The sequence below is a fragment of the Rhinoraja longicauda genome, chromosome 3, assembly GCF_053455715.1.
Source record: "Rhinoraja longicauda isolate Sanriku21f chromosome 3, sRhiLon1.1, whole genome shotgun sequence".
Taxonomy (NCBI): Eukaryota; Metazoa; Chordata; class Chondrichthyes; order Rajiformes; family Arhynchobatidae; genus Rhinoraja; species Rhinoraja longicauda.
This window is the reverse complement of record NC_135955.1, coordinates 90,619,261-90,690,624: the sequence shown is the minus strand read 5'-3', so window position 1 is coordinate 90,690,624 and position 71,364 is coordinate 90,619,261. Positions and strand designations below refer to the sequence as shown.

The 71,364-nt window shown below is 47.6% G+C and overlaps 3 protein-coding genes across 4 annotated transcripts; 1 reads left to right on the top strand and 2 right to left on the bottom strand.

Moving 5' to 3' along the window:
* Positions 1–17,382: 17,382 nt before the first annotated feature.
* Positions 17,383–31,429, bottom strand: LOC144592179 (uncharacterized). The gene is made up of 2 exons (XM_078396645.1): positions 30,623–31,429; positions 17,383–22,440 (listed from the first exon to the last, which is right to left on the bottom strand). The coding sequence occupies exons 1-2, from the start codon at positions 30,660–30,662 to the stop codon at positions 21,917–21,919; spliced, it is 564 nt and encodes a 187-aa protein (XP_078252771.1). The 5' UTR covers positions 30,663–31,429; the 3' UTR covers positions 17,383–21,916.
* On the top strand, positions 30,639–47,706 carry LOC144592180 (gonadotropin-releasing hormone receptor-like). 2 transcript variants are annotated; one of them, XR_013547100.1, is made up of 3 exons: positions 30,639–31,240; positions 46,153–46,241; positions 47,197–47,706. XR_013547100.1 is itself a non-coding variant. In XM_078396646.1 (2 exons), exons 1-2 carry the CDS (start codon positions 30,719–30,721, stop codon positions 46,162–46,164), a joined length of 534 nt encoding a protein of 177 aa, XP_078252772.1. In that variant the 5' UTR covers positions 30,639–30,718; the 3' UTR covers positions 46,165–47,172. The 2 variants fall into 2 exon arrangements, 1 of the variants encoding a protein (XP_078252772.1); XM_078396646.1 differs by lacking the exon at positions 47,197–47,706 and having other exon boundaries at positions 46,153–47,172.
* Positions 44,436–48,781, bottom strand: LOC144592178 (gonadotropin-releasing hormone II receptor-like). Its single transcript, XM_078396644.1, has 3 exons — positions 48,271–48,781; positions 46,112–46,319; positions 44,436–44,828 (listed from the first exon to the last, which is right to left on the bottom strand). The coding sequence occupies exons 1-3, from the start codon at positions 48,748–48,750 to the stop codon at positions 44,551–44,553; spliced, it is 966 nt and encodes a 321-aa protein (XP_078252770.1). The 5' UTR covers positions 48,751–48,781; the 3' UTR covers positions 44,436–44,550.
* Positions 48,782–71,364: the final 22,583 nt, after the last annotated feature.

Genomic DNA, 71,364 nt, shown 5'->3' with positions numbered 1-71,364 from the left:
TTAGGGACAATATATATAATCACATGGATAAACAAGGCCTGATTAGAAACAGTCAACATGGATTTGTGCCTGGAAGGTCATGTTTGACTAATCTTCTTGAATTTTTTGAAGAGGTTACCAGGGAAATTGATAAGGGCAAGGCTGTGGATGTTGTCTATATGGACTTTAGTAAGGCATTTGAGAAGGTTCCACATGGAAGGTTGATTAAGAAGGTTAAATCGTTGGGTATTAATAGTGAGGTTGCAAGATGGATTCAACAATGGCTGAATGGGAGATACCAGAGGGTAATGGTTGACAACTGTATGTCAGGTTGGAGGCCAGTGTCTAGTGGAGTATCCCAAGGATCTGTGTTGGGTCCACTGTTGTTTGTCATTTACATTAATGATCTGGATGATGGGGTGGCAAATTGGATTAGTAAGTATGCAGATGATACTAAGATAGGTGGTGTAGTTAATAATGAAGTAGATTTTCAAAGTCTACAGAGAGACTTGGGCCTTTTGGAAGGGTGGGCTGAAAGATGGCAGATGGAGTTTAATGCTGATAAGTGTGAGGTGCTGCATTTTGGTAGGACAAATCAAAATAGGACGTACAGGGTAAATGGTAGGGAATTGAGGAATGCAGTGGAACAGAGGGATCTGGGAATAACTGTGCATTGTTCCCTGAAGGTGGAATCTCATGTGGATAGGGTGGTGAAGAAGGCGTTTGGTATGCTTGCCTTTATAAATCAGAGCATCGAACATAGAAGTTGGGATGTAATGTTAAAATTGTACAGGGCATTGGTGAGGCCGAATCTGGAGTATGGTGTGCAGTTCTGGTCGCCAAATTATAGGAAGGATGTCGACAAAATGGAGAGGGTACAGAGGAGATTTACTAGAATGTTGCCTGGGTTTCAGCACTTAAGCCAGAGAGAGGTTGAACAGGTTGGGTCTTTATTCTTTGGAGCGTAGAAGGTTGAGGGGGGACTTGATAGAGGTTTTTAAAATTTTAAGAGGGATGGACAGAGTTGACGTGGGTAGGCTTTTCCCTTTGAGAGTGGGGAAGATTCCAACAAGGGGACATAACTTCAGAATTAAGGGACAAAATTTTAGGGGTAACATGAGGGGTAACTTCTTTACTCAGAGGGTGGTGGCTGTGTGGAATGAGCTTCCAGTGGAAGTGGTGGAGGCAGGCTCGATTTTATTATTTAAGAGTAAATTGGATAGGTATATGGATGGGAGGGGATTGGAGGGTTATGGTCTGAGAGCAGGTAGATGAGACTAGGTCAGAGAGAGTGGTCAGCGTGGACTGGTAGGGCCGAACGGGCCTGTTTCCGTGCTGTAATTGTTATATGGTTATATGGTTATATAAGTATTCAGACCCTTTACTCAGCACTTTGTTGAGGCACCTTTGGCAGCGATTACAGCCTCAAGTCTTCTTGGGTATGACGCTACAAGCTTGGCACACCTGTGTTTGGGTCATTTCTCCCATTCTTCTCTGCAGATCCTCTCAAGCTCTGTCAGGTTGGATGGGGAGGGTCGATGCACAGCTATTTTCAGGTCCCTCCAGAGATGATCGATTGCGTTCAAGTCCGGGCTCTGGCTGGGCCATTCAAGGACATTCACAGACTTGTCACGAAGCCACTCCTGCATGGTCTTGGCTGTGTGCTTAGGATGTGGTCCTGTTGGAAGGTGAACCTCTGCCCCAGTCTGAGGTCCAGAATGCTCTGGAGCAGGTTTTCATCAAGGATCTGTCTGTACTTTGCTCCGTTCATCTTTCCCTCAATCCTGACTAGTTTCCCAGTACCTGCCGCTGAAAAACATCCCCACAGCATGATGCTGCCACCACCATGCTTCACCGTAGGTATGGTATTGGCCAGGTGATGAGCGGTGCCGCTTGGCATTCAGGCCAAATAATTCAATCTTCGTTTCATTAGACCAGAGAATCTTGTTTATCATGGTCTGAGAGTCCTTTAGGTGCCTTTTGTCAAAGTCCAAGCGGGCTGTCATGTGTCTTTTACTGAGGAGTGGCTTCTATCTGGCCTCTCTACCATAAAGGCCTGATTGGTGGAGTGCTGCAGATATAATTGTCCTTCTGGAAGGTTCTCCCATCTTCACAGAGGAACTCTGGAGCTCTGTCAGAGTGACCATCGGGTTCTTGGTCACCTCCTTGACCAAGGCCCTTCTCCCCCGATTGCTCAGTGTGGCCGGGCGGCCAGCTCTATGAAGAGTCCTGGTGGTTCCAAAGTTCTTCCATTTAAGAATGACGGAGGCCACTGTGCTCTTCGGGACCTGCAATGCTGCAGAAATTGTTTTATACCCTTCCCCAGATCTGTGTCTCGACACAATCCTGTCTCGGAGGTCTACGAACAATTCCTTCATCTTCATGGCCTGGTTTTTGCTCTGACCTGCACTGTCAACTGTGGGACCTTATATAGACAGGTGTGTGCCTTTCCAAATCATGTCTAATCAATTTAATTTACCACTGGTGGACTCCAATCAAGTTGTAGAAACATCTCAAGGATAATCAATGGAAACAGGATGAACCTAAGCTCAATTTTGAGTGTCATAGCAAAGGGTCTGAATACTTATGTAAATGTGATATTTCAGTTATGACTTTTTAATTACTTTGCAAACATTTATAAACACCTGTTTTCGCTTCTTAATTCTGGGGTATTGTGTGTAGATTGATGATAAAAAAATGAATTTAATCCATTTTAAAATAAGGCTGTTACAAAACAAAATGTGGAAAATGTGAAGGGGTCTGAATACTGTATACTGAATACTGAATCCACTGTATATCCTGCTGTATACTTTGACAGCCATCCTTGCTGTATCACCTTGGCTCAGGAAGCTGTGGATGATGTGTGGGACACAAATGTATCACGGGATGGTTCCTGTCGCTCAGCATGGCGTTGCCAGTCTCGCACGCCGACATCTCTGCGCCGCTCTGATTCGCACTCTGGGAGCTTTTACTTCACTGCAATCCTGAGCCTAGAATGTTAGAGAGATTCCAGCCTTCAGTGCGGGACCTGCAAGGGCCATCAATCTTAGAGTATTCATGTTAGTTTAGTCAGAGCTCCAGCATGCGCAGTGTTTCACTTAATTAAAAACTGCTCAAACTGCTGGAGTGGGATTTAAACAAATCTGCTGTCAGACGTTTCTCAGAAACCACTTCTATTTGTTCTATATCCTCATGCGATTGGAATTGGTCACTGTGCCCTAAACACGAATGCAATGTGGTCTCCATGACATTTCAGCCCCAGAGCTTAAATCAAAGCTTAATCCAAGGCTTAAAGTCACCATTGGGCAAAATAATGAAAATATCCTTCCCACCACTAAGTCCTGAAAGAGCTTGTTCATTCAGTCGAGGACAGACTTGGATCATTGCTCCCTCAGGAACCACAACCATCACCACAGTTTATCCCTCGAAACCATTCCTATCCATGTCCCTGCCCAAATGTCTTTTAAATGTTGTTATAGTACCTGCCTCAAGTACCTCCTCTGGCAGCTCGTTCCATACACCCACCACCCTCTGCGTGGAAAAGTTACCCCTTAGGTTCCTGTTACATCTTTCCCCTCTCACATTAAACCTATGTCTTCTGGTTCTTGATTCTCCTACTCTGGGTAAAAGATTCTGTGCATTTACCCTATCTATTCCATCATGATCATATACACCTCCATAAAATCACACCTCATCCTCCTGCACTGCACAGAATAAAGTCTTAGTCTGCCCATCCACTACCCATAGCTCAGTCACTCAAGTCCTGACAACATCCTCATTAATCTCCTCTGTAATCTTCCCAGCTCCTCTGCAATCTAAACACATATTTCCTCTAACATGGTGTCCAAAACAGAACAGAATATTCACACTTATCTGCACCGAGGCACTTTATAACAATGTGCCCCACATATTTATGTTTTGTCCCACTCATCTTAAAGCAATGTCCTCGAGCCCTCGACATTTCCATGCAAGGAAAGAAATGTTCTTGTCACCCTATCAGTGCCTCTCATGGTTTTATAAACTTGTATCAGGTCTCTCCTCAGTTTCCAACATTCCAGAGAAAACAATTCACGTTTGTCCAAGCTCTTCCTCTGACTAATACCCTCTAACCCAGGCATCATCTGGTAAACCTCCTCTCCACCCTCTCCCTGTAGCTGGAACCCTCTAATCCAACCTCTCCCTGTAACTAGGACCCTCTAACCCACCCTCTCCCTGTAGCTGGAACCCTCTAATCCAACCTCCCCCTGTAGCTGGAACCCTCTAATCCACCCTCTCCCGATAGCTGGAACCCTCTAATCCAACCTCTCCCTGTAGCTGGAACCCTCTAAGCCAACCTCCCCCTGTAGCTGAAACCCTCTAATCCAACCTCTCCCTGTAGCTGGAACCCTCTAATCCACCCTCTCCCTGTAGCTGGGACCCTCTAATCCACCCTCTCCCTGTAGCTGGGACCCTCTAATCCACCCTCTCCCTGTAGCTGGGACCCTCTAACCCAACCTCTCCCTGTATCTGGGACCCTCTAACCCAGGCGTCATTCTGGTAAACCTCCTCTGCACCCTCCCCCTGAAGCTGGACCCTCCAATCCACCCTCTCCCTGTAGCTGGGACCCTCTAACCCAACCTCTCCCTGTAGCTGGGACCCTCTAACCCAGGCGTCATTCTGGTAAACCTCCTCTCCATCCTCTCCCTGTGGTTGGGACCCTCTAATCCGGGCATCATTCTGGTGAACCTCCTCTGCCCCCTCTCCAAGGCCTCCACACCCTTCCTCTAATGGGGCGACCAGAACTGCCGCTCCATGTACAGCCAAAGCAAACTTTTATAAAGTCTTCCAGACTCTTACTCAATGCCCTGACCTATGAAGGCAAGTACGGTGGCGCGGCGGTAGAGTTTCTGCCTTACAGCGAATGCAGCGCCGGAGACTCAGGTTCGATCCTGACTACGGGTGCCGTCTGTACGGAGTTTGTACGTTCTCCCCGTGACCTGCGTGGGTTTTCTCCGAGATCTTCGGTTTCCTCCCACACTCCAAAGACGTACAGGTATGTAGGTTAATTGGCTTGGTGTAAATGTAAAAATTGTCCCTAGTGTGTGTAGGATAGTGTTAGTGTGCGGGGATCGCTGGGCGGCGCGGACTCGGTGGGCCGAAGGGCCTGTTTCCGCGCTGTATCTCTAAATCTAAAAAAGCCTTCCTTCCCACTCTGTCTATTCATGTTCCCAATCTCAGTGAGTTCCTGGTTCCCTATCTGATCAAGGTGCTACAAAGGTGCCTTTGGATTCAGACCCAGTGATGATAAAGGAATGGTGATTTATTTCCAAATCAAGGTGGCGTGGATTTGGAGAGAGACCTGAGAACAGCAGTGTTCCCTTGTCTGTCGTGATGATGCGAATTATGCTGCCAAATAACTCTGAGGAATAACTATTGTCCATTCCATGTCACATTGCTACCATGGTACAAGTCATACAGTCAATCAGTCACAGAGTCACACAGCGTGAAAACAGGTCCTTCAGTCCAACATGTCCACGCTGAACAACATGCCCCATCTACACTATTCCCACCTGCCTACATTTGGCCCATATCCCTCTAAACTTTTCCTATCCATGTACCTGTCTAAATGTCTTTTAAATGTTGTTATAGTACCTGCGTCAACTACGCCCTCTGGCAGCTGGTTCTTGTGTTGAGTTGCTGGAGGTGGGTTGAAGTTTGCTGTTACCTCTAAGATCCCTGCTTAGTACATGGTTAAAATTACTTTCCTTAAGGTAATTATTTCCCGTTATTGGAGTCGTAGAGTCACGGAGTGATACGGCGTGGAAACAGGCCCTTCGGCCCAACGTATCCACACCGACCAACATGACCCATCTACACTGGTCCCACCTGCCTACGTTTAACCCATATCCCTCCAAACCTGTCCTATCCGTGTAACTGTTCAGAGAACCCACAGAGATTAAAATGAACCTCACCTGGTTTCAGAATAATCTAGATGGAGTTCAGGGAAACCTGTTTGTCGGTTTTGCACACTGGAGGCTTTGAGGTGCGTCTCGACTCCACCTCGCTAGCACCGAGGCGGCGGTGGAATAGAGAGTGCGGTTTGGGTGAGGGTTGGGGTTAGGGTTGGGGTAGGGTTAAGGTGAGGGTTACGGTTTGGATTTGGGTTACGGTTACGGTTAGGGTTGGGGTTTAGGTTGGGGTTTGGATTTGGTTTGGGGTGAGGGTTAGGGTTTAGGTTTGAGTTTGGGGTAGGGGAAGGACGCCGCCACAACCCCGGCCGCCACCACCACAGCCAACAACCGGCAACAGAAAGAAGCTGAAAGGTGAGTGGTGACGATGTCACGTTTACCGATTGATGACACGGGTGTGAACTGCCAATGTCACCCACCTCCCACACCGTTCCTATGAGCTCATCAGCGGGAATTGAAATCATTTATTATTGCCGCCCTGCCTCACGTCACCATGGTTTAAATTGTCCCCCATGTCCCACCCGCTCACGTCCAGTTATTGGGTTAAGTAGCTTGTGAGGTCCAGAGAGGACTGTCACTCCAGGTCGTAATTGGTTTGTTTTTACTCCTATGTTGGTCACTGTTTGAGTGATTCACCCGAGGAGCGCGTCCATGAAGAGCCGCCGAGGCAGAGAGCGGAGAGCCGGCTCCAGGGCGCCGGGGAACGGGCAAGAGAGTTGCCCTTCACACGGGGGTCACCCCTACAGCCGCCCCCGGCCCAACATCCAGCCCTTGGCCCCCAGGCACTGGACTGTCGCCAAGCTGAAGGCTGAGCTCACCGCCCTGAAGGTCCCCATCCCGCACAACTATAAGCAACGACAACTGTACACACTCTTCATCAACTCGACCAGAGCCTCCGGGTTCGCTCACGACCCTGCCTTAGTTGAAAATCAGATCCATTCTCTGGACGCCATCGCCTCCCTGGTATTCCCACCTGCCCCTGCCTCAACCACCGCGGCCAACAGCCTAGCTCTGGACTCAAGTGCTACTCCTGTAAGTTCACGCTGAGGCCATTCGGCAGCTCCGCTGCATACGCGGGACAACATCCCTCACCCTCTCATAGAGTGACACAGCATGGAAGCAGGCCCTTCGGCCCAACGCCCACACCGCCCAACATATCCCACCTCCCTGTGTTTGGTCCATATCTCTCTAGACCTGTCCTATCCATGTGCCTGTCTAAATATGTAGACCTATCTAGACCTGTCCTATCCATGTACCTGTCTAAATGTTCGAATACAGCCGGAAACAGGCCTTTTCGGCCCTCCAAGTCCGTGCCGCCCAGCGATCCCCGCACATTAACACTATCCTACACCCACTAGGGACAATTTTTTTTTTTTACATTTTACCCAGCCAATTAACCTACATACATGTACGTCTTTGGAGTGTGGGAGGAAACCGAAGATCTCGGAGAAAACCCACGCAGGTCACGGGGAGAACGTACAAACTCCTTACAGTGCAGCACCCGTAGTCAGGATCGAACCTGAGTCTCCGGCGCTGCATTCGCTGTAAAGCAGCAACTCTACCGCTGCGCTACCGTGCCGCCCTTTGTTGTTACATGGGACAAGTCACAGTGAGACTATTTGCTTGCATGCTTACAAAGTAACTTGTATGTTGCGATAGTCCCTGCCTCAACTACCACTTATCTTATTTTCAGATTACTCCTAAAGCATTTCCCATTGTTATATTATTTCTTGTCCAGAGCACCATAAGGAAGCCGAAGATAGACGGGGATAGAACATAGAGTCAGACTGGGACATTACACATGGATGATCGTACACAAAGCACCATGGCAAACATGTGCAGGTAAATTATCTACATAAGAGTGGGCTAATGATTTGGTAAGGTTACACAACAAAAACACAGGTATTATTTCCCATCGACCTCTCCCTGTTTCACTATCAGCTGTATTATATTAAGTGAAGCCAATTTTCAAAATAATTATCACATCTTACCCAGCTTTCTTTAGTAAAAATGAATTGGCACGTCTTTTCTGACTTTTCTTTCTCTGCTGAATGCCACCCCTCCCTGTTCTACTCTGACAGCAGAATATCAGGACTGGATAATAGACACAAAATGCTGGTAACTCAGTGGGTCAGGCAGCATCTCGGGAGCGAAGGAATGGGTGACGTTTCGGGTCGAGACCCTTCTTCAGACCCTCCTTCAGGTCTCGACCTGAAACGTCACCCATTCCTTCTCTCCAGAGATGCTGCCTGACCCGCTGAGTTACTCCACCACTTTGCGTCTACCTTCGATTTAAACCAGCATCTGCAATTATGTTTCCTAGGACTAGATTATATGTGCATTGCGGGATGGGGAAGAGCAGGAAACACAAAAAAACATGTTTTTCTGCTTTCATTAGGTGTAATGGGGCATTAATAGAAACAAAATGCATGGATTACACAATAGTACCGTACAGTAACAGGCCATTCAACCCACAGTGTCTGTGTTGAACATGATGCCACATTCAACTAACCTCATCTGCCTGCACGTGATTAACAGATACATGGCCTTCACTCTGGCAGGAACATGTATGCCAGAGTCATGCATGTGTGAATGTGTATATCATCAATATGTATGTATACGTGTATATGTATTTGTGTATCTATATATGTACATGTATGTATAGGTGTATGTAGACAATAGACAATTGGTGTAGGAGTAGGCCATTCGGCCCTTCGAGCCAGCACCGCCATTCAATGTGATCATGGCTGATCATTCTCAATCAAATTGGCATGTCGCAAATGTAATGCTACGGTGGTTATGGGAGATTTCAACATGCAGGTAGACTGGGAAAATCAGGTTGGTAATGGACCCCAGGAAAGATCGTTTGTGGAGTGTCTCCGAGATGGATTCTTAGAACAGCTTGTACTGGAGCCTACCAGGGAGAAGGCAATTCTGGATTTAGTGTGGTTTTATTAAACTGATCTGATAAGGGGACTCAAGGTAAAAGAGCCATTAGGATGCAGTGATCACAATATGATAATTTTTACTCTACAAATTGAGAGGGAGAAGGGAAAATCGGAGGTGTCAGTATTACAGTATAGCAAAGGGGATTACAGAGGCATGAGGCAGGAGCTGGCCAGATTTGACTGGAAAGAGGCCCTAGCAGGGAAGATGGTGGAACAGCAATGGCAGGTTATCCTACGAATAATGCAGAAGTTGCAGGATCAATTCATCCCAAAGAGGAGGAAAGATTTTAAGGGGAGTAAGAGGCACCCGTGGCTGTCAAGGGAAGTCAAGGACAGCATAAAAATAAAAGGGAAGAAGTATAACATAGCAAAGAAGAGTGGGAAGTCAGAGGATTAGGACTCTTTTAAAGAGCAACAGAAGATAACTAAAAAGGCAATATTGGGAGAAAAGATGAGGTACGAGGTAAGCTAGCCAATAATATAAAGGAGGATAGTAAAAGCTTTTTTAGGTAAGTGAAGTGGAAAAAAATAGTCAAGGCAAATGTGGGTCCCATGAAGACAGAAGCAGGGGAATTTACTATGGGGAACAAGGAAATGGAAGATGAGTTGAACCGGTACTTTGGATCTGTCTTCACTAAGGAAGATACAAACAATCTCCCAGATGTTCTAGTGGGCAGAGATCCTAGGGTGACGGAGGAACTGTAGGAAATCCACATTAGGCAGGAAATGGTGTTGGGTAGACTGATGCGACTAAAGGCTGTTAAATCCCCAGGGCCTGATGGTCTGCATCCCAGAGTACCTAAGGAGGTGGCTCTAGAAATTGTGGACGCATTGGTGATCATTTTCCAATGTTCTATAGATTCAGGATCAGTTCCTGTGGATTGGAGGGTAGCTAATGTTATCCCACTTTTTAAGAAAGGAAGGAGAGAGAAAGTGGGAAATTATAGACCAGTTAGTCTGACATCAATGGTGGGGAAGATGCTGGAGTCAATTATAAAAAACAAAATTGCGGAGCATTTGGATAGCAGTAACAGAATCGTTCTGAGTCAGCATGGATTTATGAAGGGAAAATCATGCTTGACTAATCTTCTGGAATTTTTTGAGGATGTGACTATGAAAATTGACAGGGGAGAGCCAGTGGATGTAGTGTACCTCGACTTTCAGAAAGCCTTTGACAAGGCTTTTGACAAGGTCCCACACAGGAGACTAGTCAAGAAGGTAAGAGCCCATGGGATCCAGGGCACCTTGGCAAAATGGATAAAAAACTGGCTTAGTGACAGAAGGCAGAGGGTGATGGTAGAAGGTTGCTTCTGTGACTGGAGGCTGGTGTCCAGTGGGGTGCCGCAGGGATCGGTGTTGGGTCCCTTACTGTTTGTAATCTACATTAATGATCTGGATGTCAACGTACAGGGCATGATCAGCAAGTTTGCAGATGACACAAAGTTAGGGGGGGGTGGTGAATAGCGAGGAAGGGATCTGCAAGCTGCAGGAAGATATAGATGGGCGGAGCAGTGGCAGATGGAATTTAATCCTGAAAAGTGCGAGGTGATGCACTTTGGCAGAAATAACTTGGAGAGGGAGTACACCATGAATGGAAGGACCCTAGGAAAGCAGGGGTACAGAGGGACCTTGGAGTACAGGTACACAAGTCCTTGAAGGCAGCAGGTGGACAGGGTGGTCAAAAAGGCATATGGGTTACTGGCCTTCATTAGCCGGGGCATCGAATATAAAAGTAGGGGAGTAATGATGGAATTGTACAGAACACTGGTGAGGCCGCAGCTGGAGTATTGTGTACAGTTCTGGTCACCACATTATAGAAAGGATGTGATAGCTTTGGAGAGGGTGCAGAGGAGATTCACCAGGATGCTGCCAGGGATGAAGGGCCTCGGCTACGAGGAGAGACTGAGCAGACTGAGCAGACTGGGGTTGTTTTCCCTGGAGCAGAGAAGACTGAGAGGGGACATGATCGAGGTGTACAAGATCATGAGGGGCATAGATAAGGTAGATGGCGGGGAACTTCTTCCACTGGCGGAAGGTTCAACTACGAGGGGACATAGATACAGGGTAAGGGGAGGGAGGTTTCGGGGGGATATGAGAAAGAACTTTTTCACCCAGAGGGTGGTTGGAGTCTGGAACTCACTGCCTGGGGTGGTGGTGGAGGCGGGAACACTCACAACGTTTAAGAGGCATTTGGATGGGCACTTGAGATGCTACAACATTCAGGGCTACGGTCCAAATGCGGGAAAATAGGATTAAAATTAGACTGTTTATTCACAAAATGCTGGAGCAACTCAGCAGGCCAGGCAGCATCTCGGGAGAGAAGGAATGGGCGACGTTTTGGGTCGAGACCCTTCTTCAGACTGTGTTTGGTAACGGGCGGCGCGGACACGATGGGCCGAAGGGCCTCTTGCTGTGCTGTAGGACTCTATGACTCTAAGGTCCCACATAGGGGATTAGTGGGCAAAATTAGAGCACATGGTATTGGAGGTAGGGTACTGACATGGATAGAAAATTGGTTGGCAGACAGAAAGCAGAGTGGGGATAAATAGGTCCCTTTCAGAATGGCAGGCAGTGAATAGTGGGGTACCGCAAGGCTCGGTGCTGGGACCCCAGCTATTTACAATATACATTAATGACTTGGATAAAGGGATTAAAAGTACCATTAGCAAATTTGCAGATGATACAAAGCTGGGTGGCAGTGTGAACTGTGAAGAAGATGCTATGAGGTTGCAGGGTGACTTGGACAGGTTGTGTGGGTGGGCGGGTGCATGGCAGATGCAGTTTAATGTGGATAAGTGAGGTTATCCACTTTGGTGGTAAGAATAGGAAGGCAGATTATTATCTGAATGGTGTCAAGTTAAGAAAAGGGGACGTACAACGAGTTCTGGGTGGCCTAGTGCATCAGTCACTGAAAGGAAGCATGCAGGTACAGCAGGCAGTGAAGAAAGCCAATGGAATGTTGGCCTTCATAACAAGAGGAGTTGAGTATAGGAGCAAAGAGGTCCTTCTGCAGTTGTACATGGCCCTAGTGAGACCGCACCTGGAGTACTGTGTGCAATTTTTGTCTCCAAATTTGAGGAAGGATATTCTTGCTATTGAGGACGTGCAGCGTAGGTTTACTAGGTTAATTCCCGGAATGGCGGGACTGTCATATGTTGAAAGACTGGAGCGACTAGGCTTGTATACACTGGAATTTAGAAGGAAGAGAGAGGATCTTATCGGAACATATAAGATTATTAAGGGGTTGGATAGGTTAGGGGCTTGAAACATGTTCCCAATGTTGGGGGAGTCCAGAACCAGGGGCCACAGTTTAAGAATAAGGGGTAGGCCATTTAGAACGGAGATGAGGAAAAACATTTTCAATCAGAGAGTTGTAAATCTGTGGAATTCTCTGCCTCAGAAGACAGTGGTGGCCAATTCTCTGAATGCATTCAAGGGAGAGCTAGATAGAGCTCTTAAGGATAGCGGAGTCAGGGGGTATGGGGAGAAGGCAGGAACGGGGTACTGATTGAGAATGATCAGCCATGATCACATTGAATGGTGGTGCTGGCTTGAAGGGCCGAATGGCCTACTCCTGCACCTATTGTCTATTGTCTATAATCAGTACCCCGTTCCTGCCTTCTCCCCATATCCCTTGACTCCGCTGTCATAGTGTTCTATCTAACTCTCTCTTGAAAGCATCCAGGGAATTACCCTCCACTGCTTTCTGAGGCAGAGAGTTCCACAGATTTACAACTCTCTGGGTGAAGATGTTTTTCCTCATCTCCATTCTAAATGGCCTACCCCTTATTCTTAAACTGTGGCCCCTGGTTTGGGAGTCCCACAACATCGGGAACATGTTTCCTGCCTCTAACTTGTCCAATCCCTTAATAATCTTATGTTTCAATAAGATCCCCTCTCATCCTTCTAAATTCCAGTGTATACAAGCCTAGTCGCTCCATTCTTTCAACATACGACAGAGCCGCCATTCTGGGAATTAACCTAGTAAACCTACGCTGCACGCCCTCAATAGTAAGAATGTCCTTCCTCAAATTTGGTACCAAAACCACACAGTACTCCAGGTGCGGTCTCACTAGGGCCCTGTACGACTGCAGAAGGACCTCTTTCGTCCTATGCTCAACTCCTCTTGTCATGAAGGCCAACATGTCATTAGCTTTCTTCACTGCCTGCTGTACCTGCATGCTTACTTTTAGTGACTGATGAATTAGAACACCCAGATCTCGTTGTACTTCCCCTTTTCCTAGCTTGACATCATTCAGATAATAATCTGCCTTCCTGTTCTTACCACCAAACTGGATAACCTCATATTTATCCACATTAAACTGCATTTGCCATGCATCTGCCCAATCACACAACCTGTCCAAGTCACTCTGCAACCTCATAGCATCTTCCTCACAGTTCACACTACCACCCAGCTTTGTATCATCTGCAAATTTGCTAATGGTACTTTTAATCCCTTCATCCAAGTCATTAATGTATATTGTAAATAGCTGTGGTCCCAGCACCGAGCCTTGCGTTACCCCACTAGTCACTGCCTGCCATTCTGAAAGGGACCCGTTAACCTGTCCAAGTCACCCTGCATCCTCATAGCATCCTCCTCACAGTTCACACTGCATATGTATATATGTGCATATGTATAGATGTATATGTATATTATGTGCATAGTTGTATGTGTTTGTATACATGTATGTATATAATGACTTATGTGCCCAGAGCCATGCATGATCGGCAGGAGTCACCGCTACAGGGCTTTGTTGTGCCGGAGTGGAGATTACAGGAATCTGCTCAAAACTTCCTGATGTTGGGAATCTGTCTGTATTTATGTCAGGAACTCATAGAGTCATAGAGCATGGAAACCCAACCTGCCCACACTGCCCAAACTGACCGAAACCCAACCTGCCCACACTGACCAAACTGTCCCATCCACGCCAGTCCCTCCTACCAGCATTTTGCTCATGTCCCTCCAACCCTGTCCTGTCCATGTACCTGTCTAAATGTATTTTAAATGATGCAATAGTACCTGCCTCAACTACCTACCCTGCCAGCCCGTTCTATATACACACCACCTTTTGTGTGGAAAAGTTAACCCACAAAGTCCTATTAAATGTATTCCCTCTGGTTTTAACTTAAACCTATGTCCTCTGGTCCTTGATTCACCTACTCTGGACAAGAGACTCTGTGCATCTACCTAATCTATTCCTCTCATAATTTTATACACCTCTAGCTTCTTATTAAATCTTTCCCCTCGCACCTTAAACCAATGCCCTCTGATTCTTGATTCCCCTACTCTGGGTAAAAGACTGTACTTACCCTATCTATTCCCCTCCTGGTTCTGTACACCTGTACACCTTACACCCTGTACACCTGTACACCTTACACCCTGTACACCCTGTACACCTGTACACCTTACACCCTGTACATCCTGTACACCTTACCCTATCTATTCCCCTCGTGGTTCTGTACACCTTGTACACCTTACACCCTGTACACCCTGTACACCCTGTACACCTGTACACCTTACACCCTGTACACCTTGTACACCTTACACCCTGTACACCTGTACACCTGTACACCCTGTACACCTTACCCTATCTATTCCCCTCGTGGTTCTGTACACCTTGTACACCTTACACCCTGTACACCCTGTACACCTGTACACCCTGTACACCTTACCCTATCTATTCCCCTCGTGGTTCTGTACACCTTGTCCTCCTGCTTTTCAATGAATAAAGTCAGCCATGATCACCTTGAATGGCGGTGCTGGCTCAAAGGGCCGAATGGCCTCCTCCTGCACCTATTGTCTATTGTCCGAGGCTGCTCAACCTCTCCCCATTGCTTGGCCCTCATGCCCTGGAAACATCCTCGTAAATCGTCTCGGTACTTTCCAGGTTAACAACATATTTCCCCCTACAGGTTGACCAAAACTGAACACAATACTCTTACCAATGTCTTGTACAACTGCAGCAGAACACCAAAAATCCTGTACTCAATGCTCTGACTGATAAAGGCCAATGTGTCAAAGCCTTGGCCACCCCACTAGTGACGCCACTTACAAGGAACTTTCATTTACAGTGTCCTCGGTTTAATATCTTAACCGACAAACAGTATTTGGTGTACAACTGGTAACATTTGCAAGACCGAGACATTTACAGGAAATGTCCAGGACAATAAATAGCTCGGGACTTCCTTTGTGGTGGTACATTTCGGCACACACAATAAGATTATAGAGAGACTAAAGTTTTTTTTAAAATTTGGTAACTAAATTAAGCAGTCTGTAAACATCTTATGTATTGGAAAGAACTGCAGACTCTGGTTTAAATCAAAGATAGACACAAAATGCTGGAGTAACTCAGCGGGTCAGGCAGCATCTGTGGAGAACATGGATAGGTGACGTTTCACAGAGTGCTGGAATAACTCAGCGAGTCAGACAGCATCTGTGGAGAACATGGATAGGTGACGTTTCACAGAGTGCTGGAGTAACTCAGCGGGTCAGACAGCATCTGTGGAGAACATGCAGAGGTGATGTTTCCGATAGGGACCCTTCTACAGACTGATTGTGGTGGGGGGCGAGAGAAATTCAGAAGAGAGGCGGGGTTGAGATTAAGTCAGGCAAGTGATAGACGGATACAGGTGAGGAGACAAAGGCCTGAGATGAAAAGATTAAAGGTGTGGGATAAAAATAGAAGAAGCGTGCTATTCAAAGCCAGAGGAAGGAATAATGGTGGAAGGAGATGGAGAGCGGGAAAAGGGGACAAAGGGTTGTGCATCCATGGAGGACACATGGAAGGCAGTGGATAAAAAGGGCAAGGGGATTGTTTGCAGGTTAGTCACCTTAAATTGAAAATCCAGTGTCCGTACCACTGGGTTGTAAGCTACCCAAGCGGAATATGAGGTGCTTTTCTGCCCGTTTGCTTGTGGCCACACTGTGACAGTGGAGGAGGCCCAGGACAGAAAGGTCAGGAATGGGAAGGAGAGTTCATGTAAATGGCAACCGGGAGATCCAGCAGGCCTTGGCAGTTAGCAAATCTGCAGGTGACACAAAGCTGGGTGGCAGTGTGAACATTGAGGAGGACAATAGGTGCAGGAGGAGGCCATTCGGCCCTTCGAGCCAGCACCGCCATTCAATGTGATCATGGCTGATCATTCTCAATCTGTACCCCGTTCCTGCCTTCTCCCCATACCCCCTGACTCCGCTATTCTTAAGAGCTCTATCTAGCTCTCTCTTGAATGCATTCAGAGAATTAGCCCCCACTGCCTTCTGAGGCAAAGAATTCCACAGATTCACAACTCTCTGACTGAAAAAGGTTTTCCTCATCTCAGTTCTAAATGGCCTACCCCTTATTCTTAAACTGTGGCCCCTTGTTCTGGACTCCCCCAACATTGGGAACATGTTTCCTGCCTCTAACGTGTCCAACCCCTTAATAATCTTATACGTTTCGATAAGATCTCCTCTCATCCTTCTAAATTCCAGTGTATACAAGCCTAGTCGCTCCAGTCTTTCAACAAGGAGACATAACTGAGTGGGCGGATGCGTGGCAGATGCAGTATAATGTGGACAAATGTGAGGTTATCCACTTATTTGGCAAGAACAGGAAGGCAAATTATTATCTGAATGGTGTCAGATTAAGAAAAGAGGTGGTGCAACGAGACCTGGGTGTGCTTGTACATCAGTCACTGAAAGTAAGCGTGCAGGTACAGCAGGTAGTGAAGAAAGCAAATGGCATGTTGGCCTTCATTGCAAGAGGATTTGAGTTTAGGAGCAAAGAGGTCCTTCTGCAGTTGTACAGGGCCCTAGTGAGTCCACGCCTGGAGTATTGTGTGCAGTTTTGGTCTCCAAATTTGAGGAAGGACATTCTTGCTATTGAGGGAGTGCAGCATAGGTTCACTAGGTTAATTCTCGGAATGGCGGGACTGTCATATGTTGAAAGACTGGAGCGACTGGGCTTGTACACACTGGAATTTAGAAGGATGAGAGGGGATCTTATTGAAACATAGAAGATTATTAAGGGATTGGACAAGCTAGAGGCTGGAAACATGTTCCCAATGTTGGGGGAGTCCAGAACCAGGGGCCACATTTTAAGAATAAGGGGTAGGCCATTTAGAACGGAGATAAGGAAAAACGGTTTCACTCAGAGAGTTATAAATCTGTGGCATTCCCAGCCTCAGAAGGCAGTGGAGGCCGATTCTCTGGATGCTTTCAAGAGAGAGTTAGATAGAGCTCTTAATGATAGCGGAGTCAGGGGGTATGGGGAGAGGGCACGAAAGGGGTACTGATTGTGATTGGTCAGCCATGATTACATTGAATAGCGGTGCTGGCTCGAAGGGCCGAATGACCACCTCCTGCACCTACTGTCTATTGTCTATTATCATCGATGACTTTAATCTACATATAGATCAGGCCAATCAAATTGGTAGCATAATTATCAATATCATAATCATAATCATAATCATACTTTATTAGCCAAGCGTGTTTTGCAACATACGAGGAATTTCATTTGCCATACAGTCATACCAATAAAAAGCAACAAAACACACAAAATACATTTTAACAATAACGAAAAAGACGAAAAGACAGGCTGCTGATTGGTGTGGCTGCTGTCACTGAAGGCGGCTCTGAGGAGGGGGATTCCCTGGAATATATACGGGATGGTTTTTAAACCAATATGTAGAAGAACCAACTGGAGGGCAGGCCATCCTAGACTAGGTATTGTGTAATGAGGAAGGATTGGTTAGTGATCTTTTTGTGCAAAGCCTCTTCGGCAACAGTGACCATAATATGGTGGTATTCTGCATCAGGATAGAAAATGACACAGTTAATTCAGACTGTGGATCATGGTTAATTCAGAGACTAGGGTCCTGAACGTAAAGAAAGGTAACTTTGATGGTATGAGACGAGAATTGGCTCGGATAGACTGGCAAATTATACTTAAAGGGTTGACGGTGGAGATGCAATGGCAAAGATTTAAAGACCGCATGGATGAACCCCAGATATTGTTCATCCTTGTCTGGCGAAAAAATAAAACGGGAAAGGTGGCTCAACCGTGGCTGACGAGGGAAGTCAAGGATAGAGTTAAATCCAAGGAAAAGGCATAAATTGGCCAGAGGGAGCAGCAAACCGGAGGACTGGAGGGAATTTAGAATTCAACAGAGGAGGACAAAGGGGTTAATTAAGAGGGGGTAAAGAGCAAGAAAGAAAGCTTGCGGGGAATATAAAAACTGACTCCAAAAGCTTCTTTAGATATGTAAAAAAGAAATGATTAGTGAAGCTAAATATAGGTCCCTTACAATTAGAGACAGGTGAATTTATAATGGGAAACAAGGAAATGGCAGAACAGTTAAACAAGTACTTTGGTTCTGTCTTCACCAAGGAAGACACAAACAATCTCCCCGAAATACTAGGAGACTGAGGATCTAGTGGGTGGGAGGAACTGAAGGGAATCCATATTAGTCAGGAAATGGTGTTCGGTAAACTGTTGGGACTAAAGGCAGAGGGGCGTGGCTGTGTTCTGCAGCTGCGGCTCACCGGCAGTCTCTCTGTCTTTTTTTTGTTTTTTTGTCTATTGTCATCGTTTAATGTACGTTTTGTTTTATTTTTAACTCTGTGTATGTGGGGGGGTGGTGGGGGGGTTGGGGGAAACCTTTTTTCAAATCTCCTCCTCAACGGAGATGCGACCTTTACCGTGTCGTATCTCCGTTCGCGCTACGGCCTAACATCATGGAGTCGGCGGCCTCCAGCTGGGATCGACCTTGAAGACTCCGGTCGCAGGGCCTGGACTTACCATCTCGGAGGCTTCGGCCGTGGGCCCTGCAGACCGCAACATCGGGAGTTCGCAGGTCCCTGGCTGGCGACCGGCTTTCGGGAGCTCCAGCCGTAGCAACTTCGACCGCCCCGAAGTGCGAGGTATGATCGACCCGCCCGCAGGCCCTTCATCGCCCTGCGTGGCTCGGCCGCAGCACTTTCCATCGCCCGGTGGGGGCTCAGGACTTTCATCGGCCTGCTCGGCTCGGCCCTGGGACTTTCCATCGCCCAGTGGGGGCTCAGGACTTTCATCGGCCTGCTCGACTCGGCCCTGGGACTTTCCATCGCCCGGTGGGGGCTTCAAAAAGTTGGGAGCCTCGATCACCTCGTGGCACCACGGGAGAAGAATGAGGAGGAGATAAGACTTTGCCTTCCATCACAGTGAGGGTATGCCTAGAGCAATCACTGTGATGGCAGTTTGTGTAAAAATTGTATCTGTGTGTCCTGTGCTTTTTGATGTCTACTGCCGGACCCTGACGTGAGAGGACGCTGGCGTTGTTTATTCGCCGCTTTTCCGTTAGGATAGTTTGTCTGTTTGTTTTTATGTTGATTGTTTTTGTAAAGCGCTTTGAGCTTCTGGAAAGGCGCTATATAAAATAAATGAATTATTATTATTATTATTATTATTATAAATCCCCAGGGCCTGATGGTCTGCATCCCAGAGTACTCGAGGAGGTGGCCCAAGAAATCGTGGATGCATTGGTGATCATTTTCCAATGTTCCCTCGACTGGATCAGTTCCTGTGGACTGGAGGGTAGACAATGTAACTCCACTTTTAAAGAAAGGAGGGAGAGAGAAAACGGGGAATTATAGACCAGTTAGCCTTACATCGGTAGTGGGGAAGATGCTTGAGTCGATTATTAAAGATGTCATAGCAGCGCATTTGGAAAGCAGAGCAAAGTCAGCATGGATTTATGAAGGGGAAATCATGCTTGACTAATCTTCTGGAATTTTTTGAGGATGTAACAAGTAGAATGGATAAGGGAGAGCCAGTGGATATGGTGGATCTGGACTTTCAAAAAGCCTTTGACAAGGTCTCACACAAGAGATTAGTGTGCAAAATTAGAGCACATGGTATTGGGGGTAGTGTATTGGCATGGATAGAGAACTGGTTGGCAGACAGGAAGCAGAGTAGGAATTAACGGGTCCTTTTCAGAATGGCAGGCAGTGACTAGTGGGGTGCCGCAAGGCTCGGTGCTGGGACCGCAGCTATTTACAATATATATTAACAATTTAGACGAGGGAATTAAATGTGACATCTCTACGTTTGCAGATGACACAAAGCTGGGTGGCAGTGTGAGCTGCGATGAGGATGCTATGAAGCTGCAGAGTGACTTGGACAGGTTGGGTGAGTGGGCGGATGCGTGGCAGATGCAGTATAATGTGGACAAATGTGAGGTTATCCACTTATTTGGCAAGAACAGGAAGGCAAATTATTATCTGAATGGTGTCAGATTAAGAAAAGAGGTGGTGCAACGAAACCTGGGTGTGCTTGTACATCAGTCACTGAAAGTAAGCGTGCAGGTACAGCAGGTAGTGAAGAAAGCAAATGGCATGTTGGCCTTCATTGCAAGAGGATTTGAGTTTAGGAGCAAGGAGGTCCTACTGCAGTTGTAAAGGGCCCTGGTGAGACCGCTCCCGGAGTATTGTGTGCAGTTTTGGTCTCCAAATTTGAGGAAGGATATTATTGCTTTTGAGGAAGTGCAGCGTAGGTTTACCAGGTTAAAACCTGGGATGGCGGTACTGACATATGATGAAAGACTGGTTCAACTGGGCTTGTATTCACTAGAATTTAGGATGAAAGGGAATTTTATAGAAACATGTGAAATTCTTAAAGGATTGGACAGGTTAGATGCAGGAAAAATGTTCCCAATGTTGAGGGAGTCCAGAACCAGGGGTCACAGTTTAAGAATAAGGGGTCGGCTATTTAGGACTGAGACGTGGAAAAACGTTTTCACCCAGAGAGTTGTGAATGTGTGGAGCTCTCTGCCACGGAAGGCAGTGGAGGCCAATTCTCTGAATGTTTTGAAGAGAGAGTTAGATTTGGCTCTTACAGCTAACGGAACCAAGGGATATGGGGAAAAAACCAGGAACGGGCAACTGCTTTTAGACGATCAGCCGTAATCATATTGAATGGCGGTGCTGGCTTGAAGGGCTGAATGGCCTACTCCTACACCTATTTTTCTATGTTTCTATGTTTGGCGGACCGAGCGTGTGTTGGTGACACGGTTGCATAGCTACGCTGCGTCTTGCTGGTGTAAAGGCAGTGCATGTTTTGAATAGAGACTTGCAAACAGCGAGGAAGGACACGCCTGTCCCCGTGATTTGTCCACAGAGGAGGCACTGCCTGGAGCAGAGCTTTCCATCCCCACCTGTACATTATGTTCCAAACAATCATTATGTTACATCAACCTAATTTATAAATTGCTTTTTGGCACTGGGTTAGATAGCAAGTGGATTAACGTTTTGACCTTCAAAAAATCGTTCAGCAATTTAGTTGACTTGTTTTGTGGTTTGTGAATGATACCATTGAAAGTGAGGCATGATTGGTTTAATGCTATGTTGCATGACCTGCAAGGTGGGGGTTTCATTTCTGTGCACATCATCAGCTGCAGTCTAACTCCTCATTGACGTGTCTTAGATATGTTCTTTACCTGGAGCCGTTCACACCCTACATTTACTTTAAAGTGTGACCTCTTGTGAGTTTTACCTGTTTACTCTGGAGGGCAAGTTTCTTTTACAGAGGGTGGTTGGTGTATGGAACGAGCTGAAAGAGGAGATAGTTAAGGCAGGTACGATAACAACATTTAAAAGATATTTGGACAGGCACATGGACAGGACTAGTTTCGAGGGATATGGCCAAACGCGGGCAGGTGGGACTAGTGTAGATGGGGCACCTTGGTCAGTGTGGGCAAGTTGGCCTTTTATTATAAGGTACAAAAGGAGATCCTTGAGGCATTTTTTATGTGTATTAGGAGCAAGATGGAAGTTTGGGAAAAGGATAAGAACAAAAGTGAGTTAATTCAGACCGTGGACCACGGTTAATTCACAGACTAGGGTCCTGAACTTAAAGAAAGGAGACTTTGAAGATAAGAGACGGGAAATGGCTAGGATAGACTGGCAAATTATACTTAAAGAGTTGACGTTGGAAATGCAATGGCAAAGATTTAAAGACCGAATGGATGAACTTCAGAAATTGTTCATCCCTGTCTGGCTTCTTCTTGTGTTTGAGGCAGCAGGAGTTATGTAATGCCCTCCAGGCGCTGTAGCCAGTGCAATGTGCTGTTGTCGAGGGCTGTGAGGTCTACCCCTCCACCAGGGGGACGGAGGACGGTGCAGTCGAGAATGCCGTGCTGCGCTGTTTGCTGGTCTGCTCCACACACGCAGGCTGCTGATGGACACAATCCCCAACGATGCACGTTGGCGTTGATCCGGCCGACCCCTGTGTGGAGCCGGTTCAGGGTGACCCACTCTTTGCGGGGCGTGTCCGAGCCGGGTGAGGCTGTGGTGTTCGGTCCGACAGTGAATTGAGGAGGTGGCGATGTCTGTTCCCAGCTGGTTCTCCATGCTCCTAGTATGTTGAAACCGGAATCACAGAGGGTCGCTGCATGACGGGAGAAAGGGTGACGAGATGACAGGTGTTGAGGTCCCAGTTGCTGTGAATCCTGGGCGAGGTGGTGCAAAGGATGTTTGGCATCCGATGGGGCCTTGCACACCAGCCTATGAGTGAAGAACTCTCTGCGAAGCTTGGCGGGTGCGAGTCTGTCTGGCGAAAAAATAAAACGAGGAAGGCGGTTCAATCGTGGCTGACGAGGGATATCAAGGGTTGAGTTAAACCCAAGGAAGGGGCGTATAAATTGGCCAGAGGAAGCAGCAAACCGGAGGACTGGGGGAAATTTAGAACTCAACAGAGGAGGTCAAAGGGGTTATTTTAGAGAGGGGCAAATAGAACATGAAAAAAAGCTTGCAGGGAATATAAGAACTGACTGTAAAAGCTTCTTTAGATATGTAAAAAGGAAAAGATTAGTGAAGACAAATGTAGGTCCCTTACAATCAGAGACAGGTGAATTTATAATGGGAAACAAGGAAATGGCAGAACAGATAAATGAGTACTTTGGTTCTGTCTTCACCAAGGAAGACACAAACAATCTCCCAGAAATACTAGGGGACTGAGGATCTAGTGGGTGGGAGGAACTGAAGGGAATCCATATTAGTCAGGAAATGGTGTTCGGTAAACTGTTGGGACTGAAGGCAGATAAATCCCCAGGGCCCGATGGTCTGCATCCTAGAGTACTCAAGGAGGTGGCTGCATTAGTGATCATTTTCCAATGTTCTCTCGACTCTGGATCAGTTCCTGTGAACTGGAGAGTAGACAATGTAACCCCACTTTTTAAGAAAGGAGGGAGAGAGAAAACGGGTAATTATAGACCAGTTAGCCTTACATCGGTAGTGGGGAAGATGCTTGAGCTGATTATTAAAGATTGTTAAAGATTGTTAAAGATGTTATAGAAGCCCATTTGGAAACCAGTGACAGGATCAGTCAAAGTCAGCATGGATTTATGAAGAGGAAATCATGCTTGACTAATCTTCTGAAATTTTTTGAGGATGTAACATGTAAAATGGATAAGGAGGAGCCAGTGGATGTGGTGTACCTGGACTTTCAAAAACCCTTTGACAAGGTCCCACACAAGAGATGAGTGCAAAATTAGAGCACATGGTGGTATTGGGGGTAGGGTATTGGCATGGATAGAGAACTGGTTGGCAGACAGGAAGCAAAGAGTAGGAATTAACGGGTCCTTTTCAGAATGGCAGGCAGTGACTATTGGGGTGCCCCAAAGGTCGGTGCTGGGACCCCAGTTATTTACAAATGATTTAGACGAGGGAATTAAATTTGACATCTCCAAGTTTGCGGATAACACAAAGCTGGGTGGCAGTGTGAGCTGTGTTGAGGATTCTATGAGGCTGCAGGTAGGTTGGACAGGTTGGGCAGACTTGGACAGGTTGGGTAAGTGGGCAAATGCATGGCAGATGCAGTATAATGCAGTATAATGTGTACAGGGCCCTGGTGAGACCACACCTGAAGTATTGTGTGCAGTTTTGGTCTCCTAATTTGAGGAAGGACATTATTGCTTTTGAGGAAGTGCAGCGTAGGTTCACCAGGTTAAAACCCGGGATGTGGGACTGACATATGATGAAAGACTGGTTTAACTGAGCTTGTATTCACTGGAATTTAGGATGAGAGGAGATTTTATAGAAACATGTAAAATTCTAAAAGGATTGGACAGGCGAGATGCAGGGAAAATGTTCCCAATGTTGGGGGAATTCAAAACCAGGTATCACAGTTTAAGAATAAGGGGTAGGCTATTTAGGACTGAGATGTGGAAAAAGATTTTCACCTAGAGAGTTATGAATCTGCAGAATTCTCTGTCACAGAAGGCAGTGGAAGCCAATTCACTGGATGTTTTGAAGAGAGAGTTAGATTTGGCTCTTACAGCTAACGGAACCAAGGGATATGGGGAAATAAAACAGGAACGGGCAACTGTTTTTAGATGATCAGCCGTGACAATATTGAATGGCGGTGCTAGCTCGAAGGGCTGAATGGCCTCCTCCTACACCTATTTCTCTATGTTTGTTTGGCGGACCGAGCTTGTGTTGGTGACACGGTTGCATAGCTACGCTGCGTCTCACTGGTGTAAAGGCAGTGCATGTTTTGAACAGAGACTTGCAAACAGCGAGGAAGGACACACCTGTCCCCGTGATTTGTCCACAGAGGAGGCACTGTCTGGAGCAGAGCTTTCCATCTCCACCTGTACATTATGTTCCAAACAATCATTATGTTACATGAACCTAATTTATAAATTGCTTTTTGGCACTGGGTTAGATAGCAAGAGGATTAACGTTTTGACCTTCAAAAAATCGTTCAGCAATTTAGTTGACTTGTTTTGTGGTTTGTGAATAAGAAAGCTAATGGCATGTTGGCCTTCATAACGAGAGGATTTCAGTATAGGAGTAAAGAGGTTCTGCAGTTGTATAGGGCCCTGGTGAGACCACATCTGGAATATTGTGCACAGAATTGGTCTTCTAATTTAAGGAAGGACATCCTTGTAATTGAGGCAGTGCAGCGTAGCTTCACGAGATTGATCCCTGGGATGGCGGGACTGACATATGAGGAAAGATTAGAAAGACTAGGCTTATATTCACTGGAGTTTAGAAGGATGAGAGGGGATCTTATAGAAACATATAAAATTATAAAAGGACTGGAGAAGCTAGATGCAGGAAAAATGTTCCCAATGTTGGGCGAGTCCAGAACCAGGGGTCACATTCTTAGAATAAAGAGGAGGCCATTTAAAACTGAGGTGAGAAGGAACTTTTTCACCCAGAGAGTTGTGAATTTGTGGAATTCTCTGCCACAGAGGGCAGTGGAGGCTAAATCACTGGATGGATTTAAGAGAGTTAGATAGAGCTCTAGGGGCTAGTGGAATCAAGGGATATGGGGAGAAGGCAGGCATGGGTTACTGATTGTGGACAATCAGCCATGATCACAATGAATGGCGGTGCTGGCTCAAAGGGCCGAATGGCCTCCTGCACCTATTTTCTATGTTTCTATGAATGATACCATTGAAAGTGAGGCATGATTGGTTTAATGCTACGTTGCATGACCTGCAAGGTGGGGGTTTCATTTCTGTGCACATCATCAGCTGCAGTCTAACTCCTCATTGACGTGTCTTAGATATGTTCTTTTCCTGGAGCCATTCACTCGTTCTCACACCACATTTACTTTAAAGTGTGACCTCTTGTGAGTTTTACCTGTTTACTCTGGAGGGCAAGTTTCTTTTACAGAGGGTGGTTGGTGTATGGAACGAGCTGCAGGAGGAGATAGTTAAGGCAGGTACGATAACAACATTTAAAAGATATTTGGACAGGCACATGGACAGGACTGGTTTCGAGAGATATGGGCCAAACGTGGGCAGGTGGGACTAGTGTAGATGGAGCACCTTGGTCAGAGTGGGCAAGTTGGGCCTTTTATTACCAGGTACAAAGGGAGATCCTTGAGGCATTTTTAATGTGTATTAAAAGTTTAAGAAAAAAACAAGAACAAAAGAGGGAATGTGTGCCAGGAATTCTGCTGTGACCTTTGTGTCCTGTCCAGCTACAGGCAAGGTCACAGCAGATTGGTGACCTTTGTGTCCTGTCCAGCTACAGGCAAGGTCACAGAAGATTGGTGACCTTTGTGTCCTGTCCAGCTACAGGCAAGGTCACAGCAGATTGGTGACCTTTGTGTCCTGTCCAGCTACAGGCAAGGTCACAGCAGATTGGAGAATACTGAATATTATTCCTTTGTTTCCAAGGGGAATCATTTCCATTAAATAACATTAAATGATGATTACCATTTACTCTGTTGTCCACTGCCTACCAACCGCGACCTGTGTGGTACAATGTCTAATGTGTAGTTAGAGTTGGTTAACAGTCTTTAACTATAGTTTTGTTCTGTTGTAGGTAGAAATTCAAGATCAAAACAGCACCTCAACTTCCCCTGATCTTCAAAAGATAAGACAGGCATCACCACCACTTTGATGGGAATGTAGCTGCAGGAAGCACATTAAATACTTTTATACTCAATGCATGCCAGCTTCCAATGTGTTTATGTCAACTGCAAAGTGAATTTATTTATTTGTCAAAGTGCAAGTGAATATGGCTTAGAAATATAATTTAGGTAATTTAAAGATACAACGAATTGCAGGCACTGGTTTGCAACAGAAGACATAAAATGCTGGAGTAACTCAGCGGGTCAGGTAGCATCTGTGGAGAACAAGAATAGGTGACGTTTCACAGAGTGCTGGAGTAACTCAGTGGGTCAGGCAGCATCTGTGGAGAACATGGATAGGTGACGTTTCACAGAGTGCTGGAGTAACTCAGCGGGTCAGGCAGCATCTGTGGGGAACATGGATAGGTAACCTTTTGGGTCATGACCCTTCTTCTACCTCAATTTAGGATGCCAATAGTTGGGATGTTTTAATCCACCAAGATGCAGCACAAAAACGCCACAGGAGATCTTTCTTCCCTGCGGCTATCAAACTGTACAACTCCTCCCCCCTTCTGTCAGGGGGGAGACTGAAACTGAGGATGTTGCCAGGACTAGAGGGTGTGAGCTATAGGGAGAGATTGAGTAGGCTGGGACTCTATTCTTTGGAGCGCAGGAGGATGTGGAGTGATCTTGCAGAGGTGTCTAAAATCATGAGAAAAATAGATCGGCTAGATTCACAGGGTCTCTTGCCCAGAGTAGATGAACTGAGGACCAGAGGACATAGGTTTGAGTTAATACCAGAGAGAATATATTTAATAGGAATCTGAGGGTTAACTTTTTCACACAAAGGGTGGTGTATGTATGGACTGAGCCGCCAGAGGAGGTAGTTGATGCAGGTACTATCCCAATGTTTAAGAAACAGACAGGTACATGGATAGGTACAGGTTTGGAGGAGATATGGGCCAAATACGGACTAGTGCAGCTGGGACATGTTGGTCGGTGTGGACAAGTTGGGATGAAGACCCCTTCACTTTTCCCACATTTTGCTACGTAACAGCCTTATTTTAAAATTGATTAAATTCTTTTTTTATCATTAATCTACACACAATACCCCATAATAAAAAAGTTAAAAAAAGGTTTTTAGAAATTTTTGCAAAGTAAGTAAAAATAAATAACTGAAATATCACATTTATATAAGTATTCAGTACTTTACTGAGTACTTTACTCAGTACTTTGTTGAGGCACCTTTGGCAGCGATTACAGCCTCAAGTCTTCTTGGGTATGACGCTACAAGCTTGGCACACCTGTATTTGGGTAATTTCTCCCATTCTTCTCTGCAGATCCTCTCAAGCTCTGTCAGGTTGGATGGGGAGCATCGATGCACAGCTATTTTCAGATCCCTCCAGAGATGTTCGATCGGGTTCAAGTCCGGGCTCTGGCTGGGCCACTCAAGGACATTCACAGACTTGTCACGAAGCCACTCCTGCGTTGTCTTGGCTGTGTGCTTAGGATGTTGTCCTGTTGGAAGGTGAACCTCTGCCCCAGTCTGAGGTCCAGAATGCTCTGGAGCAGGTTTTCATCAAGGATCTGTCTGTACTTTGCTCCGTTCATCTTGCCCTCAATCCTGTCTAGTCTCCCAGTTCCTGCCGCTGAAAAACATCCCCACAGCATGATGCTGCCACCACCATGCTTCACCGTAGGTATGGTATTGGCCAGGCGATGAGCGGTGCCGCTTGGCATTCAGGCCAAAGAGTTCAATCTTCGTTTCATTAGACCAGAATCTTGTTTCTCATGGTCTGAGAGTCCTTTAGGTGCCTTTTGACAAACTCCAAGCGGGCTGTCATATGCCTTTTACTGAGGAGTGGCTTCTATATGGCCTCTCTTCCATAAAGGCCTGATTGGTGGAGTGCTGCAGATATAATTGTCCTTCTGGAAGGTTCTCCCATCTTCACAGAGGAACTCTGGAGCTCTGTCAGAGTGACCATCGGGTTCTTGGTCACCTCCTTGACCAAGGCCCTTCTCCCCCGATTGCTCAGTGTGGCCGGGCGGCCAGCTCTATGAAGAGTCCTGGTGGTTCCAAAGTTCTTCCATTTAAGAATGACGGAGGCCACTGTGCTCTTCGGGACCTGCAATGCTGCAGAAATTGTTTTATACCCTTCCCCAGATCTGTGTCTCGACACAATCCTGTCTCGGAGGTCTACGGACAATTCCTTCATCTTCATCTTCGTGGCTTGGTTTTTGCTTTGACATGCACTGTCAACTGTGGGACCTTATATAGACAGGTGCGTGCCTTTCCAAATCATGTCTAATCAATTTAATTTACCACTGGTGGACTCCAATCAAGTTGTAGAAACATCTCAAGGATAATCAATGGAAACAGGATGAACCTAAGCTCGATTTTGAGTGTCATCGTAAAGGGTCTGAATACTTATGTAAATGTGATATTTCAGTTATTTCTTTTTAATTACTTTGAAAAAATTTCTAAACACCTGTTTTCGCTTTTTTATTATGGGGTAATGTGTATAGATTGATGATTAAAAAAAATGTTTTAATCCATTTTAAAATAAGGCTGTAACGTAACAAAATGTGGAAAAAGTGAAGGGGTCTGATTATTTTGTGAATGCACTGTATGGCCCGAAGCAGCAACACAAACAGATATGTAAACATAGCACTCCGTGACCCCATAACATACAACAACAATGTTCACATGTAAACATAACACTCTGTGACCCCACAACATACAACAATGTTCACATGTAAACATAGCACTCCGTGATGCCATAACATACAACAAGTTCAGTATGAATAAATAAAAACAAACAATAATATGAAATTATTAGGAATATGATTAAAAACAATGACATTTATCAAGAAGGTTGTTACTTATAAAGGACCAGTATTTAAGATAATGGAATGAAATAAAACCTAGATTAAATTTAAAATACGAGCAAGTGAGTGTGTGAGTGTGTGTGTTACAGAGTGTGTGTGTGTGAGTTACAGTGTGTGTGTGTTACAGAGTGTGTGTGTTACACAGAGTGTGTGATGTAGACGCATAGGAGTGTGTATGTGTGAGTGTTACAGTGTATGTGTGTGTGACAATGTGGGTGTGTGTGAGTGTGTGTGAGTGTTACAGAGTGTATGTGTGTGTGACAGAGTGTGTGTGTGATGTAGACAGAGTGTGTGTGTGATATAGACGCATAGAAGGAGTGTGTGTGTGACAGAGGGAGTGTGTGTGAGTGTGTGCGACTGTTACAGAGTGTATGTGTGTGTGACAGTGTGTGTGTGTGACAGTGTGTGTGTGTTACAGTGTGTGTGTGTGTGTGTGTGACAGAGTGTGTGTGTGTGTGTGACAGAGTGTGTATGTGTGTGTGTGTGACAGAGTGTGTGTGTGTGTGTGTGTGACAGAGTGTGTGTGTGTGTGACAGAGTGTGTGTGTGTGTGTGTGTGTGTGTGTGTGTGTGTGTGTGTGTGACAGAGTGTGTGTGTGTGTGTGTGTGACAGAGTGTGTGTGTGACAGTGTGTGTGAGTGTGTGTGTGTGTATGTGTGTGTGTGACAGAGTGTGTATGTGTGTGTGTGTGTGACAGAGTGTGTGTGTGTGTATGTGTGTGTGTGTGTGTGACAGAGTGTGTATGTGTGTGACAGAGTGTGTGTGTGTGTGACAGTGTGTGTATGTGTGTGACAGAGTGTGTGTGTGTGTGACAGTGTGTGTGTGTGTGTGTGTGACAGTGTGTGTGTGTGTGTGTGTGACAGTGTGTGTGTGTGTGTGTGTGTGACAGAGTGTGTATGTGTGTGACAGAGTGTGTGTGTGTGTGACAGTGTGTGTGTGTGTGTGTGTGACAGTGTGTGTGTGTGTGTGTGACAGTGTGTGTGTGTGACAGAGTGTGTATGTGTGTGACAGAGTGTGTGTGTGTGTGTGACAGAGTGTGTGTGTGTGTGTGTGTGTGACAGAGTGTGTGTGTGTGTGACAGAGTGTGTGTGTGTGTGTGTGTGTATGTGTGTGTGTGTGACAGAGTGTGTGTGTGTGTGTGTGTGTATGTGTGTGTGTGTGTGTGTGTGTGACAGAGTGTGTGTGTGTGTGTGTGTATGTGTGTGACAGAGTGTGTGTGTGTGTGTGTGTGTGTGTGTGTGTGTGTGTGTGTGTGTGTGTATGTGTGTGTGTGTGACAGTGTGTGTGTGTGTGACAGAGTGTGTATGTGTGTGACAGAGTGTGTGTGTGTGTGTGTGTGTGTGTGTGTGTGTGTGTGTGTGTGTGTGTGTGTGTGTGTGTGTGTGAGTGTGTGTGACAGAGTGTGTGTGTGATGTAGACGCATAGAAGGAGTGTCTGTGTTGGAGGCTGACAGAGGGATTATGGCTCCTCTTCATCACCAGGGTTTCGTAAAGCTTGTGCTGGATCCAGTTTCACATCTCCTCATATATACATACCGGTGTCTGCATGTGATCTTGCCGAGTGCTGCAGACCCATTCAGGCGGTTGTCTCTGCTCCTCCGCGCACTGTCAGGTTAATATGCGTTGAGGAGAATGCCTGTAATATCGCTGCTCAATGACACCTTCGACCAGGTGGAGCAGTCCTTCAACCCCAGTGACAGGCGGTTTGCCTCGGTCTCCAACTGCTCCATGAATCTGCCAACTCTCACCTCCTCGGGAGTTATCCGAGTGTCTGTCACCTTCCTCCTTTTCATCTTCTCAGTCAGCAGCAATGTGGCGTTCCTAGTGATACAGCACAGGAAGAGAGCATCACGCCTCAGGCTGCTGCTCCACAACCTAGCGGCGGCCAACTTGGTGGAGACACTGGTGGTCATGCCGACAGACGGTGCGTGGAACATCACCGTGCAGTGGGTTGGCGGTGAGTTCCTCTGCAAGGCCCAGAACTTCCTCAAGCTCTTCTCCATGTACTGCCCGGCATTCATGGTGGTGCTGATCAGCCTGGACCGATACCTGGTCATCACCAGACCCTTGGCAAGCAGGACGGCAGCGTTGCGCACTGGCAAGTACATCATCGCTGCCACCTGGCTCCTCAGTCTGCTCTTGGCTTTGCCTCAGGTAATGGCTCTATGTAGCATTGTTACAGCTTGTTATTGTTACAGCTCTAAAAGCAGCAAAGTGTAAGTCTGCTTGTAGATACATTTACACTGTACGCTAGCAATCAAAGTGCTAGAGGGTGTGGGCCAGGACAGGTTCTTGCCCCGGGGTGCTGGCGAGGAATCCACTGCAGCCCCTCTCTGTACCCACTGACAGTGAAGGAGTGGCCCCAGCACAGTGTGTGGTTTAGAGAGGAACCCAGTGCTGGCGATGTGTCCTTCTGTCAGAGTGCACAGATGTGGGGAGTGCCATCTGAGGAACCCAGCAGCTACTGCAGAAATAATTCACCAACGGTTCAACAAACGTTTAGGGTTGCTGTTTGGCTCCAATAATGTTGTTGTATGGACTCTCTTACTAGATAGCATGGACTTAAATTTGTTTTCATGCAGAAATGTGTTTGCATGCAGAGGAAACAGTCAGGAATTTTAGACAGGGTAGAATTTGTGAGAGGGTTTCCTGAAACAGTATGTGGATAGTTCAACTTGAGGAGGAAGCAGATGAGGGAAGGAACTGCAGATGCTGGTTGAAACCAAAGATAGACACAAAAGCTGGAGTAACTCAGCAAGTCAGACAGCATCTTTGGAGAAAAGGAATAGGTGACGTTTCGGGTCGAGACCCTTCTTCAGTCTTGACCTGATGCGTCACCCATTCCTTCTCTCCACAGATGCTGACTGACCTGCTGAGACTCCAGCACTCTGTGAAACGTCACCTATCCATGTTCTCCACAGATGCTGCCTGACCCGCTGAGTTACTCCAGCACTTTGTGTCTATCTTCGAGGAGGAAGCAGACTGGGCCTTGTACTGGGAACTGGCCAGGTGACTGGCTCCACAGTGGAAGATCTTGAAGAGCCTGGGGTGGATAAATCCCTAGGGCCTGATGGGATCTATCCCATATTATTGAGCAAGGGAGGAGATTGTGGGGGACTTGACGATAAACTCTGCATCTTCTGTAGCCACAGGTGAGGTCTCAGAGACTGGAGAGTAACCAATGTAGAACTAATCCAGGAAATTATAGACGGGTGAACCTCATGTAATTGGTAGGGAAGATATTGGAGAGGATGTTTTTGGATAGGATTTATTCCCATTTGGAAGAGAATGGGTTAATGTTTGGCCTTTATCCCTCTTAATGTTTCCTATCCGTGTACCTGCCCAAAGGTCTATGAGCAGTGGAGTCGGCAGAGATCTGTGCTGGGACCATTGCTGTTTCGATTATATATAAATCATAAGCATATGTATGTAGAGGGGATGATTATTAAGTTTGCTGGGGTTGCAGATTGTGAGGAAGGCTATCAAAGTAAACAGTGGGAAAGATCAGCTACAGAAATGGGCTGAGAAATGACTGCTGCAGCTTAATCCAAATGTGGTATTGAACATTGGGAGGTCGAATGTAAAGGGGAAGTGTACAGTTAAAGCTTTTCACTGTACCTCGGTAAACTAAACTAAATGGTTGAGGGTCAAGAGGGTCAAGAGTATTTAATTGTCAAATGTATAGAAAATGGAACAGTGAAATTCTTGCAGCGATATAACTGCTTTTGTTGCTCGGGATTTAATATGTGAGTCAGGAAGTCTTGCTGCAGCTCCATGGTTCAGACAAATGCTACAACAACATTTAAAAGACAATGTATATGAAGGATTTAGAGGGATATGGGATATAGTCAGGTGGGACTAGTGTCGATGGGGCAGTTTGGTCGGGATGGGCAAATTGGGCCGAAGGGCCTGTTTCTATGACTATGATTTGAAGGCAAGGCCTGAGCTCCAGGGAGAGGTTGAACAGGGGACAGAGGGGGACAGGTTGGACAGGGGACAGTTTGGACAGAAGACAGGTTGGACAGGGGACAGTTTGGACAGGTGACAGGTTGGACAGGGGACAGGTTGGACAGGGGACAGGTTGGACAAGGTTGGACAGGGGAGAGGTGGGACAGGGGACAGGTTGGACAGGGGACAGGTTGGACAGGGGACAGGTTGGACAGGGGACAGGTGACAGGTTTGACAGGTTGGACAGGGGACAGGTTGGACAGGTTGGATGGGGACAAGGTTGGATGGGGGACAAGGTTGGACAGGGAACAGGTTGGACGGGGGACAAGGTTGGACGGGTTGGACGGGGACAAGGTTGGACGGGTTGGACGGGGACAAGGTTGGACGGGTTGGACGGGGACAAGGTTGGACGGGGGACAAGGTTGGACAGGGAACAGGTTGGACGGGGGACAAGGTTGGACGGGTTGGACGGGGACAAGGTTGGACGGGTTGGACGGGGACAAGGTTGGACGGGTTGGACGGGGACAAGGTTGGACGGGGGACAAGGTTGGACGGGGGACAAGGTTGGACGGGGGACAAGGTTGGATGGGGGACAAGGTTGATTGGGGGACAGGTTGGACAGGGGACAAGGACAAGGTTGGACAGGGGACAGGTTGGACGGGGACAAGGACAAGGTTGGACAGGGGACAAGGACAAGGTTGGACAGGGGACAAGGACAAGGTTGGATGGGAGACAGGTTGGACAGGCGATGACGGTGTTCCTTGAACACGAGGCTGAGGGGTGATCTGATAGAGTTGGATAAGACCATGAAGGGAATAGATTGGATGAATGTACAGTCTTTTACCCAGGGTAGGGGAATCAAAACCAAGAGGACATATGTTTAAAGTGAGAGGGGAATGATTTAATACAAATCTGAGGTGCAACATTTTCACTCAGAGCGTGGTGGGTTTATGGAACAAGCTGCTAGAGGAGGTATGTGCAGGAAGGAACTGCAGATATAACATATAACAACTACAGCATGGAAACAGGCCTGTCCGGCCCTACCAGTCCACGCCGACCATTCTCCCTGACCTAGTCTCATCTACCTGCACTCAGACCATAACCCTCCAATCCCCTCCTATCCATATACCTATCCAATTTACTCTTAAATAATAAAATCGAGCCAGCCTCCACCACTTCCACCGGAAGTCCATTCCATACAGCCACAACCCTCTGAGTAAAGAAATTCCCCCTCATGTTACCCCTAAACCTTTGTCCCTCAATTCTGAAGCTACGTCCCCTTGTTGGAATCTTCCCCACTCTCAAAGGGAAACGCCTACCCACGTCAACTCTGTCCGTCCCTCTCAAAATTTTAAAAACCTCTATCAAGTCCCCCCTCAACCTTCTACGCTCCAAAGAATAAAGACCCAACCTGTTCAACCTCTCTCTGTAGCCTAAGTGCTGAAACCCAGGCAACATTCTAGTAAATCTCCTCTGTACCCTCTCCATTTTGTCGACATCCTTCCTATAATTTGGCGACCAGAACTGCACACCATACTCCAGATTCGGCCTCACCAATGCCCTGTACAATTTCAACATTACATCCCAACTTCTATACTCGATGCTCTGATTTATAAAGGCAAGCATACCAAACGCCTTCTTCACCACCCTATCCACATGAGATTCCACCTTCAGGGAACAATGCACAGTTATTCCCAGATCCCTCTGTTCCACTGCATTCCTCAATTCCCTACCATTTACCCTGTACGTCCTATTTTGATTTGTCCTACCAAAATGCAGCACCTCACACTTATCAGCATTAAACTCCATCTGCCATCTTTCAGCCCACCCTTCCAAAAGGCCCAAGTCTCTCTGTAGACTTTGAAAATCTACCTCACTATCAACTACTCCACCTATCTTAGTATCATCTGCATATTTACTAATCCAATTTGCCACACCATCATCCAGATCATTAATGTAAATGACAAACAACAGTGGACCCAACACAGATCCTTGGGGCACTCCACTAGACACTGGCCTCCAACCTGACATACAATTGTCAACCGTTACCCTCTGGTATCTCCCATTCAGCCATTGTTGAATCCATCTTGCAACCTCACTATTAATACCCAACGATTTAACCTTCTTAATCAACCTTCCATGTGGAACCTTGTCAAATGCCTTACTGAAGTCCATATAGACAACATCCACAGCCTTGCCCTTATCAATTTCCCTGGTAACCTCTTCAAAAAATTCAAGAAGATTAGTCAAACATGAACTTCCAGGCACAAATCCATGTTGACTGTTTCTAATCAGGCCTTGATTATCCAAATAATTATATATATTGTCCCTAAGTATCTTTTCCATTAATTTTCCCACCACAGACGTCAAACTAATAGGTCTATAATTGCTAGGTTTACTTTTAGAACCTTTTTTAAAGAACGGCACAACATGCGCAATGCGCCAATCTTCCGGCACCATCCCTGTTTCTAATGACGTTTGAAATATTTCCGTCATAGCCCCTGCTATTTCTGCACTAACTTCCCTCAATGTCCTAGGGAATATCCTATCAGGACCTGGAGACTTATCCACTTTTATATTCTTCAAAAGTGTCCGTACCTCCTCTTCTTTAATCCTCCTAATTTCCATCACTACTCTACTTGTTTCGCTTACCTCACATAATTCAATATCCTTCTCCTCGGTAAATACCGAAGAAAAGAAATTGTTTAATATCTCCCCCATTTCTTCCGGCTCAGCACATAGCTGTCCACTCTGACTCTCTAATGGACCAATTTTATCCCTCACTATCCTTTTGCTATTGACATATCTGTAGAACCCCTTGGGGTTTACTTTTACATTACTTGCCAAAGCAGCCTCATATCTTTTTTTCGCTTTTCTAATTTCCTTCTTAAGATTCCTTTTACATTCTTTATATTCCTCAAGAACCTCATTTACTCCCTGCCGCTTATATTTATTGTATATCTCCCTCTTTTTCCGAACCAAGTGTCCAATTTCCCTGGAAAACCACGGCTCTTTCAAATTATTATTCTTTCCTTTCCACCGAACAGGGACATAAAGACTCTGTACTCTCAAAATTTCACCTTTAAATATCCTCCATTTCTCTATTATATCCTTTTCATAAAACAACAATTTCCATTTCACTCCTTTTAAATCCTTTCTCATCTCCTCAAAATTAGCCTTTCTCCAATCCAAAATCTCAACCCTTGGTCCAGATTTGACCTTCTCCATAATGATATTGAAACTAATGGCATTATGATCACTAGACCCAAAGTGCTCCTCAACACATACCTCCGTCACCTGACCCATCTCATTTCCTAACAGGAGGTCCAACACTGCCCCTTCTCTGGTAGGCACCTCTACGTATTGCTGCAAAAAACTATCCTGCACACATTTTACAAACTCCAAACCATCCAGCCCTTTAACAGAATGTGATTCCCAGTCTATATACGGAAAATTGAAATCACCCACAATCACCACTCTGTGCTTACTACTAATATCTGCTATCTCCTTACATATTTGCTCTTCCAATTCTCGTTCCCTATTTGGCGGTCTATAATACACCCCTATAAGTGTTGCTAAACCTTTCTCATTTCTGAGTTCCACCCAAACAGCCTCCTTAATCGAGCCTTCTAGTCTGTCCTGCCAAAGCACTGCTGTGATATCCTCCCTGACAAGCAATGCAACACCCCCACCTCTTGCCCCTCCGATTCTATCACATCTGAAACAATGAAATCCTGGAATATTTAATTGCCAATCGCAACCCTCCTGCAACCATGTTTCACTGATCGCCACAACATCATACTTCCAGATGTCAATCCAGGCTCTAAGCTCATCCACCTTTCTTACAATGCTCCTAGCATTAAAATATACACATTTAAGGGACCCATCATTTCTTATTCTCAGTTTATTTCTTTTCCCTTCTTTCTCTCCTACATATTGGGTCTGAGTGTTTCCCTTTTCTGCCTCCTGCCTCACACACTGCCTATTAGCTATCTGTGTTTGAGTCCCTCCCCCCAACCGTACTAGTTTAAAGTCTCCGCAGTTATTTTAGCAAATCTCCCCGCCAGGATATTGGTTCCCCTCGGGTTCAGATGCAACCCGTCCTTTTTGTACAGGTCATACTTCCCCCAGAGGAGGTCCCAATGATCCAGAAGCTTGAAACCCTGCTCCCTGCACCAGTTCCTCAGCCACGTATTTATCCTCCACCTCACTCCATTCCTATTCTCACTATCGCGTGGCACAGGCAGTAAGCCTGAGATTATTACTTTGGAAGTCCTTTTTTTTAACTCTCTTCCTAGCCCCCTGAATGCTGGTTTAAACCAAAGACAGACACAAAAAGCTGGAGTAACAACAGGCCAAGCAGCATCTCTGGAGAGAAGGAATGGGTGACGTTTCGGGGTGAGACCCTGAAGAAGGGTTTCGATCCAAAACGTCATCCATTCCTTCTCTCCAGAAATGCTGCCTGTCCCGATGAATTACTCCAGCTTTTTGTGTCTGAGTGCTGGAGGAGTTAGTTGAGGCAGATACTATAACAGCATTTCAAAATCACTTAGAAGGGTACATGGATAGGACAGGTTTAAAGGGATATGGGCCAAACGAAGGCAGGTGGGACAAGTGTAGACGAGGCATCTTGATTGGCAGAGACAGGTTTCAGCCTCAGAATTCCTTACCAGAACGTTGCCTGGATTAGCTAAAAGGAGAGCTTGTACAAACCTAGATTGTTTTCTCTGAAACATTGGAGGTTGAGGGGAGACTCGAAAGTATAACAAATTATGGGTCGAGTAGCAGGGTAGGGTAAAGTCTCAGAACTTTTTTCTCAGTGTGGAAACATCAAATGCTAGAGTATAGCTCTGAGGTGAGAGAGGCAAAGTTTAAAGGAGTGGCAAGTTTTTACTCAGAGGGTGGTGTGTGCCTGGAATGTGCTGCAGCGCGTGGTGGTGGAGGCAGGTACGGTTTTAGATAGGCGCATGGATATGCAGGGACTGGAGGGATATTGATCACATGCAGGCAGAGGTATCACAAAATGCTGGAGTAACTCAGCAGGTCATGCAGCATCTAGGAGAGAGGGAATGGGTGATGTTTCGGGTCGAGACCCTTCTTCAGGCTGAAAACTATTGTCTATTGTCTATAGAACATACATGGCAAGATTAGCAAGTTTACTGATGATACAAAAGTGAGTGGTTTTACAGATAGTGAAGATGGTTGTGAACGATTGATCGATTGGCCAGGTGGGCTAAGGAATGGTTGATGGAATTTAATACAGAAATGTGAGGTGTTGCATTTTGGGAAGTCTTACATGGGCAGGACCTACACAGTGAATGGCAGGCCTCAGGGTAGTGTTGTACAGCAGAGGGATCTAGGAGTGCAGGTGCATGGTTCCTTGAAGGTGGGGTCACAGGTAAATAAGGTGGTCAAAAAGGCTTTTGGCACTTTGGCCATCATCAGTCAGAGTATTGAATATAGAAGTTGGGAGGTCATGTTGCAGTCAAACAAGACGTTGGTGAGACCACATTTCGATCATTGTGTTCAGTTCTGGGAATCATGAGAGGCATAGATCGAGTAGATGCACAGAGTGAAGTTTAGTTTAGTTTAGAATTTAATTTAGAGATACAGCGCAGAAACAGGCCCTTTCAGCCCACCTGGTCCACGCCGACCAGCGATCCCCACACATTAACACTATCCTACACCCACTAGGAACAATTTACACATTCACTAAGCCAATTAACCTACATACCTGTACATCTTTGGAGTGTGGGAGGAAACCGAAGATCTCGGAGAAAACCCATGCAGGTCACGGGGAGAACGTACAAACTCCGTACAGAGAAGCACCTGTAGTCAGGATCGAACCCGGGTCTCCGGCGCTGCATTTGCTGTAAGGCAGCAACTCTACCGCTGCGCCACCGTGCTGCCCCCACGATAGAGCCGAAGGGCGTGTTTCCACATTGTATCACTCTATGACTGCATGCATGAGGGACTGCACGTTTATAGCCCAACAGCGGCGGTTGGTGCAGTATCAACAAGACAAGACAACGACTCTTTCACCTCTACACGATTACCCCAAGGTCTCTTGCCCGGAGTAGGTGAATAGAGAACCAGAGTGCATAGGTATAAGGTGAAGAGGGAAAGTTTTAATAGGAATCTGAGGGGTAACGTTTTCACACAAAGGGTGGTGGGTGTATGGAACAAGCTGCCAGAGGAGGTAGTTGAGGCAGGGACTATCTCAATGTTAAAGAATCATTTAGATTGGTGCATGGATAGCAAAGGTTTAGAGAGACATGGGCTAAATGCAGGCAGGTGGGACTAGTGTAGATGGGGCATGTTGGTCGGTGTGGGTAGGTGGGACTAGTGTAGATGGGGCATGTTGGTCGGTGTGGGTAGGTGGGACTAGTGTAGATGGGGCATGTTGGTCGGTGTGGGTAGGTGGGACTAGTGTAGATGTGGCATGTTGGTCCATGTGGGCAGGTGGGACTAGTGTAAGTGGGGCATGTTGGCTGGTGTGGGTGGGTGGGACAAGTGTAGATGGGGTATGTTGGTCGGTGTGGGACTAGTGTAGATGGGACATGTTGGTCAGTGTGGGCAGGTGGGACTAGTGTAGATGGGGCATGAAGGGCCTGTTTCTTCACTATGAATCTGTGACTATGAATGGATATCTACTGCATTTGAAACAGGAAACACAAATAGAGGTGAAGAAGTGTATGGGATGTTTGTCTTCATTGAGTATAAAAGTTCACAGATCATGTTGCAACTTATTGGGAAAATGGAATGCAGTGCTGGTTATCCCATGACAGGAAGGATGTGCAGGATTTGGTGAGGGTGAAGACAAGTTTTACCTAAATGCTGCCTGGATTAGAGGGCATCACAAAATGCTGGAGTAACTCAGCAGGTCAGGCAACATCTCAGGAGAGAAGGAATGGGTGACGTTTCGGGTCCCTGGATTACAGGGTGTTTGATATAAAGAGAGGATTAACAAACTTGGATTGTTTTCCCTGGAGCGTTAAAGGCTGAGAGGCAACCTGATAGAAATATATAAAAATTATGAGAGACATGGATAGGGTTAAGTTTAGTTTATTGTAACATGTACCGAGATACAGTGTAAAGCTTTAGTACAGGCAGAACCTTTTCCCATGGATTGAAATTTCGAAGACTACAGGGCATAGGTGTTAGGGGAGAGTCGGAAACTTTGGGGATGTGCAGGGCAAGTTTTTAGATTAGTTTAGTTTAGAGATGCAGCATGGAGACAGGCTCTCTGGCCAGCGATCCCCGCACACTAACACTGGGGACAATGTTTACATTTACCAAGCCAATTTACCTACAAACCTGCACGTCTTTGGAGTGTGGGAGGAAACCGAAGATATCGGAGAAAACCCACGCAGGTCCAGGGAGAACGTACAAACTCCGTACAGACAGCACCCATAGTCAGGATCGAACCCGGGTCTCCGGCGCTGCAAGCGCTGTAAGGCAGCAACTCTACCGCTGCGTCACTGTGACCGCCTTTTTCTTTTACAGAATGGTGTGTGCCAGGGGTGCTGGTGGAGGCCATTACCATCGTGACATTTAAGGGACGTACAGGCACATGGATTATGCATGGAATGGAGGGATTATGAATCATGTGCAGGCAGAGATTAGTTCAATTTGCCAGCATGTTTGGCAGGAACACTGTGGGCTGAAGGGCCTGTTCCTGTGTTGTACTGTTCTTTGTTCTAAATCATTCAGGCAGTTTGTTGATCTGAAGGATCAAGACTTTTGAAATGCTCAACAAATAAGAGATTTAAAGCCACCTAGATTGAAATGAACCACTTTGCCTCTCAATCTCTCCTCTTAAAACTGACCTATTTAAATAAGCTTCATTTGATTACGTCCCATAAAGTGCAGAGAGCTTAAATCAGTTAAAACCTTTGCAGATTTTAATGAAAGTGAGTTGTTGTTTTCACATTACATCTGTTGTTTCCCAGTGGCACCTATGTCATACTAATTCCACTTTATATTCTGGCACACAATTCACGGCAAATATTTCTCCACAGTTAGGCTATTTTTGGCAGAAAATGCAAACCTTGCAAAGTTATGAAAAGTGGAGGGATTGTCCATTGATCTGTAATTGTAGAGTGAAGGGATTTGTGGCCAAAGATGGACAATATCTTCCATTGAGCAACTAATCTACCTTTCCCTGCCAGCTTGTTTTACAGTTACCTACATTTAGGTGGGAGAAGAAAGATTTAATGGAATTTATTCACAAAATGCTGGAGTAACTCAGCAGGTCAGGCAGCATCTCGGGAGAGAAGGAATGGGTGACGTTTCGGGTCGAGACCCTTCTTCAGACTGATGTCGGGGGTGGGACAAAGGAAGGATATAGGTGGAGACAGGAAGATAGAGGGAGATCTGGGAAGGAGGAGGGGAAGGGAGGGACAGAGGAGCTATCTGAAGTTGGAGAAGTCGACGTTCATACCACCGGGCCGCAAACTGCCCAGGCGAAATATGAGGTGCTGCTCCTCCAATTTCCGGCGGGCCTCACTATGGCACTGGAGGAGGCCCATGACAGAGAGGTCAGACTGGGAATGGGAGGGGGAGTTAAAGTGCTGGGCCACCGGGAGATCAGTTGCGTTAATGCGGACCGAGCGCAGGTGTTCAGCGAAGCGATCGCCGAGCCTGCGCTTGGTTTCGCCGATATAGATAAGTTGACATCTAGAGCAGCGGATGCAATAGATGAGGATGGAGGAGGTGCAGGTGAACCTCTGTCTCACCTGGAAAGAATGTTTGGGTCCTTTGATGGAGTTGAGGGGGGAGGTAAAGGGACAGGTGTTGCATCTCGTGCGGTTGCAAGGGAAAGTGCCCGGGGTTAGGGTGGTTTGGGTAGGAAGGGACGAGTGGACCAGGGAGTTGCGGAGGGAACGGTCTCTGCGGAATGCAGAGAGGGGAGGGGATGGGAAGATATGGCCAGTGGTGGGGTCCTGTTGTAGGTGACGGAAATGTTGGTGGATGATATGTTGGATCCGCTGGCTGGTGGGGTGGAAGGTGAGAACGAGGGGGATCCTGTCCTTGTTGCGAGTGGGGGGATGGGGAGCAAGAGCGGAGCTGCGGGATGTAGAAGAGACCCTAGTGAGAGCCTCATCTATAATGGAGGAGGGGAAGCCCCGTTTTCTGAAAAACGAGGACATCTCGGAAGCCCTAGTCTGAAACACCTCATCCCGGGCGCAGATGCGGCGTAGACGGAGGAATTGGGAGTAGGGGATAGACTTTTTGCAGGGGACCAGGTGGGAAGAAGTGTAGTCCAGATAGCTGTGCGAGTCGGTGGGCTTGTAATAAATGTCCGTCACTAGTTTTTCTCCTGTGATGGAGATGGTGAGGTCCAGAAACGGGAGGGAGATGTCAGAGATAGTCCAGGTATATTTAAGGGCAGGATGGAAATTGGAGGTGAAGTGTATAAAGTCAGTGAGTTCTGCATGGGTGCAAGAGGTAGCACCAATGCAGTCGTCGATGTAGCGGAGGTAGAGTTCGGGGATGGGGCCAGAGTACGTCTGGAACAGGGATTGTTCGACGTACCCGACAAAGAGGCAGGCGTAGCTAGGGCCCATGCGAGTGCCCATAGCTACGCCTCTGGTTTGGAGGAAGTGGGAGGAGTCAAAGGAGAAGTTGTTGAGGGTAAGAACCAGCTCTGCTAGGCGGAGGAGAGTGTTGGTCGATGGGGATTGGCTGGTTCTACGGTCGAGGAAGAAACGGAGGGCTTCGAGACCATCCTTGTGGGGGATGGAAGTGTAGAGTGACTGGACATCCATGGTGAAAATGAGGGAGTGGGGGCCTGGGAACCGGAAGTTATCCAGGAGATGGAGAGCGTGTGAGGTGTCTTGGACGTAGGTGGGGAGGGATTTGACCAGGGGGGATAGGATGGAGTCGAGGTAGGTAGAGATAAGTTCGGTGGGGCATGAGCAGGCAGAGACAATGGGTCTGCCGGGACAATTTTGTTTGTGGATTTTGGGTAGGAGGTAGAATCGGGCCGTGCGGGGCTGGGGAACTATGAGATTGGAGGCACTGAGAGGTAGTTCGCCGGAGTTGGTGAGGTCGGTGATGGTGCTGCTGATGAAGGTCTGGTGTTTATCGGTGGGGTCATGGTCCAGGGATAGGTTTTTCTCGGTGCGGTAGAGGTCAGCACGCCAGACTACCACAGCCCCTCCCTTGTCAGCGGGTTTAATTATTAAGTCCGGGTTGTTGCGGAGTGAGTTGAGGGCTGCACGTTCAGGAGGGGAGAGGTTAGAGTTAGTTTTTCTCGGTGCAAGATTTAATGGGAAACGCATGCTTTTTATTTCACTCACAGGGTGGTGGGTATTTATGCCAGAGAGGGTGGTTGAGGCAGGAACTAGAACACCATTTAAAAGACATTTGGACAGGTACATGGATAGGAAAGGTTTAGAGGGATATGGGGCAAGCATTGGCAAATGGCACTAGTGTAGATGGGGCATGTTGGTTGGCATGAGTTGGGCTGAACGGTCTGTTTGTGTGCTGTATCAATCTATGACTCCAACTAAAACACATTATCAACACCTGCCCATTTACTCAGCATTTTGACTGCTTGGCAGCTGTCAAAGGTTGGAACTATACTGAAGTCCACAATTGATTTGCATGCAGATTACGGGACAACACAGCTGGCTGTGGAGGCCAAGTCTTTGGGTATCTTTAAAGCTGAGATTAACGGGTTCTTGATTAGTAAGAATGTCAGGGGTTACAGGGTGAAGGCAGGAGAATGGGGTTGGGAGGGAGAGATAGATCAGCCATGATTGAATGGTGGAGTAGACTTGATGGGCCGAGTGGCCTAATTCTGCTCCTATGTGCTTCCATCACTTCACATTTGCTCAGTCCAATGTCAGACATACAGATGTAGAGCTTTATTTGTCATTCGGTACCGAGGTACCGAACGAAATTACATATCCAGCAGTCACACAAAAAAAAAGAACACAAGACACACGACCCCAACACAAACATCCATCACAGTGACTCCAAACACCCCCTCACTGTGATGGAGGCAACAAAACTTCCACTCTCTTCCCCACGCCCACGGACAGACAGCTCGTCCCCGACCGACCCGCACAGTCCCCGCAAGGGTATGGAAGTCCCCGCGGTCGAGCCGCACCGGGCGCTGAAACATCCCGCGGCCGAGCCAGGCGATTGAAGGCCCCGCGGCCGAGCCGTACCGGGTGCTGAAACGTCCCGTGGCCGAGCCGGGTGATGGAAGGCCCCGCGGCCGTACCGTGCGCTGCTAAGTCCCACGGCCGAGCCGCACCGGGCGATGGAAGGCCCCGCGGGCGATGGAAGGCCCCGCGGCCGAGCCGCGCCCCTCGCCGTGAGGAAGAGACCTAAAAAAGAAAGGTTTATCCCACCCTACCCCACCACCCCCCCCACACATACACAGCCAAAAAACAAAAACCATCTCAACACCGACACACAACAAAAAAAAAGGAAAAAAGACGAACAGACTGCCAGCGAGCCACAGCCGTTAGGCGCCGCCACACCCAGACATGTTTGTTTTGTCAGCTGTTACTGGGCCTAAAGTAGCCAATACGACAAACCACTGGGTCAATGAAACTGTTGAGCATCCCAAAAGTAAAGAGTGCGTGGTTGATTGATTCAGGAAGCTCCTTCTTGTTGATCATGGCCGGGAAAAAGTTGTACCAGAATCCCAGGATGTAATACGGAGTCCAGCAAATGATGAAGGTGCTGACAAGGACAATAGACAGCTTCAGGGTCTTCACCCGCACCTTGGGAACATAGTTCTTGCTGCACCTCGAATCAGCATCTTTCAAGAACACTAGAAAACAAAATCCAAGATAACGAATATGCCCAGCCTCCTGTGATCAACCATGAGAGAAAAGTTGTTCAGTTTAGTTTAGTTCAACCACGATACAGCATTGGTACTGGCTCTGTGGCTCACTGAATCCACACCGACCGCCAATCACCCATTGGTACTGGCTCTGTGGCTCACTGAATCCACACCGACCGCCAATCACCCATTGGTACTGGCTCTGTGGCTCACTGAATCCACACCGACCGCCAATCACCCATTGGTACTGGCTCTGTGGCTCACTGAATCCACACCGACCGCCAATCACCCATTGGTACTGGCTCTGTGGCTCACTGAATCCACACCGACCGCCAATCACCCATTGGTACTGGCTCTGTGGCTCACTGAATCCACACCGACCGCCAATCACCCATTCACACTAGTTCTATGTTATATACTTCTATGTTAGATGGCATTTGGTTTGCTTGCATTCATTAGTAGAGTCAAGAAGTCATGCTGCAGCTTTAGAGGACTTCAATTATCCACATTTTGAGTATTGCATACAGTTCTAGTCATCCATTAATGGAAAGACTAGAGAGGATGCAGAAGAGGTTTACCACAATGATGCCTGCATTACGGGGTATTAGCTATAAGGCAAAATAGTACATCACAGGAACAGGCCCTTCGGCCCACAATATTTCCACTAAATATGATGACAACGTGATCTCTTCGGCCTGCACGGGATCCATATCCTTCTATTCCCTGCCCTTCCACATGATTATCTAAACACTTCTTAAACACTACTATTGTATCTGCCTCCACCAACACCCCAGGCAATGTGTTCCAGGGCCTCACCACTCTGTGTAAACAAAAGCCTGTCCCTCACATCTTCACCTGACCCACATCCTCTCACCCTCCGGTGTGGACATTTCCACCATGGGAACAACGTTCTGACCTCCCCTCAACCTCCTACATCCGGAAATAACAATCCAAGTCTATCCAACTTCTCCCTGTAGCTGAAACCATCTAATTCAGGCAGCATTCAGGATCGAACCCGAGTCTCTGGCACTGAGGCAGTAACTCTCTGGCTCTGCCACCTTGCCAACCACATTACACCTTCAGATTTTTTCATCATTTTAATCACTTTAAACTTCCATAATAAAAGGAATACTTGAGACCTTACTTCTTGGAATGTACAAGTGCCATCATGGACTAACTATCACAAGAACATCTAAACGATTTGTGAACTTAAATTCTAGAATTGCATGAAAATATGTTGGTAGGACAGTGAACAGGATGCGAATACCTACATTTGCCATTGAGAATTGTTTTCCTTGTGATTGTTATAAAGATGCTGGCGTAACAGAAAACCATGATTATGAGGGGCAGCAGGAAGAGCCAAAGGAAGGTGAAGAGGAAGTAGAACGTCTCCTGCCAGGGGTAAGGGAAGCTGCCGTGAGTCACGCACTGAGTGAACGGAGCCGGCACGGCAATGGTGACGGTGCGGAAAAGGAAAAGCTGCAACACAAATTACATCGTTCAATGGTCACATTAATTAGTAGGACTAGATGTTACAATCCCTAAGGTTTGCACTACAATTGACTGGTGTTGTTCTTGGGGGTGACATCGTTCAATGGTCAATGCTTACAACTTTAGCAATTAACACAATGGAATCCTAAAATCTAACAGTGTACAGAAAGGTCCTTCATGTTAATTGTACCTTCAATGACTCTTTGTAAAAGCTATTCATTTTTCACCAGTCCCTACTCTTTACTGGTGTTCACATCCCACGACCTTTCTGAAACTGCCATCTCCACATAACCCCATGGTGCTGCTCATTTAGAAACAAAACATAACTCACATTTGTCTCCTTTGCTAATTAATCATAAATGTGCCTAACAATTTCCTTGCTCGTCTGAACATAAAACAGAAGAGAACAGGAATGAGTCCATCGACTCAATGTCTATGCTGAATAGGATGGTCATCAGGTCATAAGGAGCAGAATTAGGCCATTTGGCCCATCATGTCTACGCCGCCATTCAATCATGGCTGATCTCCCTCCAAACCCCATTCTCCTGTAAGAGTCAGGAAGTCATGATGCAGCTCTATAGGACTTAGGTAAGGTTGCATGTGGAGTATTGCGTGCAGTTCTGGTCTCCCCCATTACAGGAAGGATGTTGGGGCTTTGGAGAGGGTGCAGAGGAGGGTAACCAGACCGCTGCCTGGATTAGAGGGTTTCAGCTACAGGGAGAGGTTGGATAAACTTGGATAGTTTTCTCTGGAACGTCGGCGATTGACGGTAGATCTGATAGAAGTATATAAAATTAAGAGAGGCACAGATAGGATAGACTTCCTAAAGATGTGAACAACATTGGTATTTCTCCATTTATCTAAGGGACAGAGCCGGTTGTACTGTTTGAGAAGGCTCCGCTCCTTCAACGTCTGCAGTGAGATGCTGCAAATGTTCTACCAATGGCCAGTGCCATCTTCTTCGCTGCCGTGTGCCGGGGCAGCAGGGCGAAGGCCGCGGACACCGACAGGATCAACAAACTCATCAGGAGAGCTGGCTTTGTCCTGGGGGCGTAGTTGGATTCATGGGAGGGGGTCTTGGAGGGGAGGATGCTCCTCAAACTGCGGAGCATCCTGGACAATACAGCCCACCCCCTCCATGACACACTGGTCAACCTGAGGAGCACCTTCAGCAACAGACTGGTCCCACCAAGATGCAGCACAGAACGCCACAGGAGATCCTTCTTCCCTGTGGCTACAAACTGTACAACTCCTCCCCCCCCCCCCCCCTTGTGTCCTGGGGTAGACTGACTCCCCCACCCCCCAATCTTTGCACGTCCACAATCCTTTCCACTCATCATTTTAATTTCATGTATCTTATGTTTATGACTGTTAACCCTGGGATGAATAAAGTTCTGTCGTGGTGTTTATCCGGATACGGATATATCACTCACGGCCCATTTATACTAAGTCTTTGTTTGAGTTCAGTTCTGCCGAGACTTTAGATACAGCGTGGAAACAGGCCCTTCGGCCCACCGAGTCCGCGCCGACCAGCGACCCCCCCCCCCCCCCCCCCACTAGGAAAATTTAACCGAAGCCAATCTTTGGAGTGTGGGAGGAAACCGGAGCACCCGGAGAAACCCCACGCGGGTCACGGGGAGAACGTACAAACTCCGTACAGACAGCGACCGTAGTCGGGATCGAACCCGGGTCACTGGAGCTGCGAGGCAGCGACTCTACCCGCTGCGCCACCGCTTCCTGTGTGTGCAGACAGGACTCAGGCGGGGGGCGGCGGTGGCCGCCCCCCAACGTCTCCCCCCGGGCGGCGGTAACTGAGGGGCGGCCAGAGCCCCACCCCCAACCCCCCCCCCCAGTGTGTCTCTCCCCCCGGGCAGTACCTGAGGGGCGGCCAGGGCCCCCCCACCCCCACCCCCCAGTGTCTCCCCCCGGGCGGCGGTACCTGAGGGGCGGCCAGGGCCCCGCTGGACACCCAAGCTGCGGTCAACATTGCGCGGTTCCTGCGGGCTGCCAGGCCGATGGTGAGCGGGCGGACGATGGCGCAGTAGCGGTCCAGGCTGATGACGAGGGTAACCAGGGCGCAGGAATACATGGCGAAGAGTTTGAGGAACATGAGGAGTCTGCAGGCGGCGGCGCCGGCCGTCCACTGTACCGTGTAATTCCAACAGGCGTCCATGGGCAAAACCAACGCTGTGACCAACAGGTCGGCGCCGCACAGGTTGACCAACAGAGTGCGGATGTGGGCTCGCCGGGCCCGCAGGGCTCCCACCAACACGCACACGTTGAGAGACGACGAGATGCCGGCCATGGCCAGAGTCAGCAGGACCCTGACGGCCGACGCCGTAGAGAAACTGGGCAGCAGCAGCTGTGGCCGACTGCAGTTGGTAGCGGTGTCGTTACAGGTGGACATGGCCGGCAGCATCGCGACCCCCCCCTGGACACGGACCCGACAAAGACCCCGACCCCGACACGGACCCCCAACTCCGACCCCGACCCCCGGCCCCCAACCCGACCCGCACTGACAGGGGAATCAACCAGACCCGCCCTAGAGGGTTAAACCCGACCCGGACTGGGCAGCAGCAGTTGTGCCCGACTGTAGTTGGTAGCGTTACTGTTACAGGCGGACATGGCCGGCAGCATCGCGACCCCCCCCCCCCCCCCCGGACACGGACCCCCAACTCCGACCCGGACTGACAGGAGAATAAAACCAGACCCGCCCGAGAGAGGAGTTAAACCCGACCCGGACTGGGGAGAAACCGGGCCCGCACCGGGAGTAGAGACCCGCACTGAGGGGAGGGGAGGGGAGGGGGGCAAACCCGGCCAGGACTAAGTGGAGGGAACCTGGACCGAGAGAGGGGGTCGAGACCGCAGGAGATTGGGTTTGATTGAAGATCCGATGTTCAGAGTGACTCTGAACTCCCCTTGACCTCCTCTAATCCCACCCCCTTCCCCGTCCCCTCCAAACCTCTTCCCCCTCCCCCACAACCCCCTTCCTCACCCCACCATGCTCTATAATTCCCCCCCCCCCCTGTTGACCCCACCCCCGTGTGACGCCGTCCCCACAGAGCGACCACAACTCTCACCAACTCCACAGATTCACCATAGAAAGCATTTTATCGGGATGAATCACAGCTCCATCCAAGACCGCAAACAATTGCAGCGCATTGTGGACACAGCCCAGACCATCACAACCCTAACCCTCCCTCCCACCGACTCCATCTCCACCTCACGCTGCCTCGGCAAGGCCAGCAGCCCAGACCATCACACAAACCAACCTCCCTCCCATCGACTCCATCTACACCTCGTGTGGGTTTTCTCCGGGTGCTCTGGTTTCTCCCCATACTCAAGTCGTGCAGGTTTGTAGGTTAATTGGCTTCGGTAAAGGTTGTAAATTGCCCCTAGTGTGTATAGGATAGTGATAGTGTATGGGGATTGTTGGTCGGTGCGGACTCGCTGGGCCGAAGGACCTGTTTCCGCGCTGTATCTCTAAACTAAACTTCATCAGTCTGAAGAAGGGTCTTGATCCGAAACGTCACCCATTCCTTCTCTCCAAAGATGCTGCCCGACCCGCTGAGTTACTCCAGCATTTGGTGTCTAAAACTAAACAGCACGCTGCCTCAGCAAGTCCAGCAGCCCAGACCATCACAGCCCTAACCCTCACCCTAACCCTCACCCTCCCTTCCACCGCCTCCATCTACACCTCACTCTACCTCGGCAAGGCCAGCAGTATAATCAAGGACCAGTCGCACCCCGGTCACTCCCTCTTCTCTTCTCCCCCCCACCCCCACCCCCGTATCAGACCGCGGGGACGTGGAAGCCCGCAGGTCCCTGTCCCTGGGTGGGGGTCGACATCGGGAGCTCCGGCAGCGGCAGCGTGTTCGCCCACCCCGGATCACGGGGCTTGGGTCGGCCCAACGTGGACCTTTCACCGTCCGGCGCCGCCTGGAAACGGCCGCGGGATTTTCTCCGCGCGGCGGGGGCTTCAATGTCGGGAACCCCGACCGCCCCGACGTGGCAACTTCAACAGCCTGACCGCGGGAGGAGACGGCAGGGGAAGAGAATGACATTGTGGCCTTCCATCACAGTGAGGAGGGGACTGGAGGAGACTCACTGTGATGGATGTTTTTTGTTTTGTGCTGGTTTGTGATTGTATGTGTGTGTGTGTGTGTGTGTGTGGGGGGGGGGGGGGTTGTGTGTGTGGGGGTGGGTGTGTGATTGTGTGTGGGTGTGTGTGTGTGTGGGGGGGGGTGGGGGGTTTGTGTGTGTGGGGGGGGTGTGTGTGGGGGTGGGGGGGGTGTGTGGGTGTGTGTGTGGGGGGGGTGGGGGGTTTGTGTGTGTGTGTGTGTGGGGGGGTTTGTGTGTGTGGGGGTGGGGTGGGGTGGGGGTGGGGTGTGTGTGGGGGTGGGGGGGGGTGTGTGTGTGTGTGATTGTGTGTGGGTGTGTGTGGGGAGGGGGTGGGGGGTTTGTGTGTGTGTGGGTGTGGGGGTGGAGTGGGGTGTGTGTGGGGGTGGGTGTGTGTGGGGGGGGGGGGGGGTGGGGTGGGGGGGGGTGAGTGTGTGTGTTCTTGCTTATTTTTATTGCTCTTATTGTTGGACTCTGGGGAACGGAACTCCGTCCAAAAGACTCGTTTTCTTGGATGATGATAAAGGTTATTCTGATTCAGACAAGCGGTACTGATGTTTGAAAATACATGCACCTAATGCAAGTGAGAAGTATACACTTTCGAGTTTAGAGGCCATTTACCGGGGGATAGTGGAAACAGATGCCAGAGCAATATTTAGGAGGCATTGAGGGGCCAGACAGATTCTAGACTGTTACTCCAGGTTTTTGTGTCAACCTTCGGGTTAAACCGGCATATGCAGTTCCTTTAGACTTTATTCTATTAGTTGTGATTAATTTAATTTGGCATCATATTCAGCACAGACACTGTCGGCTGGAATGCCTGTTCCTGTTCTATGACCAATGTGATGTACGAGATCACCACATTTAATTATGTTTTTGAATAATCGGGTTGTTTTACTCTGACACGAACAAGTCTTCCCGCTCATTGGCGAGGCATTAATGGCATGGAGTTGTTTCTGGTACAAATGTGACGCGTGGGTGAAGCAGACACTACATGTGACAAAGTATTCATTCAAACGCCTCCCTGCGGAGATTCAATGTGCAGCCTCTGTTTACAGATTCAAACCCGTCGTCTCAAGATTTGGGAAGAACCGGTGGTGATAAATAGGCTGTCGCTTTCTGCATTCAATGTAATGTAGTGTCGGCTGCGTTTAGCGAGCTGCCAAAATATGAAACCACGGGGAATGGCCAGGAATGTAAACTGTCCGTTTAAATCACTCAGTTTGCTTTCTACACAAGCCCTGGATCCGTTTAACTATTTCTCAAAGATTTCGACAATTTCTGAATTAAATCAGCGATTACCGGAAAGGATTTGTGATCCTTGGGCACAGCATTAGTTTAGAGACAGGCGGCAGGCGAAATGTTTGTGTGCTTGTTATCAGTTCCCCATGAAAATAAAATGTCCCGACTGTGTTTGGTTGAAGGCCGGAGTTCCCACCTTCCCAGAGAGGCGGGTTCCGCAAATATAACATAAGAAGATAACTGCAGATGCTGGTACAAATCGAAGGTATTTATTCACAAAATGCTGGAGTAACTCAGCAGGTCGGGCAGCATCTCGGGAGAGAAGGAATGGGTGACGTTTCGGGTCGAGACTCTTCTTCAGACTGATCCGCAATGTAACCCCGGGCCGAGCCCCAGAAACGGAGATGTGAACGGAACCGGAGAAACCAAGTGTTTTACGATTCATCGGTCGATTCCTTAAAGCCACATCGAGTTTAATTCTGCGTCGGAAGGAACTACAGATTGCTGGTTTAAACCGAAGATCGACACAAAATGCCGGAGTAACTCAGCGGGACAGGCAGCATCTCGGGAATGGACCATTCCTTCTCTCCACAGATGCTGCCTGACCCGCTGAGTTACTCCAGCATTTTGTGTCTTAATTCTTGCAATGTCTGTTCCATTTCTATCGTGACTCTTCGGGCTGATAACATGACCAGGCAGTGCCCATATCTACTAAACCCCAAATAGACACGAAACGCTGGAGTAACTCAGCGGGTCAGGCAGCATCTGTGGAGAACATGGATAGGTGACGTTTCGGGGTCGAGACCCTTCTAAGAGTGAGGGTTATTCCTTCGGTTTATACCAGCATCTGCAATTCCTTCCTACACATTTCATTCACTAAACCTATGTACTTAAGGGCCCATTCTCAAACCATGGGAAATGTCTCTTGGTACGATCATTAACTGCTCAATGAATCATTTTCCAAATTGGAAAGAGTCTGGTTTATTTTTCCTGAATCCTTTTTGATGATATCACTGAGGAATCACAGAGGATAGTTTTCCTACATATCTCCACAAACACAATATAGCGTACACACTGCCCTTCAGCCCAACTTTTACATACTGACCTAGTTGCACCATTTAGATAGTCCTATTTGCCCGTGCTTGGCCCAGATCCCTCTAACCCTTTCCTATCCATGTATCTATCTAGGTGTCTCTTAAATGTTGTTCTTGCCTCAACTACTTTTTCGGGCAATCCATTCAGAGTGGATAAGGGAGAACCAGTGGATGTGTTATATCTGGACTTCCAGAAGGCTTTCGACAAGGTCCCACATAAGAGATTAGTATGCAAATGATCGCATTGATCGCATTGAATGGCGGTGCTGGCTCGAAGGGCTGAATGGCCTACTCCTGCACCTATTGTCTATTGTCTATTGTCTATTAAAGCACACGGTATTGTGGGTTCAGCATTGATGTGGATAGAGAACTGGCTGGCAGACAGGAAGCAAAGAGTAGGAATAAACGGGTCCTTTTCAGAATGGCAGGCAGTGACTAGTGGGGTACCACAAGGCTCAGTGCTGGGACCCCAGCTATTTACAATATATATTAATGATTTGGACGAGGGAATTGAATGCAACATCTCCAAGTTTGCGGATGACACGAAACTGGGGGGCAGTATTAGCTGTGAGGAGGATGTTAGGAGGCAGCAACGTGACTTGGATAGGTTAGATGAGTGGGCAAATGCATGGCAGATGCAGTATAATGTGGATAAATGTGAGGTTATCCACTTTGGTGGCAAGAACAGGAAAGCAGACTATTACCTGAATGGTGGCCGATTAGGAGAAGGGGAGATGCAACGAGACCTGGGTGTCGTGGTACACCAGTCATTGAAAGTAGGCATGCAGGTGCAGCAGGCAGTGAAGAAAGCGAATGGTATGTTGCCATTCATAGCGAGGGGATTTGAGTATAGGAGCAGGGAGGTTCTGCTGCAGTTGTACAGGGCATTGGTGAGACCACACCTGGAGTATTGTGTACAGTTTTGGTCTCCTAATCTGAGGAAAGACATTCTTGCCATAGAGGGAGTACAGAGAAGGTTCACCAGATTGATTCCTGGGATGGCAGGACTTTCATATGAAGAAAGACTGGATAGACTCGGCTTGTACTCGCTGGAATTTAGAAGATTGAGGGGGGATCTTATAGAAACTTACAAAATTCTTAAGGGGTTGGACAGGCTAGATGCAGGAAGATTGTTCCCGATGTTGGGGTCACAGTTTAAGGATAAGGTGGAAGTCTTTTAGGACCGAGATGAGAACGTTTTTTTTCACACACAGAGTGGTGAATCTGTGGAATTCTCTGCCACAGACGGTCGTTGAGGCCAGTTCATTGGCTATATTTAAGAGGGAGTTAGATGTGGCCCTTGTGGCTAAAGGGATCAGGGGGTATGGAGAGAAGGCAGGTACGGGATACTGAGTTGGATGATCAGCCATGATCATATTGAATGGCAGTGCAGGCTCGAAGGGCCGAATGGCCTACTCCTGCACCTATTTTCTATGTTTCTATGAAATGCACGGGCAAGTGTTTGACACACAGGGGGGTGGGGGCCTGGAATGCACTGCCAGGGGTGGGGGTGGAGGCTGATTTGATAGTGGAGTTTAAGAGACTTTTGGGTGGGCACATGGATATGCAAGGAATAGAGGGATATGGATCACGTGCAAGTAGATGAAATTATGTTGGCATCATGTTCAGCACAGACATTGTGGGCCGAAGTGCCTGTTCTGGTGCTGTACGGTTCTATGTCTATGTTCTGTGTACATTCACATTATCCATTCCCCTCATAATTTTACATACTGCACCTCTATAAGATCACAACCCCCCTTCACCCCACTCGGCTCATGCACTCTAGGTCCCTAAAGCTCAAGCCCTCTAATTCTGGCAACATCCTCGTAAAACTTACCTGCATTGTTTCCAGGTTAATGACATCCTTCCAATAGTTGGGTGACCAAAACTGAACACATTACTCCAAGTGTAGCTTCAAAGATTGTGTGTCACGATCAGCTTCAACAATGTGTAGTACAACCTCACATTTTTTTTAGATTTAGATTCAGCGCGGAAACAGGCCCTTCAGCCCACCGAGTCCTCGCCGCCCAGCGATCCCCGCACATTAACACTATCCTACACACACTAGGGACAATTTTTACATTTATCCAGTCAATTAACCTACATACCTGTACGTCTTTGGAGTGTGGGAGGAAACCGAAGATCTCGGAGAAAACCCACGCAGGTCACGGGGAGAACGTACAAACTCCGTACTGACGGCGCCCGTAGTCAGGATCGAACCTGAGTCTCCGGCGCTGCATTCGCTATAAGGCGGCAACTCTACCGCTGCGCCACCGTGCCGCCCACAATCTTCTATACTCAATACCTTATTTGACACCTATCTACCAGTGACTCCACTTTCAAGGAGCTAAGTACCTGCACTCCTAGATCCCCTTCTTCTACAACATTCCCCAAAGCCCTGCCATTTACCAAAAGTCCTGTCCTGATTTGACTCCCCAAAATGCCACACCATATCTGCATTAAACTCCGTCAACCATTCCTCAGCCACTTGCCCAACTCTTCAAAATACTCTGTAAATTTTGATAACCATAAAATGTACTTGAACTTTTGTTTTTTCACTACAATTTTTAGAGTTTGGGCTTTAAAGTCGTGTTTTAAACAACTGAGACTAGATTTCTGAGTGGTTGTGCATGTGAATTGGATTAATGGTTTTGGTTATAGTTGTGGCTGTTGCTAAAGATAGTTGTAATCTCGATCCAAGTAGAACTTGGTATCTGTGGTTTTCTGTGGTCACAATTTGGGTTTCATTGTTATAGACAATAGGGGCAGGAGGAGGCCATTCGGCCCTTCGAGCCAGCACCGCCATTCAATGTGATCATGGCTGATCATTCTCAATCAGTACCCCGTTCCTGCCTTCTCCCCATACCCCCTGACTCCACTCTCCTTAAGAGCTCTATCTAGCTCTCTCTTGAATGCATTCAGAGAATTGGCCTCCACTGCTTTCTGAGGCAGAGAATTCCACAGATTCACAACTCTCTGACTGAAAAAGTTTTTCCTCATCTCAGTTCAAAATGGCCGACCCCTTATTCTTAAACTGTGGCCCCTTGTTCTGGACTCCCCCAACATTGGATACATGTGTTTCCTGCCTCTAACATGTCCAACCCCTTAATAATCTTATATATTTCGATAAGAACTGGATGTTATGGATCTTTTTTTCAGTCGTTCCAGGTTGGAACTGCACACTTGTATCTGTACGCTGTGCAGCTTTCAGCCGGAGACTGGCGCGTAGAGCAATACACAGCGCTGCAGACAGGATTATTCATTGTACACATGTCAATGCTTTGGATGAGAACCTACATGGCAAGATTAGCAGGTTTGATTCAAAAGTGGGTGGTATTGCAGATAGTGAAGATGGATGTCAAAAATTGCAGCAGGATCTTGATCGATTGGCCAGGTGGGCTGAGGAATGGTTGATGGAATTTAATACAGAGACATGTGAGGTGTTGCATTTTGAAAAGTCTAACATGTGCAGGACCTACACAGTGAATGGTAGGGCTCTGGGGAGTGTTGTAGAGCAGAGGGATCTAGGTGTGCAGGTACATAGTTCATTGAAGGTGCCATCACAGGTAGATAGGGGAGGTCATAAAAGCTTTCGGCACATTGGCCATCATCAGTCAGAGTATTGAGTACAGAAATTGTGAGGTCACGTTGCAGTTGTATAAGACGTTGGTGAGGCTGCATTTAGAGTATTCGGTTCAGTTCTGGGCACCATGTTATAAGAAAGATGTTGTCAAGTTGGAAAGGGGATTGAGAAGATTTACGAGGATGGTGCCAGGACTTGAGGGTCTGAGCTGTAAGGAGAGGTTGAGCAGGCAGGGAATCTGTTCCTTGGAGCACAGAAGGATGAGGGGTGATCTTATAGAGGTGTATAAAATCATGACAGCAATAGATCGGGTAGACAAAAGTCACTTGCCCAGAGTAGGGGAATTGAGAACTAGAGGACATAGGTTTAAGATGAAGGGAAAAAGATTTAATCAGAATCTAAGGAGTCACATGAAGTCATGCAGAACAGAAATAGACCCTTCGGCCCAACTCGTCCCATACTGGTCAAGATGTCCCTCTACACGAGTTGCATTTTCCTGTGTTTATCTTGCCGCATCTCATACCTTTCTATCCTGATCTTGTCTTTATGTGACAGTCCCATTGACCCTTAATGCTTTAACAACTTATAGGGTCATACAGTCTTTTAGCAAAATCGTCCATGCCGACTAAGATACCCCATCTAAACGAGCCCCATTTGCCCATGTTTAACCCATATCCCTTAAAAACCTTTCCTATCCATGTACCAAAGTGTCTGTTAAATGTTCTTGTATTACCTGCCTCAATTACCTTCTCTGGCAGCTCGTTTCAAATATCCATCACCCTGTGTGAAATAAATGAGGCTCAGAGTCCTACGAAAGGGTGGCAGGGTCGCGCTGTGATAGACTGCCACCGTATAGTGCCAGAGACCAGGGTGCGACCCTGACTACATGTGCTGTCTTTGTGGAGTTTGTACCTTCTCTCCAAACACATGCAGGTTTGTAAGTTGATTGACTTCTGTAGATTGTTCCTCATGTGTGGGGTAGAACTCATGCACGGGTGAGCGCTGTATGAATGAATGAATAAGTTTATTGGCCAATACAAGGAACGTGCCTTGGTGCTCCGCTCGCAAGTAACAGAACGAACATACAGTGAACAATTAAGAATAAAGCATAAACATTAAAACATTAAGAATGCAACATTACAGTTTAAACATGTGAGTGAAATAAACCAGCGCAAAAAGAGATGACAGACTTTTGGTTGTTCAGTAGACAATAGACAATACGTGCAGGAGTAGGCCATTCGGCCCTTCGAGCCAGCACCACCATTCAATGTGATCATGGCTGATCATTCTCAATCAGTACCTCGTTCCTGCCTTCTCCCCATACCCCCTGTGTTAGGTTCTGAGGCACACAGGAACTGGACTCAAACGCACGACTCACACACAAGAGTCAATTTGGAGAAAAAAGGCGTTCTTTAATTTCCAAATTAAAGAACACTGCGATACAAACCAAAACCCTAAACTTACTTAGCTACAAAAACATTAGTTACAAAAATACTTACTAGGATACTCACTAACTATACTACGCTTGACAAGAACTTGGAAACAAGGCGGGTAAGTCGAGAATCAATGACCGAGAGCACATGAATCACAAGATGAACTGGCACAGGACAAAGGGAGGCGTGGACTATATATACATGAGGTAAGGGCACACAGGTGGAAACAATCAAGGTGGGGCTGACAATTACAATGGCAGGAAGTCAAGGGACCTGAAATGAGATAAGAGGTAAGTTTCACCTTAAAACAGGAAGTGAGCGCGAGACTTGACATGAGTGATTTTAACTTGACGAAACGCACTAAGGACAAGACGTGGACATGACGTGACATGGGAATCTAAAACCAGAACATGACACAAGACTAACAGATATGACGTGACATGGGAATCTAAAACCAGAACATGACACAAGACTAACAGACATGATGTGACATGGGAATCTAAACACAGAACATGACACAAGACTAACAGATATGACGGGACATTACACCCTGACTCCACTATCCTTAAGAGCTCTATCTAGTTCTCTCTTGAATGCATTCAGAGAATTGGCCTCCACTGCTTTCTGAGGCAGAGAATTCCACAGATTTACAACTCTCTGACTGAAAAAGTTTTTCCTCATCTCAGTTCTAAATGGCCTACCCCTTATTCTTAAACTGTGGCCCCTGCTAGTAGTAGAACTATCACTCGTGGAAAGAAGCTGTTTTTATGTCTGGCTGTGGCTGCTTTGACAGTCCGGAGTCGCCTTTCAGAGGGAAGTGCTTCAAAGAGTTTGTGGCCAGGGTGAGAGGGGTCAGAGATGATCTTGCCTGCTCACTTCCTGGCCCTTGCAGTGTACAGTTGGTCAATGGGGGGAAGGTTGCAGCCAACAACCTTCTCAGCTGTGCGAACGATCCGTTGCAGCCTCTGGATGTCGTGCTTGGTGGCTGAGCCAAACTAGACCATGATGGAGAAGGTGAGGACGGACTCAATGATAGCAGTATAGAATTGGACCATCATTGCCTGTGGCAGATTGTGTTTCTTCAGTTGCTGCAGGAAGCACATCCTCTGTTGGGCCTTTTTGACTGTGGAGTCGATGGTGGCCCCCCCCATTTAAGGTCCCTGGAGATGATGGTTCCAAGGAACTTAAATGACTCCACAGATGTGACTGTGGTGTTGTTGATGGTGAGTGGGGGGAGGGGAAGGGGATCTCTCCTAAAGTCTACAATTAGTTCCACTGTCTTGTCAGCATTGAGCTGCAGGTTGTTGCGATGGCACCAGGACGCCAGCTGTGTCACTTCCCGTCTGTAGACAGATTCCTCCCCATCCTGGATCAGTCCAATCAGGGTAGTGTCATCCGCAAACTTGAGGAGCTTGACAGAGGAGTCTGTGGAGGTGCAGTCGTTGATGTAGAGAGAGTAAAGGAGTGGGGAGAGTACGCAGCCTTGTGGTGCTCCTATGCTGAGGGTCTGCGGGTCCGAGATGTGCTTTCCCAGCCTCACATGCTGCTTCCTGTCTGTCAGGAAGTTGATGATCCACTGACAGAGGGGTTCAGGCACAGTCAGCTGGGAGAGTTTGGAGAGTAGTAGCTCTGGCACAATGGTGTTAAATGCAGAGCTAAAGTCCACAAACAGAATCCTGGCATATGTCCCCTTGTGGTCTAGATGCTGGAGGATGAAGTGCAGGCCTAGGTTGACTGTGTCATCCACCGATCTATTGGCTCTGGATGCAAACTGCAGGGGGTCCAGCAGGGGGTTTGTGATGTTTTTCAGCTGGGCCAGCACAAGTCTTTCAAAGGTCTTCATGACTACAGAGGTCAGTGCGACAGGCTTGTAGTCATTAAGACCAGTGATCCTTGTCTTTTTGGGTACAGGGACAATAGTGGAGACCTTGATTTATTCACAAAATGCTGGAGTAACTCAGCAGGTCAGGCAGCATCTCGGGAGCGAAGGAATGGGTGACGTTTCGGGTCGAGACCCTTCTTCAGACTGAAGCAGGCAGGGACAGTGCAGGTTTGCAGGGACTGGTTGAAAATGTCTGTGTAGACTGGTGCTAGTTGTTTGGCACAGACTTGAGGATAGAGGAGGAAATATTGTCTCCTGAATAGCCTCTGCACTCCACAATTTCTGTTGTTGGAGATGGAGAAGTGGCCAGGCTGATGTTGGCAGCAAGGGGAGGGGGGGGGGGGGGGGGTAGTGAACGAGGGCCCAATCAGTGCAGACTAGAGTCACGCTGTAAGTGGGTGTGAAGTGGTGATTGCAGAGGGGTGGGGGGCAGTCTTTGCAGACTGGAGTCAGTCTGTGAGTGGGTGTGAAGTGGTGATTGAGGAGGAGTGGGTGTTGAAGGGGCCAGTCTTTGCAGACTGGAGTCAGACTGTGAGTAGGTGTGAAGTGCTGATTGGGGGAGGGAGGAGGGGGGTCCCAGGGTTATGTTTCTGTTTCTCAAACCTGCAGTAGAACTTGTTCAGTTCGTTGGTCAGCTGACGACTGTCCAAGGAGCGTGGGGTTTTCCTCTTGAAGCTGGTGATTTCTTGCAAGCCCTTCCAAACTGAAGAAGAGTCATTAACTGAAAACTTGCTTCTCAGAGAACCTTTCCTTACCAATCTCTCCCAAACCCGACGGGCATTCCTATTGGGGGAATGAAGATGCACAGACACTGGGCGTTTGTGTTGCACACGAGGCGGTGGGACCACGGAATTGGGCCTGTTATTTAGGGTGCTCACCGCTGGGTGGGAGTGTCGGTCACAAATTTTGCTGGTCTGTAGTTACAGCAGTACACCACTAGTGGTGAGTGTTGACCACAATTTGTGCTGGCCTGTAGTTACAGCAGCGTGCCACAAGATGGGAGTGTTGGCCACAATTTGGGTCGGCCTGTAGTCACAGCAATGCACCACTAGGTGGGAGTGTTGGCCACAATTTAGGCTGGGCTGTAGTTACAGCAGTACACCACCAGGTGGGAGTGTTGGCCACAATTTGAGCCGGCCTGCAGTTACAGCAACGCGCCACTAGATGGGATTTAGACACAGAGTGCTGGAGTAACTCAGTGGGTCAGGCAGCATCTCTGGAGAAAAGGAATGGGTGACGTTTCGGGTCACGTTTCAGGTTGATCAGTGTATCTACCTTCGATTTAAACCAGCATCTGCAGTTTTTTTCCCTACACTAGATGGGCTGCACCTAAAGTGGAGAGGGACCAACATTAGCGGGCAGGTTTGCTAATGCTACACGTGAGGGTTTAAACTAGATTGGCAGGGGGTGGGATCTCGTGCAGGACAGGGGGACGTGAGAGGCTGAAGTTGGTATGGAGGGTCTTGTGGGAAAGGTTAGTGGACAAAATAGGCAAAAAGCCGGAGAGCGAGGAAGGAGGGTTGGTTTAAACTGCACATATTTTAATGCAAGGGTCCTGACGAGCAAGGCAGATGAGCTTAGGACATGGATAGGTACGAGCGACTGGGACATTGTAGCATATAGTGTGATGTATACATGCAACAATATGGTAAAGCTGCTATGTGATGTATACATGCAACAATATGGTAAAGCTGCTATGTGATGTAAACATGCAACAATATGGTAAAACTGTGCCTGCGCAACTGCTAAAATATACAGAGAGTTAAAATGGCGATCTTGTGTCCAGACGTGTGTTGTTTTGGTCTCCCACTCAATGTGTGCTTTAGAGAAAGATATTGGGTAAAACGTATCATTAATTGGCAACGAGGATAAACTTGTTTTGAAGTTTCGCATGGTGACATGCTGTTGTGGCTACCATGGCTATTTTTAGCTCAATAGGGGAATTTGATGTTGCACAGGGTGACTGAGCCGGGCGCATTGAAAATTACTTCCTAGCCAACGACATTACAGATGCGGGAAAGAAGAGGGCCATCTTGTTTTCCATGTGTGGAGGACCAACGTACAGACTCATCTCTAGTTTACTTGCTCCACAGAAACTTGGGCAAGTCGAATATTCTGAGATTGTGTCAACAGTCACGAATCACAAGGTCCCGAAACCGTCGGTCATCGTCCAGCGTTAAAAATTCAACTCTCGTCATCGTCAACTGGGTGAGTCAGTTGCTGATTATGTGGCCGAGTTACATCACCTCGCTGAACATTGTGCTTATGGTTCGAATCTCAATGAAATGTTACGTGATCGTTTGGTGTGTGGGATTGATGATGACCGCATTCAGCGTCGATTATTGTCGGAAGCCACGCTGGATTTCGACAAGGCACTCGGTATCGCCACCGCTATGGAGACGGCAGACCGCAACACGGCTGATCTCCGTGACGGGAAATAAAAGCCAAGTGAAGCGATAAACAAAATCGCCTCACAGTGGTCAGCCCAAGCGGGGAACCATAAGAGGATCTTCGTGTTATCGCTGTGGTGGCTTTCCCCACATTGACCTGAACGACTGTCCAGCGAAAGGTGGAGTGTTTCAACTGCGGGAAAAAAGGGCATTTCTCACGGGTGTGCAAATCGAGTGGGAAAAATGCTCAGCGTGGAAGGAAAAAAAAGCAGAAAAAGCAGTCAGCCGGAAAAACGGATAAAAGCCACCAACTGACCGAGGAAGGTGATGTGTATGGTCTTTATCATACTAACAGTGAGAAGAAGAAAGTTACTCCTTTCACTGTGGACATGTGTGTGGGGGGAAAGACTATCCCCATGCAAATCGACACCGGAGCTGGAGTTACGCTTATCAGTGAAGAGACTTGGAAAGACCAATGGGGAAAAGGTGAAAGGTTACGCCTTCGTGATAGCACCGTGGTTCTCCGTACTGACACTGGAGAGAAAGTGGAATTGTTGGGAGAATGGGAGAACAGCGACGCTCAAGCTGCTGGTAGCGAAGGGGGCGGGACCAAGCCTACTTGGCCGTGAGTGGTTGAAAGTTCTGCGTCACAACTGGGAGGAGGTGAACCAGGTCAACGTGAACGACCGCCTGCAGAGCCTCCTCTCCAAATACGGTGACCTCTTCAAAGCGGAACTCGGGACACTCAAGGGCTTCGAAGTCGACATCTACATCGACCCGGCCGTACCACCGAAATTCATCAAGGCTCGACCAGTGCCGCTGGCCCGTCCCGATCACGTTGATCGCGAATTAGATCGCCTACAGGAAGAGAAAATCATAGAACCCATTCAACACTCAAAATGGGCAGCACCGATTGTCTCCATTGACAAGGCAGACGGTAGCGTGAGAATCTGCGGAGACTACAGGTTAACGGCAGCAGCTCGATCTGATCCCGTGAACTGGTGATGATAAATACCCATCGTGGTTTGTTCCAATACACCAGAATGCCGTTTGGCATTTCAACAGCACCGGCTGTATTTGGACAATCTTCTGGCGGGGATTTCTGGAGTTGCTGTGTATCTGGACGATCTGCTCGTCACAGGTAGTTCCGAGCAAGAACACCTCGACAACCTGGAACAAGTTAGGAACAGGTTCAATGAGATCTGGGTGTCCTAGTGCATCAGTCACTGAAAGGAAGCATGCAGATACAGCAGGCAGTGAAGAAAGCCAATGGAATGTTGGCCTTCATAACAAGCGGAGTTGAGTATAGGAGCAAAGAGGTCCTTCTGCAGTTGTACAGGGCCCTAGTGAGACCGCACCTGGAGTACTGGGTGCCGTTTTGGTCTCCAAATTTGAGGAAGGATATTCTTGCTATCGAGGGCGTGCAGCGTAGGTTTACTAGGTTAATTCCCGGAATGGCGGGATTATCATATGTTGAAAGACTGGAGCGACTACGCTTGTATACACTGGAATTTAGAAGGATGAGAGGAGATCTTATCGAAACGTATAAGATTATTAAGGGGTTGGACACGTTAGAGGCATGAAACATGTTCCCAATGTTGGGGGAGTCCAGAACAAGGGGCCACAGTTTAAGAATAAGGGGTAGGCCATTTAGAACTGAGATGAGGAAAAACTTTTTCAGTCAGAGAGTTGTGAATTTGTGGAATTCTCTGCCTCAGAGGGCAGTGGAGGCCAATTCTCTGAATGCATTCAAGAGAGAGCTGGATAGAGCTCTTAAGGATAGCGGAGTCAGGGGGTATGGGGAGAAGGCAGGAATGGGGTGCTGATTGAGAATGATCAGCCATGATCACATTGAATGGTGGTGCTGGCTCGAAGGGCCGAATGGCCTCCTCCTGCACCTATTGTCTATTGTTATTGGGAGGGATACGGGTGTAATGGGACAGGGTGGGAATGAAGGGGGTAAAAGGGAAATATAGGACTCTGACAGGACTCTGAGCATACTGATGGAAACTCCCCTCTTACCCTGCACCCCCACCTTGGTGCACACTACCCCATCACCTCAGTCACTGCTCCTCCCCCTCTGTACACTCATCTCTCATCTCCTTATCTCACAACCTTTGTCTCCTTTTCACCTCTAGCCTTTGTCACTTACTCCATCCATCTGCCAACCACCCTCTCGCCTGTATCCACCTATCACTCGCCAGGCCAGTCCTGCTCCCATCTCTCTCCCCACTTTCTCTGTCCTAGTCCAAATTCTTGATTAGAGTGGGTGTCAGGGGTTGTGGGGAGAAGGCAGGAGAATGGGGTTAGGCGGGAGAGACAGATCAGCCATGATTGAATGGCGGAGTAGACTCGATGGGCCGAATGGCCTAATTCTGCTCTTGTGTCTTCTGGTCTTCTCTGACATGGTGAAATGCAACCAGCCACTTTGTGCAAACAGCAATTAGTCAACAGAGGGCAATTATTGTCCCCAGACAACTACTGCCCCCAGGTGGACATTGTGATGTGTGCAACAAACCTTGACCGGCCACTGGTGCGCGAAGGGTTAATGTGTTAAACGACTTGATTGAAGCTCCATAGCATTGAGATGTGACAGGTAATTGCCAACTCCTCTGTATAAAAGGAGTTGTGGGAGGGTCTGAGTGCAGTTGACCTTGGCTAGTGTTGTAACCAGTGCTCTGGGTAGATGCAGAGAGTCTCCTATTGTAACCAGTGCTCTGGGTAGATGCAGGGAGTCTCCCCTTGTAACCAGTGCTCTGGGTAGATGCAGGGAGTCTCCCCTTGTGTCTGATGTGGATCTATGTCACCAAGGCAGGAGGTAGGTGAGAACATTATTGCTTTCTCCTGAAATGTGTTTACTTCTTTGATTAATTGCACTGGCTTTTCCTCTCAATTGTGTCATTTGAAATGTCCAGGGTTTTAATGATGATTTTTTTTTTCTGGTGCAACTGAAATTGTGCTGTCTGCTGTATGAAAGAAAACTGGCAGGGAACATAAAAACTGACTGCAAAAGCTTTTATAGATATAGGTATCCCAATCAGAAGCCCTGGATGACAAAGGATGTCAGGTCTCTCCTCAAGGACCGTAACACTGCCTTCAGGTCTAGTGATAGAGCTCTATACAGTGCTGCTAGAACCAACCTGAAGAGAGGCATCAAGGATGCCAAAGCGTCCTACAAGAGGAAGATTGAGGACCACTTTACCAACAATGACCCACGGCGGGTATGGCAAGGCATCCAGCACATCACCAACTACAAGACCAGCAACCGCACGACTGCTGACGGCGACGCCTCGCTGGCAGAGGAACTTAACTGTTTCTTTGCTCGTTTCGAGGTGAAAGCTGCAGTGGCAGACATAACACCCTCTCCAGCACCTGACAGCAACACCTTCACTGTGCAGGAGTATGATGTTAAGCGCGTGCTCAGAGCAGTGAATCCCAGGAAAGCTGCAGGCCCCGATGGTGTGACGGGCAGAGTGCTGAGGGAATGTGCAGACCAATTATCTGAGGTCTTCACAAAAATCTTCAACCTGTCCCTTTTAAAATCCACCATCCCTCCCTGCCTGAAGTCCGCCACAATCATCCCACTGCCGAAAAAGTCTGTCATCAGCGGCCTTAACGACTACCGTCCGGTAGCACTCACACCGGTCATCACAAAGTGCTTCGAGAGACTGGTCCTGCAGCACATCAAAGCCAGCCTCCCACCCACCTTCGACCCATACCAGTTTGCCTACAGAGCAAATAGGCCTACAGGGGATGCCATCGACACTGCTCTTCACACTGCACTGACCCACCTTGAACACCAGGGGAGCTATGTGAGGATGCTCTTCCTCGACTTCAGCTCTGCCTTTAACACGGTCATCCTGAGCAGACTGGTCACCAAACTTTCTGACCTTGGATTTTCCCAAACCATCTGCCAATGGCTCAAGGACTTCCTGACCAACCGCCCCCAGACCGTCAAAATAGGCCCTCACCTCTCCTCCACCATTACACTGAGCACCGGCTCACCACAGGGCTGTGTGTTGAGCCCCATCCTTTACTCCCTCTACACTCACGACTGCGCCCCCACCCATCCCACCAACACCATCATCAAGTTCGCGGATGACACGACTGTGGTTGGACTCATCTCAGGAGGAGATGAGACAGCCTACAGGGATGAAATCCAAAGGCTGGCAGCATGGTGTTCAGTGAACAATCTTGTCCTGAACTCCTCCAAAACAAAGGAACTTATAATAGACTTCAGGAAAACCAGTGCAGAATACGACCCACTCTACATCAATGGGGTCTGTGTGGAAAGAGTACCCGCTTTCAGGTTCCTGGGTACGCACATCGCAGAGGATCTTACCTGGTCTACCAACACCATCACCACAGTGAAGAAGGCACAGCAGAGACTCCACTTCCTGAGGATCCTCAGGAAAACCAACCTGCAGGAGAAGCTCATGATGTCCTTCTATCGCTGCTCTATCGAGAGTGTGCTGGCATACTGTATAACCACATGGTATGCCAGCTGCTCAGAAAAGGACAGGAAGGCCCTTCAGAGGGTCATCACGACGGCCCAGAAGATCATCGGCTGCTCACTGCCCTCCCTGGAGCACCTGTTCAGCCTACGCTGACTCAGTAGAGCAGGCAAAATAATAAAAGATCCATCCCACCCCGGCCACCGTCTGTTTGTTCATCTGCCCTCTGGTCGACGTTTCAGGTCGATCAAATCCCGAACAAACAGACTTATGAACAGTTTTTACCCCAGGGCCATACGAGAACTGAACACTACCTTCTGCACTAGGCAACACTGTTAAAACTTTTGTACTTAATATAATTGTATTTATTTGTTTTTGCATTTATTGCATATATGTTTTTACGCACCGTCAGGATTGGCTATTTTTTAATTTCATTGTACTCGTTGCAATGACAATAAATGAATATTATTATTATTATTAAGAGAAAAAAGATTAGTTAAAACAAATGTAGGTCTCTTGCAGTCAGAAACAGGTGAATTGATCATGGGGAACAAGGACATGGCAGACCAATTGGATAACTACTTTGGTTCTGTCTTCACTAAGGAAGACATACATAATCTGCCGGAAATAGCAGGGGACCGGGGGTCAAATGGGATGGAGGAACTGAGTGAAACCCAGGTTAGTCGGGAAGTGGTGTTAGGTAAATTGAATGGATTAAAGGCCGATAAATCCCCAGGGCCAGATAGACTGCATCCCAGAGTGCTTAAGGAGGTAGCCCCAGAAATAGTGGATGCATTAGTGATAATTTTTCAAAACTCTTTAGATTCTGGAGTAGTTCCTGAGGATTGGAGGGTAGCTAATGTAACCCCACTTTTCAAAAAGGGAGGGAGAGAGAAAATGGGGAATTACAGACCAGTTAGTCTAACATCGGTAGTGGGGAAAATGCTAGAGTCAGTTATTAAAGATGGGATAGCAGCACATTTGGAAAGTGGTGAAATCATTGGACAAAGTCCGCATGGATTTATGAAAGGTAAATCATGTCTGACGAATCTTATAGAATTTTTCGAGGACGTAACTAGTAGAGTGGATAAGGGAGAACCAGTGGATGTATTATATCTGGACTTCCAGAAGGCTTTTGACAAGGTCCCTAGTGAGACCACACCTGGAGTACTGTGTGCAGTTTTGGTCTCCAAATTTGAGGAAGGATATTCTTGCTATTGAGGGCATGCAGCGTAGGTTTACTAGGTTAATTCCTGGACTGGCGGGACTGTCATGTGTTGAAAGACTGGAGCGACTAGGTTTGTATACACTGGAATTTAGAAGGATGAGAGGGGATCTTATTGAAACGTATAAAATTATTAAGGGGTTGGACACGTTAGAGGCAGGAAACATGTTCCCAATGTTGGGGGAGTCCAGAACCAGGGGCCACAGTTTAAGAATAAGGGTTAGGCCATTTAGAACAGAGATGAGAAAAAACTTTTTTAGTCAGAGAGTTGTGAATCTGTGGAATTCTCTGCCTCAGAGGGCAGTGGAGGCCAATTCTCTGAATACATTCAAGAGAGAGCTAGATAGAGCTCTTAAGGATACCGGAGTCAGGGCGTATGGGGAGAAGGCAGGAACGGGGTACTGATTGAGAATGATCAGCCATGATCACATTGAATGGCGGTGCTGGCTCGAAGGGCCGAATGGCCCTCTCCTGCACCTATTTTCTATTGTCTATTGTCTATTGCCCCACATAAGAGATTAGTATACAAACTTAAAGCACACGGTATTGTGGGTTCAGTATTGATGAGGATAGAGAACTAGCTGGAAGACAGGAAGCAAAGAGTAGGAATAAACGGGTCCTTTTCAAAATGGCAGGCAGTGACTAGTGGGGTACTGCAAGGCTCAATGCTGGGACCCCAGCTATTTACAATATATATTAATGATTTGGACGAGGGAATTGAATGCAACATCTCCAGGTTTGCGGATGACACGAAGCTGGGGGGCAGTGTTAGCTGTGAGGAGGATGCTAGGAGGCTGCAACGTAACTTGGATAAGTTAGGTGAGTGGGCAAATGCATGGCAGATGCAGTATAATGTGGATAAATGTGAGGTTATCCACTTTGGTGGCAAGAACAGGAAAGCAGACTATTATCTGAATGGTGGCCGATTAAGAGAAGGGGAGGTGCAACGAGACCTGGGTGTCGTGGTACACCAGTCATTGAAAGTAGGCATTCAGGTGCAGCAGGCAGTGAAGAAAGTGAATGGTATGTTGGCATTCATAGCGAGGGGATTTGAGTATAGGAGCAGGGAGGTTCTGCTGCAGTTGTACAGAGCATTGGTGAGACCACACCTGGAGTATTGCGTACAGTTTTGGTCTCCTAATCTGAGGAAAGACATTCTTGCCATAGAGGGAGTACAGAGAAGGTTCACCAGATTGATTCCTGGGATGGCAGGACTTTCATATGAAGAAAGACTGGATAAACTCGGCTTGTACTCGCTGGAATTTAGAAGATTGAGGGAGGATCTAATAGAAACTTGCAAGATTCTTAAGGGGTTGGACAGGCTAGATGCAGGAAGATTGTTCCCGGTGTTGGGGAAGTCCAAAACAAGGGGTCACAGTTTAAGGATAAGGGGGAAGTCTTTTAGGACCGAAATGAGGACTTTTTTTTTCACACAGAGAGTGGTGAATCTGTGGAATTCTCTGCCACAGAAGGTAGTTGAGGCCAGTTCATTGGCTATATTTAAGAGGGAGTTAGATGTGGCCCTTGTGGCTAAAGGGATCAGGGGGTATGGAGAGAAGGCAGGTACGGGATACTGAGTTGGATGATCAGCCATGATCATATTGAATGGCGGTGCAGGCTCGAAGGGCCGAATGGCCTACTCCTGCACCTATTTTCTATGTTTTTATGTATCTCAGAACTAAAAGGATGTTTCCACGAGTGGGACAGTCTTGGACCAGAGGGCACAGAGTCAGAATCAAAGGATATATCTTTACTAAAGAGATGATACCCTGACCTTGATACAACTGAAATTGAATCTGGGTGACGTAAAATGTAGAAACAAGGAACTGCAGATGTTGGTTTATACCAAAGTTAGACACATTACGGGAGTAACTCAGCGGGTCAGGCAGCATCTGTGGAAAACATGGATAGGTGACATTTCACAGAGTGCTGGAGTAACTCAGCGGGTCAGGCAGCATCTGTGGAGAACATGGATAGGTGACGTTTCACAGAGTGCTGGAGTAACTCAGCGGGTCAGGCAGCATCTGTGGAGAACATGGATAGGTGACGTTTCAGAGTGCTGTAGTAACTCAGTGGGTCGGGCAGCATCTGTGGAGAACATGGATAGGTGAGATTTTGGATCGAGAGCCTTCAGATTGATTTCTGCCTGTGGTTCCATTTACTTCATGAAGGCAGTGGCAAGAATGAATTTGTCTCCTGGATAGTTGTCCAATTGTGTTTTAATTGGGGCACTTCATGAAGAAGGGGTTTTAGCTGATGTCTAATTGTTATGATTAAGAAGATAACAAGGAATTTAAAGGGGATCTACATTGTACTTGGTTAAGGAAAGTTAATGTTAATTGTTAACCACTTGTGTGGAATGGTTAATGTGAATTACTAATGTAACTAATGAAAAGCTTGTTTATTATTATTATTTCAGGTGACAGGAAACTGAGATGTGTAGAGTGGTCATTCATTGAGCTTTGGACTGGACAATCTATGGGGTAACTTTTCCACACAGAGGGTGGTGGGTGTATGGAACGAGCTGCTGGAGGAGGTAGTTGAGGCAAGGGATATCACAACGTTTAAGAGACACTTGGACTAGTACATGGATAGGACAGGTTTGGAGGGATATGGGCCAAACGCAGGCAGGTGGGACTAGTGTAGATGGGGCATGTTGGCCGGCGTGGGCAAGTTGAACCGAAGGAAGGGCCTGTTTCCTTGCTGGGTGACTTTGTGACTCTCTGAACTTCCAAGAGTAACATTCTCCTTTCTCTGGGTCATTCTTTGTTAATAAAGAAAGTTTACCTTTCCTGTTTAAATGCCCATAGTAAAGTCTAGTCAGAAGTGAGCCCACCTGCTTCAGCCATGATGAATTAAGAAAATCCATCACTGTTCATTTCTCAGGCAGTTGGCATTGGGCAGAACATTCCCTGCACCCTGACCCTTGACACCAATACCGCTCAGGGTCATGACCTTGCCACCCTCATGCCAATGGGATCGTGATGTACGTCCACCGATCATAACACTATTGTCGGCCACGATGAGATAGAGTACAGGAAAGACATTGGGAAACCTCTGTCCTGAAGGGTCGAATGGCCTACTCCTGCACCTACTTCCTGATGTCAAGACAACAAGCCATCCCTCAACATCGGCACGACAAAAGAGTTAGCGTTTACAAGAATGATCCCGGGAATGAGTGGGTTAACGTACGATGAGTGTTTGTCGGCACTGGGCCTGTACTCACTGGAGTTTAGGGGGACCTCATTGGAACGTATAGAATAGTGAAAGGCCTGGATAGAGTGGGTGTGGAGAGGATGATTCCACCAGTGGGAGAGTCTAGGACCAGAGGGACCAAAGGAATTGAAGAACATAACTTTTGGAAGGAGGTGAGGAGGAATTTCTTTAGCCAGAGGGTGGTGAATCTGTGGGATTATTTGCCACAGAAGGCTGTGGAGGCCACAAGTCAATGGGCATTTTTAAGGCAGAGACAGGCAAATTCATGGTTAGTGCGGGTGTCAGGGGTTATGGAGAGAAGGCAGGAGAATGGGGTTAGGAGGAAGAGATAGATCAGCCATGATTGAATGGCGGAGTAGACTCGATGGGCTGAATGGTCTAATTCTGCTCTTATG

What these genes read in the sequence shown, in the direction of transcription:
- LOC144592179 (XM_078396645.1), bottom strand. Translation starts at nt 30,662, where the DNA reads ATGGGTCTGCAGCACTCGGCAAGATCACATGCAGACACCG. An exon ending in AAGATCACATGCAGACACCG is followed by an intron (nt 22,441 to 30,622) that starts GTATGTATATAT and finishes TTTTTTCGCCAG; the next exon opens with ACAGACTCGCACCCGCCAAG.
- LOC144592180 (XM_078396646.1), top strand. Translation starts at nt 30,719, where the DNA reads ATGCCTGTAATATCGCTGCTCAATGACACCTTCGACCAGGTGGAGCAG.
- LOC144592178 (XM_078396644.1), bottom strand. Translation starts at nt 48,750, where the DNA reads ATGCTGCCGGCCATGTCCACCTGTAACGACACCGCTACCAACTGCAGT. An exon ending in GGGCCCTGGCCGCCCCTCAG is followed by an intron (nt 46,320 to 48,270) that starts GTACCGCCGCCC and finishes TTTGTGTTGCAG; the next exon opens with CTTTTCCTTTTCCGCACCGT. An exon ending in AACAATTCTCAATGGCAAAT is followed by an intron (nt 44,829 to 46,111) that starts GTAGGTATTCGC and finishes TTTGTTTTCTAG; the next exon opens with TGTTCTTGAAAGATGCTGAT.